Genomic DNA, 72,089 nt, shown 5'->3' with positions numbered 1-72,089 from the left:
ACGACTCTTGGATATGGAGATGGAAGACTGGTAAGTCCAATGCTTTCATCTGACCACCATAAAGTTTCAAGTGTTCTGAGAAGCTGGGACCCTAGACTCTAAACCTAAACTTATACCACATTCCAATTGAAATAGTTGGTGCCATGAAGACAGAGGGGCTACTTCTAACTTGATTATTTGAACTTTATAAACACCAGGTATAACTACTGTGATTTCCTCTTTCTCAAGAGATTCTCCAAGACTCCCTTGCATCATCAGTGAAACATAATGATGGAAGGATGTGGTTTTGAAGGTGTACTGAAGTCAGAACACACACACACCTAGATAGACGTTTACATTAGATATCCACTTGGACCCAAGTACAGTGAAGAAGGCTGATTTAGAAAATGAATTACTTTGTCCCATAGCTTTCCTTTATGCCTGTGAGAGAATTGATCACAGAATATGGTCAAGAACATAATCCTCTCACACATCTTAAGGAAAAGTACAAACATAGGGAATACATATGTATATATACATTGGTGCTTGTAACTAAATAAGAGAACATGCTTTACTGCACAAAGGTAAGAAAACCAACAAGTATAATATATTGATATTTCCAAAAATAAAAAATACCTTAAAAATGTATAAACTCAGGCCCTGACCAGTTATCTCAATGATAGGTAGAGCATTGGCCTAGTGTGTGTATGTCTAGGTTTGATTCCTGGCCAGGGCACACAGGAGAAGGGCCCATCTGCTTCTCCACCCTTCCCTCTCTCCTTCCTCTCTGTCTCTCTCTTCCCCTCCCGGAGCCAAGTCTCCATGGGAGCAAAGTTGACCCAGCGCTGAAGATGGCTCCATGGCCTCTGCCTCAGGCACTAGAATGGCTCCAGTTGCAATGGAGCAATCCCCCAGATAGACAAAGCATCGCCCCCTAATGAGCATGCCAGGTAGATCCAGGTCAGGCACATGCAGGAGTCTGTCTGTCTGCCTCCCTGCTTCTCACTTCAGAAAAATACCAAAAAATAAATAAATAAAAGTGTGAACTCAGAAAATTGAAAACAGTAACTGCAAAGTAAAAATGATGCATTTGATTGTTATATTCACAAGGAAGAAAAAAAGTATCTGCCAATAATTGGATAGAGGCTTCTTTCTCATGTCAAAGGAGCTCTCACATTGATTTGTGTTTACCAGAAGATTTTGCTACAAACACATTTGAAAAGAAAGTAAAGTACAAAATCAGCAGCCACTAAAGCTATTTATTTTTAACTCTTACTTTTATAAATTTTAATCACATAGAATATAAAACCAAAGATTTAAAAATACATTCATTCATCATTACTGAAAATGTGAAATATTTTTTAAGTGGGCAGTCTTAAAATTTAACTTTTTTACTTGTATTATATAAATTTATATAAAAAATAATTGGCATAAAACTACTACCATCTGCGGCTGCAGTGTAACCTAGGTCAGTTTATATTAAATCTTCAAATATCAATTTATAAATTTATAAATGAGGACACTAAGAATTTTATAATATCAATGTCAAATTATATGAGAACTTATGCTTTGAGGTCTTTGCATGCAAGTGCATACACTTAAGGTCTTACTGAAACTACTATAAAACAAATGCTTATAACATCTGTGCTATATTTTTTAACCAGTCTTTAATACAAACTAAAAGAACCTTGTCTTTAAAAAAACAAAACCTTAAAAATGACAAGACAATTTAAGACCATATTTTGACTGCAAATCTAGCAAAAGAGGCATAGTTGATGATGGCCTTGAAAAAGAAAATTGCTTCGAGTGCAGAGTTAACACTTGAATCATTATATATCAAGATTTAGTATTATGCTTCTCCAAAGACATAAAATAAGCAACCCTGTGATGTAACGCAAATAAATGTTTCTTTGCTTAAAATTAGAAAGGTATATGAAATTATATATTACATATAAAATTAGTTCTATAACAAAAATAGCCCCTAAAGTTGCCACAATACTGTCATGCTTAAAAATAAATGTAAATGAGGCTCAGTGCAAACAGTTTTCACATATGCATGCTCATCTATAAAGAAGTGTGAGGATGTTACCTTAAATTCATGATAAAAAATAAAATCCACAGCTTCCAGTTAGTAAGTTTCTAACTATGTTGGCTCCAGTAGTAGCAGATTTTATGTTCATTCAGTACTTCTCCATTAAAGAAATAAAGATTTGCACTAGAAATACTGAAAAAGAAACCCACAACAACTGTCGATTATTTGTCTGTCTTTCGTTATGTATTTGTCACTGAATCAAAAAAGCACTTTAAGTAGAAAAAACAATGATCACTTGCTATATAATTAAAATGAGTTATTCTAGAATAATACCTATAACATGATTTTTTATGGGTGGCTGTGTGAAATATATATATGTGTGTGTGTGTGTGTGTGTGTGTGTGTGTATAATATATATATATATATCTTCATGTATTTAATTCCTTAGACCTAGGGCACTGCATTTCAGAAATCTTTCTGTCTTAATTGTGTTAAAAAATCCTGTTTAGTTCTTTCAATTATGCCTCTGAAAAAGAAAAAAGAATGCATTATTTTACTGCTGTCAATATTTTATGTCCAAAAGATTTGGCCAAATAGAAAAAGTCATGGTTATAATCATATCTATGGGGGAAATAAAAAACCACACCGGAATTAGATTTTTGTTCATTAAATAAATAAATAAATAAAATCAAAGCAGAAAAATAGGTTGTGGCCAGATAGGTAGGTGCTTTGTTCATTGCGGAGCCCTCTCTGAAGGGACATTAAGTACAAAGGTCCAGCCACATATCTAGAGGAAGCAGCTGCAACAGTGATATAGGGCCTATTCTTATGAAGAAAGAGCACCACCAGCAAATCTGATGAATATTAGATTTGCTGAGTTCTGCTGACATCACCATGGGAGATAAACGTATTACGAAGACTGGAGCAGCCAGTCGTTAGAGAGGTTGCCAGATGAGATAAGTGAGCAAAAGCCACTGAACACGTGATGCACATCTTGACAACCTCATATATGACTAGACACTGCTACTTAGGGAAGTAGTATCTTAACCATCACTAGTCTAGAACAAGTGGATTAAATGAACTCTGAGCCTTTGTTGCCTTATGAGCAGAGGACTAACAGCTGCCTGCATCTAAAAACTCTGTAAAAGTTCTTTACAGCTGTGACATAATAAACAAACTAAATAATACTAATACTAATAATTCCATAGAATCCACTGTTCCATTTACATTCTTGCCCCTTCTCTGGCTTCATTAAGCTGCAATCCCACATCTAATTACATTTTATCAATTTATTATTTCTGCAACTTGAGGATTAAATTGAAAACATATTGAAACAAAAAATAAATCTCTAACAGTCATTCTTTTTTTCTTGTTCTGTATTAGCAAGTGTGTGATGACCAGGACCTGAGCTGTATGGGGCAGTCACTTGGATGCTGTGCTTTCGGCAGTAAATTGGGGGTGCGGGAGCAGCCAACACATTCAAGCTGTAGAATATGATTTACCAGCTCTGGAGCTACGGGTCTACATTTTCATAAATATAAGTGACGAATTATCAATAAATCACTCGTTGGTTCACCATAATGCATAATGTTTATTGAAACCCAGTTCCAATAAATATGACTTGCCCTTTTTAGCCAAAGCATAAGAAACAAAGATGACAAGAATTACAAACAGAAATGAAAAATGGGAAATAAGCCCCTGGCCAGTAGTGAAACTTTTCTCTTTTCAATCCAACCTTAGACCCACTGGATTCTGGAAGATACTTTCACATGCGTACACTTGTTTGAAAATACTGTTTAGTTTTCATTTTGACCTGAAGAATTTACAGAGTGAGGCAGTGTGGGTAATGCTTTACTACTGAAAAGTTCTAAGTTTTTTGTTCCGTATAAGTAAGATTCCATGAGGTCCCACTAAAATGACAATAACATGATTAAACTGCCACATGCTATAATGTCACCATTATTTTTCTAAGAAAATGACCTAGAGTAAAAGAAAAAAAAATCAACATGTACTAAATATATGCACAATTGTCTACTTTAAAAAAATTTAGAAGTATAAGATAAGATTAACATTGGAAGCAAGCATTAATTTGCCATTAAAGTTTAGACACGCATTTTAGCCTTTGTTCTACATATAGTTCTGCAAGGGGAGGGGAGATTATCTAATTATTATTAATTATTGTTATTCTTTATGTATCACTTATTGTTATTTTGATAAACTTGTATGCACTTTGTGATTTATCTTCTATGTTCTAAAAGTGAAATTAAGAAGTGTTGCTGACAATGTTGTTGTAATGCCCTATAACTTTACAAACTCATTCAGCAGCTGGAAGCAATTGACATAGGGTAGCATTTGACTTAGACAACACTTTAAAAAGTCAACTTGAATCTTAATTGAAATACCCTATATTTCACATTGGATATATGACCTAATTCTAGTCTTTTGTTTCCTTTTAGAAAGCAAGGGCAGTGAAATATTATGCTGTTTCTGAGACTGTTTATTATCAGCTTGTTTACTATGATCAAGCAGCAATATTTTCTCTAAGATTTTTTTTCAAAATTTGATGCTCTGAGACATAATTCTGTTCTATAAATACTGCTTTTTATGGAAAATTTACATAAAAATTTTAATGAGCAAAAATTATCCATAATCTGGACAACATGTAAAAATAATATTTTGTCTTGTGTGTGTTATTATTTTCAGCCATTTTCCTTTGTCTACTTATTTACATAACTGCTTCTAACTTTTTTTAGACTTATGTATTTGATATATTTGCTTAAATATTTGTGATGGTAATACAATTCTTATCTTAACTGCCTAAAATCTACTACATTAAGTTAACTTTAAATGTGATAGAAACAACAATGAATTAACAATTCACTTCAGGTGGGGCTAACATTCATTCATTCAGGGAGCTGGAGCACTATTCTAGCTGTTTCACCTTCTATACACGATAACTATATATGGCAGTTACTCTTATTATCTGCTTTTTATTATCAGATGAGGCAAATAGTCACAAAGAGGTTGTTAAGTAGCTTGCCCAAGACATCACTCCAGTAAGTAACAGAGTCAGTCTAAGAGAAAGAGCCCTACTGAATTTCTTCACTCTACGCCTTATGTGTGTTCCTGGAAGTATACATACCAATCAAATATTTGAAATTGAATTATACATTAAATGCAGTCAAGCCCAGTATTTAATCAAGTGAATCATTTTATGGCAATAATACCTTCAATTTATTCGTTTTTAAGTTTAAATTTCATTGTGTCATGTTATTCAATACTCTTTAGGTGTCTAGTGACAGAAACACAACTCTAACTCATTTAAGCAAAATACAGGGTATAACTGATGTCTGTGACTGCAAAGCCGCTTGAGGTGGGACCAGATCCAGAAGTTCCAACAAGGTCATGAGCCTGAAGCCCTTCATCTATCTCCCTCGCAGCTCTGCCTTCTTTGCTGATTTCATTCTCAAGCAAGCTTTGTGTCTACTGGCAAGTTTAGTTGTCCCTCCAGCTGGATACAAAACAAAAACAAACTTCTTTCTTAGTAGTTCAAGCAAAATCCTGAAGAGATCATCTTAATAGCCCAGTTGGGTCACACCCAATGCCTGTACCATTACTGTGGCTAGAAAAAGAACGTTCTTTGTCCATCAGGCCTGAGTGTAACATCAGCCTTCCCCAGAATGAGTGGAGAAGGGGTGATTCTCCAAGGAAAATCACGATGTTGCTACCTAAAGAAGGGGTTGGAAATCACTGTCCACAAAATAAATCCAGAAAACGCCCAGACACAAATACTCTAAAAATGATTTTTAGCTTCGTTAGAATAATCTCTTCGCTGTAAATATAGCAAGAGGCACCAAGTCAGCAGGGGCAGTTTCAGAGAATAAAATCAGCTCTAGCTGGTTTAAGCCAAAAGGGATTTATTATGGGGTTTAAGACACACATATTTCTCAAAGCAAACAAAGAGACAGAGTTTCTTTTAAGATTATAGAAAATATGCTAAGAGAAGGTTAATCTTTTTCGTGTAAAAGGGATGGGTTTTGTGTAAATATTCCTTGCTGAGTTTGGAACACTGCATTTCCTCTTTCTCCTTCTTAGGGTGACCAACTGGTCCCGGTGTGCCTGGGACTTTCCTGGTTTTAAAACGGAAAAATCTCATCAACACTGGGCAAACTGGGACAGTTGGTCACCTACTCCCCCCTCCCGTCTCTTCAGGCAGTGATACTGTAAACCAAGATTAATTTTAGACTGTAATAAAGAATAAAAAAACATTTAGTTGAGCAAAAGGGAGCTGCAGCCCAGGACACATAGATTCCAGCAACAACCTAAACTGTATCTTACTGAAACAATGGGAAGGCAGAGTTTTATAGTTTAAGTTCCTGCCCAGGTTTTCAATTAGGTCCACTTTATGTAAATGAGATATTCAAATTGCACAGTTCTGATTGGATAAGGCAGGTCTCAGCCCTGGTAGAAAAAAGACAGCAGCATTTCTCTGCAGTGGTTGATTAAGAAGCTGTAAATAACTGGGTATATAGTTCAGGGCCAATCAAGAATTCAGTCTGAGGCCCTGGCCAGTTGGCTCAGTGGTAGAGCATCGGCCTGGCATGCAGAAGTCCTGGGTTCGATTCCCGGCCAGGGCACACAGGAGAAGCACCCATCTGCTTCTCCACCCCTCCCCCTCTCCTTCCTCTCTGTCTCTCTCTTCCCCTCCCGCAGCTAAGGTTCATTGGAGCAAAGTTGGCCTGGGCGCTGAGGATGGCTCTGTGGCCTCTGCCTCAGGCAATAGAATGGCTCTGGTTGCAACAGAGCAACACCCCAGATGGACAGAGCATCCCCCCCTTGGTAGGCATGCCGGGTGGATCCCGGTCAGGCACATGCAGGAGTCTGTCTGACTGCCTCCCGTTTCCAACTTCAGAAAAATACAAAAAAAAAAAAAAAAAAAGAAGAAGAATTCAGTTTGGGGTTCTTCCTGGCATACAATGTATGTGTGAAGCCCCTGTCAGTAAATGGCTGCTAGACTTTTATTATTATAAAATCTGGGCCCTCCGTTGACCATGGGGAGTTTATCTCAGCAGATAAATTTCTTCCTGGGTTCACATCAACTGAATCTTTCTTCTCAGGGTTCATAATACCAAACAGTATTTACTGATGAAAAGCAAAGCTTGAAGCCAGCTGAGCAAATGCCATAAAGATTTTTAATGGAGAAAAGAATGAAGAGAGGAAGGATCCGAAGTGAACAGATTTCTCTGCAGAGCACATCAGAGATTACTATACAGGGTCTAGAGAGGCTCCAAGTCATTGAGGAATCAGAATCCAGTCAAAGAGAAACTGAACCCAAATGCCCATGACCCACTGGGTCTGTGTTGATTAGAAGGCTCAGCCAGAACCCAAAGGTTTGCTTTCTTTTAATTCTAGACTCCTGGTGTGTGCAAGCTGGCAAGAATATTGTCTGATTATTGGCTTAAATCCCCTTTCCTTTCCATTTTAAAGGGGGAAGAGGTAGAAATACAAATTGACCTTTGCACAATTGGACTCACTGTTTTTTAATATTGACTACCAAGCCCTCCCACCTTCAGGATATAATTAAAATTTTCATTAATCTCCTCCCTCTTCCACAGCCTATAATCCTGTCCTTTTGGGTATCCCATACAGCGGAACACCGACTCCTTCTTACCACCCCTGGAATTTGAGGGATTTACCTAAACTGCGAGATTATTGCCCAGGGATGGGGCCCGGAAGCGTGTGTCCTCCTTAACTCTTCCCTGCCTGCCTGTCTTCTTTCTGAACTGCTAAAATACCTCTTCCTTTGTGGAAGAGGCAGATTTACTTCATTAGAAAAATTCAGCAAGAGAAAACCAAGAATAGTTTGCATTCTATCTATTGGCAATATGAGCTAAATATTGATGCTTACATTCCCAAGAGCCCTACTCTGAGCCCTTCTCCTCCAATCTGCCACCTCCCAGGGTTCTCATGAACTGCCATGCTTTACTTCTATAACTTATACACTGGTGAGCCCCAAATCATCTCTCATTCACATGTTTCTGCTCTAGAGTTATCTTAAGCTCCCAGGTTGCCAACCCCTAGAGCCGTGATGGCGAACCTTTTTATAAAAACCGCCCACTTTTGCAGTGCTGGTCAACCTGATCCCTCCTGCCCACTAGTGGGCGTTCAAGCTTAAGGGCCAATGGCGGCACCGTTTGGTTGCTCCACTATAGCCCATCATGAAAGCTGGAACGCCCACTAGTGGGCTAGAGGGACCAGGTTGACCAGCACTGCAAAAGTGGGCGGTTTTTATAAAAAGGTTCGTCATCACAGCCCTAGAGCCTGTACGGTTTCTACCCCATGCTCATCAAAACTATATGTGGCCTCTTCTTGCTTCAAAAGGCCCGCTATTTAACCATGATGATGGAAAGAACTTATACTGTATTAGGCCCTTATTTTACCTAGAAGGAAACTAAAATCCAGTGCATTGAAAGGACTCATTCAAGGCCACATATCCAGGCATCAGAAGGCCAATCTAGAAACTAGGATCCTTACCTTCCACTTCCTGACTCCACAACTGAGTGGGGTCTGAACCATGCAACACCCAAGGGCACTTTTTAAAAGAAATTCAGTTTTGTTCCTTTCAGATAGACATGATGACATAAGTTATTTTCCTCAAGTATAAGTTTATAAAGAAGGATAATATTAACTGAAATAGAAGCAATCCAATTCCACAATATTTATATTCTCAAGTCCAGCCAATTTTTTCTTGCAGTATTGTTAACACTGTCAGTTTGCTGAGCATACATTGAAATTGAGTGAGCAGGGAGTAAAAGTTTCCTTTCTCGCTTTCCTTGTTTCCGCCCCCAAAGGCACATGGATCTGTGCAGGACATTGAAGAATGGCATTTGTTCCTCCCTTTGAATTGAGTTAGCAAACTAGTCTCTAGCTAACCATATATTTTAAGTCAGATCTTAGTTCAATTTATTCATATTCTATTACAAAAAGCTCATCATACTTCTTTCAGAAATGCACGCACAAAATTCTCAAGAATACCTCACCATATTCGTACAAAGTAATATGAGTTTTATATAATGAGTCAAATGAAAATTTTTAAATCTGAAGGAATATCTAAAACATTTTATGTTGTTTTTTAAGATTTTAATAAAATTATTTTCCCTTTAGGGATTTTCTAATGATTTGGTGAGATACTCCTTGAAAATATTTATTTATTATGATCTGTAATGATGGCAAAAGATGGGCCTGTGAAAGAATATTTCCATGTGTTTGCGAACATATTGTGAAGAAACCTTTTACACACAAGACAGCTGTAGGAATTAATTACTTGACAGGAACCACTCCAAACACAGAGGATACCCTGCCTGACATTCTTCACACCTGTTCTGTCTCCAGGTTTCTACTCTGTGGTCTCTCAGTGCGCTCCCTGTCCATGATGGTGAAAGCTACCGGTCCAAATTACCTTCCTGATATTTAGAACACATACTTTTGTACAGGAACCAGACTAAGGCAAAATTATGAATCGGGAAATTTTGTCTCTGGATCCCCCACCTCTCCTTTTCCTCCCTTTGAGAACCGTTTGCTTTTTTAAGTCAAAGCTAGCCCACATTTGTGTTTCATTTGGCCTGTATGGGATCTGTGAAAAAACAACAACAACAAAAACACCTGAATGTGTTACCAGCATTTCAGATTTCATATTAAAATCCAGGTTTCCAGCATCTCTTCATGTTGGGAAATGTAGGTTTGCATTTCCTCCTGACAATTGGCTGGAGATTGGTATCGATTTGTCTGCAGGGCATGAATTTACCCCAAAAGTAACCATATTTATTTCTCGGGTCCTTAGCCCTTTCGGTTTGCTACCCCATGGCTGATAGTTATCCAGGACACACCAGTATGATAAAATTTGTTGTTAAAAGTAACAGCCACCCTGGCCAGATAGCTCGGCTGGTTAGAGCATCATCCTGAGGCACAGAGGTTGCTGGTTCGATCCCTGGTCAGGGCACATGCAGGAATAGATCGATGTTCCTGTCTCTCTATATATATCTCTCCCCCTTCCTTTCTCTCTCTTGCTAAAATCAATAAATAAAAATTAAAAAAAGAAAAGTAACAGCCACTTGCCCAAGCCCTCAGAATGCCACCCTGATCATCTCCCCTCCCAGAACCCTCCAAAGCTTCCCCATCATCCGGGCAATTAAAGAGTAAATGCTTGTCAGAGCACGGGGCATCCAAGACCAGTGATGCCACACTTCTCTCCTGATGATGTGGCTCGTGTCACCACCTTTAATTCCACCCTAACAATCCTTGTACTGAAACATTTCTTTGTTTATTCTCAAAAAGCTCAATTCATCTTTTTTTCTTTTTTAAGTATCATTTAAAATAGGTACTTTTTAACCTGAGGCAATGCCTACTCAATCTGGAAGCTGTGGTCATGAAGCAGTACAATTATAAAAGAGAAAATGGAGTACACTCATCAAGTGACATCCAATAAGTGACAACCTGCCTCACTCACTGCTATTGCATTCATTTATATGCATTTAAACATAGCAAAATTTTTAATCAAGCATTCTTTTATAAATTAAAAGAAATTATCCATCTCAGATCAGATTGTAAATGGGATAAAACAGAATAATTCACTTGCATTCAGGGCTTTCTAATGTACAAAGTGCCTTTATATGTCTTCATTTACTCATTCATTCATTCATTCATTTCCCCAGCGTGTGCCAAAGTTTTCATTGATTCTCATAATTCAGGGTCTCAGACAGGGCACAAGTTACCATGCCTGCTTCACAGACAAGGAAACTAAGGCTCAGGAAGGTGAACTATTTATTCAGAGTCTCATAATCACTGGCAGAACTGGGACTTGAATCAAATTCTCCTGGCTCCCAGTTCCTGGAGTGCCTGAGGTTATTTAGCAATTATTTTAATACTTTCACTGCAAAAGGAAAAAAAATTATCCTGATTTGGTCAATGGCAAACCTCAAGCTGCTTTTTTTTTTCCTGGGCTATATACACAGTTAATTCAAACGATAAAAGATACAGGTGTAAGCTTTCTGCATCAGAGCCACTATACTTTTGCCTGTAAAGCTTTAGTTCCTATTATGGAAAAGATTATACTGAGCTACAGTTTTTTTCCTTTGAAAAAAGCAAAGTAAATTTTTTAAATGCCTGTAACACTCACCTTTAGCTCTATGCATTCTGTACATTTCATATGCTCATTTCAGAGTAGCTTATGTTAACCTCAAGGTTACATATTTTTTAAGTTACTTGTTATATTTTGTTTAACTTTGTTTCTAATTTTATCCTGAGTATACCACATTTAGATCAGAACATTTAACTGTTTATAATAATAGTAGGTCTTTATCTTGCTGACATTTCCCTCAAACGATCTTTGTTCTCATAAAAATTTTTTAGTTGTAATATAAATTCTCTCTCTTGCTCAAAGTATGCTTGAGCTTAAATTTTTTAGTTATGTTTGATACTAAGTCTTTTTTAAAGTAATCAAAACGGTACAAAATTTACCAAAGTCTTAAAATTACCATCACTAAATATTTCCCTAAATAATCTTAAAGACTTTTGACAAGACATTTGAAAAGTTTCCGACTTTAATACCTGAATGTTGATTTAGAATCCTTAAAAATACATGAAGTTATTTGGCCTGAAAAATAACCCTAAACAAAATCAAATCTAAATGGGTTTTTAAGTCCAGCTCTTAATATCCTTATTTGATCAAAGTACTAACATCATTCATTAAGTGTCAGTGGCAGTGACTTGATGCTACTTTATGTAACATTCTCGTGTTGAACATCACACTAAAACAATTCTTAAAATAATATACACTAATTCAATGCTGGACTTTTATATCTCATTTTAAGAGAATAACTACAAGAGAAAAAAATAAGGCAAGTAAAAATAGAAATACCTACTTACTAATTAGTCATACCACCAACTAATAATAAATCAAATTAATGATTTTATATCTACACCTTTACTCCTTTGGATAACAAAGCTGAAATTTTAATAATAGAAGGACATTAAAAACCTCCACTCTAAAAAACAAAAACAAAAAAAAACCCTCTACTTATTTTGGGGGCATTTGATAGGTCAGGGGTGAGGTATTCAGGGTGAAAACAGTGAATAGTATAGGCACGAGCCTATTGTCACACTTAGTCAAAACAAAAAATGAGTTCCCCAATTATAAAGAATGTTGTATTAGATACTTAACAGAAATTAAGATAGAAAGTCTATAATAATGCCTTAGAAGCTATGGGCAAGGGGCAAATCCACATACGGTCTAAGAGTCAGTTCTAGTGACAATAAAGCAGTGCCCCTTTCACAAAAGAAGCAGTCCAAAGTTATCAACTTCCCCACAGGTTGTATAATAAATAAGCAATAATCAGATCACACTTGATGAGACTAAGCCATGGTAATGAAATCACAGAACTTTCATTGCCGTCATTTTGTTCATGAACCCAACGACCCAGCTCTGGCATTGGTGAGGAAAAGCCGACTGATACTGAATTGTGCTGTTCATTGATCACTGAAATCCTCATCTGTAATAAAGAATGCTCACATTCTTCACTTCTAAGAAGCTTACCCAATCTTTTCTCAGATCTACACTTCATCAGTCCTCTGACATCCTTCTTGAACTTCTAGCCAACTCATTAATTCCTCTAGGTCCATAGCTCTGGCCCTTTTGCCTTTCAAGCAAAGTAAATAATCAAATGCAGTGCTTGTAATTTTTCCTACTGGAAAGCTTTTTCTTCCCCACCTTCTGGGACACCTCTGAGAGGTACTGTAATGCAGCAGTTCAATTCTAGCTACTGCCAGCATGTTGTACAAAACCACACATAAACCACACTTGGATTTTTGCCTTCTCAGTCAAATGATCAAAGGGAACTCCATATGAGACCATGTGTGGATTGTGGGTAAGAGACTAGAGCAGCAGAAGGAGATGCCAAAACAATCGGAGGCATAATATATTCATACCTACAGTAACTTTTTGAGTCCTATCTCTTGTGTACCACTGCCACTTGATGATGAAGTGCTTCTAAGCAAACCCAACTTTATGAAATTTGGGATCAAAAGGATAGTTCAGGTCAAATGTTTACTGGATGCATCTTAGCCAGATATTCAGTGTCTTCAAATGATAGTAGCAAGTTGAAGCAGGAGCTATTTCCCAAATGCAAAAAGAATGTGTTTCCAAAACCCTGGGAGTCTTTGCTGGGATTGACCAGGGACAACATACATCATCTCCACTTGCCACAAGAATTGAGGTGTCACTGGATCTTCCAGGTCATAAAGCCCAAGTAGTGGTGTGTCTGAACTTCAACTTAGACCAACTGCTGAGTCTTCTCTTGCTTGGGGCCCCACTCAAAACTGACAGCTTCATGGTAAATAGGTCAAGCCAGTATATTCAAATGTAATTTATGTTGCCACAAGAAGCCTTTATTTTTTTAGTGAAAAAAAAAATGGTACTTCAGACTTAAGAGTTAATAAACTTCATTGGTAAGTATATATACATATATACTTATGTATATACAAATGCTGTTTTCTAATTATATAAGTATAAAACAATATTTATATAATATTTAATAGTTCCTTCTGAGGCAACAAAATTTATTTTACACCAAATTATTTGCACCAAAAATAAAAACATTAATCTTGTATATTTGCATGGCACTTTATAATTCTTAACCATTTCACCTGCCTATTCTCATTAGAAATCAATTTTTGCCTGTTGTGTCATTAAAGGCAAGAATCCACCATATGCTAAGTTTTCTTAAATCTTACTGCATTAAGCAACATATTATTGAATACTTTGACCATTTTCAATTATTATTTCTCCTGCTTCTATCATTAGGCATTTCTTTTCTTAAGAATGCACCATTGCATGGAACTAGCAAATGATTAATAAGACTTCAATTTGGGGAACTTTAAGAAATAAGTCAACATGCAAACTATTGCTGCCTCATCTGGTCTCAATTGTGCATGCCTATGTTATGATTTATGCATCACTTTATCTGGATTTATACCCCTCATTACTGAAATAAAAAGGTGAAAAATATTAAAACTATTGAGATAGATTGTGTACATTAACAAATATTCCAAAGAAGAATTTTCTATTGATTATTGGGATCATGGGTGGGTGCATTTATCTTTTAGGATTGAAGTCATTTATCTTTTATTGGTGAAAAGGACATAAACACTGCGCTTCTACTCAAACCTGGAAAAGCTGACCATATACAAATTAAAGATGACTTTGAAAGAAGAAAAGACCACAGTCCTGTTACAGCTAATCATTTTTACATATTGATGTCTTGATCGCTGCCCATAAGCATACATATTTGCTACATTATTCATTAATTCATTCAACAAACATTTAGTGGGTTTCCCATATGCTGGCTTTGTTAAAAAGAAATCAATTTTATATTTATTTTTTAAACTGAATATAATAATATACATTTTTATCATATTCCTACCAGTCAATGTTAACTTTTCAAACATTGTATACTCTAATACAAATGTTATAGGCATGTAGGGTTTTTTCCGTTTTAACCTTCACAAACAGCTCTTCTTTACAAGGCAGTATAATGTAGTGATTAAGGGATAGGTTCTCGAGCTAGACAGATCTGTGTCTAAATTCTGGGTTCATCGCTTGCTATGAGACCTGGAGCAAATTAATATCTATCTGTAAGCATCATTTTCCTCATCTGTGGGATGGTGATAGTGAAAGTACTATTTCTATGGTTGTTTTTAGGTTAAATGATATATAGTAATGAATATAAAATGGTCAAGGCAATGTCTCGCACAAAATAAATATCGCTGTGTTGTTTTTATTTCTATTACCCAGCCTGTGAAAGTTCTTTCTGTTATTCATGGTTTATTTCATATATTCTCTTCTTTGTTAACTTTTCCTGATCTTTCCAACTGGATAGATCCTCCATCCATCTTCCAAAGCATTGTGTTTCTATTGTTCTTATAGCACTTGAAAATTCATGCTTTGCTTTCAAACTGTGTGCATATTTCTCTTATCCACATTGCCGTATTATACATGCCTTGGCATATCTTGCTTACCTTCACCTCTACTGTGGTGCCAAGTAGAGTCTTGCCCATTAAATAGATGCTCACTGAATATTTCCTAAGTTGGAAAAGTGTGGGTCGTGATTATGTTCTATAGGTGGAGAAACAATGATATAGACATATGATGTTTTCAATTAAAATTATTTCACCTTTCAATTAATTTTAGTTTTCAAGTTAAAATGATTCACTTTTTTGGCATACTACTCATACTCATATCTGAATTAGAGATTGCTTTCTATACCAAGCCCTACCAAATCCTTGATGATTTCACTACTTTTTTTTCTTAATTCCTTTGGCAATTTGCAACTTTTTATTGCAGATAAGTTTGTGTTTCTCTTGGAAACACAATGTGATCTAGCCCAGTTACAATAACAGGCAGTCCCCAGGTTACAAACAGGATAGATTCTGTAGGTTTGAAAAGTTAAAATATTTATATACACAGAAAGGTAAAAATAAGTACTATGTTAAAACAAATACCTAAGTTGCATTTAATAGGTAAATATACCTGTTTCAATTTATATACAAATTCAACTTAAGAACAAACCTACAGAACCTATCTCATTCATAACCCAGAGACAGCCTGTATTTTGTTTCCCCAAATAAATAAATGTTTTCATTTGTTTTGTTCTCCAAACAAATGAATGTTTCCAAGAATCTTTTTCTAATATTCTGGCTTACAGTTATCACATATTTCTTTGCTAAATTTAGTTATGCTGTTTTTTCCATAAAGCATGAGAATTATTTTCTTATTTCAGATTACTCCCCTCTGTTTACAAATATATACAATATCTATAATGGTATTAATTAAACTCACAAAATAGTTTTTATCTATTTTTCGTATTATATGAGAGATCTAAAATGAAAAATGGCATTGCTTTTTAAGCATGATTTCAATCCAAAAATCTTTGCTTCAAGTCAACATGTTCACTATAAATAACATCATCATAAAATAATTTAAGAGCATGAAGCAATCTGATTGGCCTCCAGCCATCAGTTTATAAACTTATCAACATAATTCAACTCTTATCTCTAAGTTGATGACCATAAATAATGAGTTTAAAATGAAATTACAATTGCATTAGTCATGGTTACCCTTGATTAATAAATAAATGCAAAAATTATTGTACTACAGAGATACACCTTAACATTATCAGGCATGTAATTATGTAGTACAGTAATTCAGTGCCTTTAAGTAGTCAATGTATAACATGCAAACATGTCACTACAGAAAATTTAATTTAGGTTTTTGTAAGGATCCACAAAGCTTTGTGTGAATTATTACAGAAGAGCTGATAAAACATATGCCCCTTGGAAAACTTGCAACTTACCTAACTTCCAAAGTAAAATAAAATTGGCTGATTTAGAAAGTAAAGTAATAACTAATGATTATTTTTCTAAATCATTATAATTATTATGTTTCTAAAAATGCAAAACATCTTTTTATAATTTATCTTATGATTACCATGTACTTCATTAACTTTGTTTTATCAAATGCCCCCATTATAGTTAAAAGTAAAACTATTGCACCAAAAATAAAAACATTAATCTTGTATATTTGCATGGCACTTTATAATTCTTAACCATTTCACCTGCCTATCCTCATTAGAAATCAATTTTTGCCTGTTGTATCAGCCCCTATTGGTATGTGACTAACTTCATACTGCGGTGTCATTTGGGTCCTAAAGACCCTCGTAAATTCTTCCAGTCACAAGTAAATTCTTGGTCTCATTTTTCCCAATTATATCAATTACTAAGGCATTGTCCTCACCACCTAAACCTATCTTCTGGTTTACAATGCTGGGGCTGAGGCCCTGTAAATTAAATTTCTACTTTGCCATAGACTTTCTTAAGGCTCTGCCAATAGAGAGGGAAAGAGAGAGGGAAAGGGAGTGGAGGGGAAAAGAGGGATAGGGAGGGGAGGGAGAGGAAAAGAGAAGGGAGAGAGAAAGCCAGACAGAGAAGAGACTTGTCCTTGCTTCCACGTCATCTCCCCTTTGTCTCCTCAGTAAGGGCCCTTCACGCTGGCACCTGACTCCAGCCTCAAGTGCTTTCCCAGCCCTCCCAGAACCAGCCTCTCTGTCCCCTCTGAGGTACAGCCCAGCCAGGCAGGGCCTGCTCCTCGGAGCAGTCTCCACTCCTTCAGCTCCCCTTTCCCAAGATTTCAATTGCTTTTTCCTTTATGACTTATTTTGATTTTTCAATTCTGTAAACCATTTGCCTAGCTCCAAAGTCACCTCCACCCTATCCTCTTTCCTTACTCTATAGATAATCACCTTCATTGGCTTTTGATTTATTTTTTATTACTTCTTTTGAAATATAAGAAAATGGTAGATAGTCTTATCATTCCTTCCCTCTTTCTTTTTTTCTTTTCTTCTTTTCCAAGTGAGAGGAGGGGAAATAGAGAGACAGACTCCCACATGAGCCCAGCCAAGATCCACCTGCCAACCCCCATCTGGGACCACTGCTCTGCTCCTCTGAGGCCATGTTCACAACTGAGCTGTTTTTAGTGCCTGATGCAGAGGCTCCAAGGAGCCATCCTCAGTGCCTGGAGCCATGCACTTGAACCAATCTAGCCCTTGCTGCAGAAGAGGAAGAGAGAGAGAGAGAGAGAGGAGGGGGAAAGGTGGATAAGCAGATGGTCACTTCTCCTAAGTGCTCTAATGAGAAATTGAACCCACAACTTCCACGTGCCGGACTGACACTGTACCACTGAGCCAACCAGCCAGCACCCTTCCTCTTTTATTTATTTATTTATTTTTTCTGAAGATGAAGTGGGGAGGTAGAGAGACAGATTCCTACATGCGCCCAAACAGGATCCATCTGGCATGCCTGCTAGGGGGTGACACTCTGCCCATCTGGGGCATTGCTCTGTTGCAACCAGAGCCATTCTAGTGCCTGAGGCAGAGGCCATGGAGCCATCCTCAGCGCCCGGGCCCACTTTGCTCCAATGGAGCCTCGGCTGCGGGAGGGGAAGAAAGAGAGAGAGAGAAAGGAGAGGGGAAGGGTGGAGAAACAGATGGGTGCTCTCCTGTGTGCCCTGGCTGGGAATTGAACCCAGGACTTCCACACGCCAGGCCAATGCTCTACCTCTAAACCAACTGGCCAAGGCCCTTTGCCCTTTTCTTAAACAAAGGATAGGTCACCCAACATGCTGTTCCACATCTATATTTTTAATTTAAAAAATTATGGGTCATAATGCAGTTCTATTTTCAGTTTTTTTTAGGAAACTCAGTACTGTTTTTTACAGTGATTACATCAGTCTGCATTCTCAACAAAAATGTACAAAGTGTAGCCATTTCTTCACATCCTCACCAACACTTGCTGTTTGTTAATTTATTGATGACAGCCATTCTGATAGGTGTGAGGTAACATCTCATTGTGGTTTTAATTTGCATTTGTTTGATGATTAGTGACACTGAACATCTTTTCATATGTCTATTGGTCATCCATCCGTATGTTCTCTTAGGAGAAGTGTCTCTTCAGGTCTTCTGCTTATTTTTGTTTGTTATTTTGGTGTTGAGTAGTATGAGTTCTTTATAAATTTTGGATATTAACCCTTTACCAGATGTATCATTGGCCACTGACAAGTATGTTCTCCCATTCAGTGGGAGAACAGCATGGATGGACCAAGAGGGTATTATGCTCAGTGAAATAAGTCAGTCAGAGAAAGACAAATACCATTCGATTTCACTTTTTTGTGGAATCTAATGTACAAAATAAATAAACAAAATTGAAACAGACTCATAGACACAGGGAGCAGAATGATGGCACCAAAGGAGAGGGGATTTAGGGGCCTGGGTGAGAAAGGTGAAGGGATTGAGAAGTACAGATTGGTAGATACAAAATATTCATGGGATAGGAAGTACAGCAAGGTTATATATATAGTCAATAATATTACAATAACTGTGCATGATGTCAGGTGGTAATGGAAATATCGGGGGGGGGGACGACACTTTGTGAGTATGTGATTATCTAACATTATGCTGTACACCTGAAGCCAATTCAAAATAATATTGAAAGTAAACTATAATTAAAAAATAAGGCCCTGGCCGGTTGGCTCAGCGGTAGAGGGTCGGCCTGGTGTGCGGGGGGACCCGGGTTCGATTCCCAGCCAGGGCACATAGGAGAAGCGCCCATTTGCTTCTCCACCCACCCCCTCCTTCCTCTCTGTCTCTCTCTTCCCCTTCCACAGCCAAGGTTCCATTGGAGCAAAGATGGCCCGGGCGCTGGGGATGGCTCCTTGGCCTCTGCCCCAGGCGTTAGAGTGGCTCTGGTCGCAGCAGAGCAACGCCCCGGAGGGGCAGAGCATCGCCCCCTGGTGGGCAGAGCATGGCCCCTGGTGGGCGTGCCGGGTGGATCCCGGTCGCACGCATGCGGGAGTCTGTCTGACTGTCTCTCCCCGTTTCCAGCTTCAGAAAAATACAAAAATAAAAAATAAATAAAAAGAAAAAGAAAAAGAAAATAAAATCTATCATTTCAAATCAGTAGTAGAGATTGGCAATAGCAGTACTTTAACCTCTTCATTTCCAGTTCTTATGCCTCTAATTTCTCTTATCTGACAACATTGGCAGATACTTCCAGTTTAAAGTGAAATAGTGGTAAAGAATACTCAGTGTCTTTTCTTGGTCTTGAGTTTAGTAAAAGTGCCTCTAATATTATTCTTCATTAGTTAAGATGGTCACTTTGTTCTGAGGATTATACATATTATCATGTTAGAATATCTGTCAGTTTCTAATTTATTACTTTTTAGCATGAATGGGTCTTGAACTTTCAAAGATTATTTAAGCATTTATGTAGGTGATTATATAATTTTGATCTTTAGTTCTAATAATATATATACTAACTTCTATTCATGGATTTTCAAATAGGGAGCCACCATTAGGGCTGGCTTATTTTTAGTACTAAACATCACATGTTGTAGAAACATCTGACCAGGTAGTGGTAGAATAAAAATCTTGGAAACTTTGTCATGGACATTTTTTAAATGGCATTATATTATTCATGTAGAGAATTTGGACTTCATTCTAAAAGTAGTGAGAAACCATTCATGAATCTTTTTATTAGCAGTACTGAATTTTAGAATGATCTCTGTAGTAACAAAGAAAATTATATTACAAACAGTAGTTATTGCAACAAGCCAAGTGAGAAATAGTGTCTCAACTAAATAAAGTGGAATTCAAAAACATTGAGGAAATGTAATTGTCATGATTGAGTGGAGATGATGAACAAAGTAAAAGAGTCTAGGATAACATCTAGGTTTTTGACTTGGACAACTAAATAGAAGGTAAGACAACTATGATAAGAAATACAGGAAGGTGAATAGCTTTGGTAAAATAAAATAAAATAAAAAGATGTTTGTGTTGAGTTTTAGATACTTATGGAACTTTTGAATATATCTATTTTTTCTAGATGGTAGGAGAGGTATAAGGGACCTAAGAAGTACATACACATTTTGAAATGATCAGTATAGAAATGAACTCTACAGGAATGGATGAAACCTCAAAAAGAGTGGGAATAGAAGAGGGCCAGTGGATCAAAGCCACCTTACTTCCCCCAGACTGTTGTAGGGAAGATTAAAGGGTATGATATGGATGAAAATATTCCATACGCTGCTTATTATTTTCCTCTTCAAATCCCTTTACATGGTTTATATGGTTTAAATAAACATGGATCACAAAAACATAGTTTATTTATATATGTATGCAATGTAAATATAAAATAAAGACCGTGTAATTTTTCCAATTCTACCTTTGTCTCTTGCGAATGATGCTGAAATATTCCACAGTGCCCTCCCCTTCACAAGTTCTGAGTTTCAGTTTCTACTTATCAATGCAAATAATATTTGTTTTTTACAAGTGCTTCCCTGTTTAAAAAAAAATACCACTCATATTTGATAAATAATAAAGGACAGGAGTAACTTTTAAAACATACCCCTATAACGTGGATCTTATCTACCAAACATTATTTTAATGTCTAGAAATGTTTTCAGAAGCATGTGGTCTCTCCATTAAGTTCCTTTTCATCAATTAAAATTAAAGTCTGAGAAACTATGAAAATGCTTTTATTTACAGAACTGATTTATAACTTTAGAAACATCATCACAGTCTTAATGCTTAGCCCTTTTAAGCTGCAAAGTGTGGAGTATATTGGGTACCTCACAGAGATACCCAAAGAAATAAACAGATTAGATCCTTGTGTAGTTTAGTTCAAGAGCTACCAGACAACAATAGGTGGTGCTGCTGGGATGGAATACTGAATATGTACATGTGATTCAACATATGGCATAGAAATTTTTCCTGAACGCAATCACTATGCTTACTAAATGAAAGATTGACTTGAGACCAGAATTAAAATCTGATCAGGATGAGCATTTGAGAAAGAGAAAAACTTCAGACAACTTCTCGTTCTGAAAAGGAAGATAATTCCACCAGTAGGGACTAATTTTTGTAAGCAGATTTTAATTGAGAATGGCCAAAAGCTGTGTTAACTTCTTAAGGCCCCAGGCAGCTTGAATCTTCTATGCTTATATCTGTCAAACAACACAAAATTATAACTGCCAGGTTTAATCTTTAGATAGGTGCAAAAGATGCTGGAAAATGCTCTTTAACATAACTATATGTTATGATTTCTCTTTTTCTCATACTAAAATTCAAGAGAAGGAGATAAAAATCTGGATTTCTTCCTTGCCTGAGCAGATTTGATAGCTCCAGAGTCTTAACCTTGAGTAGTATCATTAGATAAGATACAGGCCTTTGGAGATGGAGAGGTTCTGCACATGGGCTCTTTGCTATAGCTAAATGATTGGAAGTGTCACAGTAGATTGGCGTTGGAGGAAGGAGATTTTTAAAGGAAGAGATTAGACTTGCACTTCCAACTCTCCTAAGCCATTTCTAACCTTCCAATCAAAATTATATGTTTTCTGTCTTCTATGTCTTTGAAAATATGTGAGAGCTGGGGTGGAAATATAATATCCATGCCTGTCTTTGTGGCAGAGTACCAGCTGTGGGTTAGGGTCCCTCAGCACACTGTACTTCCTTAGCTTGGCACTCCCTTTCCAGGGTCACAGATATAAACCATTATATAATTCTCTGGCTTCCCTTGAAAGTCTGGTTTGCCTAATATCCCCAGTCCGCAGCACAGTGTCTACCACATAGCAGGTACTCAATAAATATTTGTTAACTTAATGTGTGAACTCTCAGTACTGATGCATGGGTCTCGTGGTACATTTTCCAAAGAACTTACTCCATAACGTGACTTCCGCTAGGACTGTTTCTCTGCGAGCCAGTTGTTAAAATGAGATAGCAAGTTTGTATTCTCTAAATTATTCAAAGTTGAGTCAAATATTCTCCCAGTGGATGATGAAAGATAACGAACTCTGAATCAATCACTTGGCTTTTATTCCCTTCGTGGAAAAAGAAGCCGAAAGGAAGAACTCCAAGACCTGCTAGCTCCCGGAGCTGCAGGCATAACGGGAAGGATCTGCCTAGTCCGCTGTGGCAGTGGACCATCTTCACTGTAGTACAGAGATACTTACTCCCTCTCAGATGGACAATTTTGAAACAGTAAGTAATTAACCAATAGATTCTCTTCTATGCTGTGAAAGCTTATGCCACGTATAGCATCTTGTATACGCAATAAGGTTACAGTACATCTGGTTTTCTCTACTCGCCCAAAAGTATAATGCTTGGACACTTTTCTCTGTGAGTATTATGAAAACGGCAGATGTGGCATAGATATATTTTATGGCTGTGAGATAAGTTAATAAATCTCTTATAAAGGCAACCTCTCTCTTACTCTCTGTGCCTCTTTTTTTTTTTTTTAAGCAAATCCGTTTATGTGAAATAATTGGGACAGATTAGTCAAAAATGCTTTCATCTTTATTTCTTGCCTACATTACATTTTAAAATAATTAAAACTCCAGATTGTTTCTGTTTTTCACCTAGGTTTACTGGCACCCAGCAAAGAAGCCTACACTTTGATTTTAATCATGGCCAGACAATATAAGGCCCCTGTCTCAGAGGCCACAAGAGCAGCAAGTGGAAACCCTGCTGGGTAATTTCAAAGCAATGTTCTTCCTGCTGCTAGCCCTACAGTATGATTTCTGTTCTGCCAAGGGCACCAATAGAAGGCAACTGCCAATTTGCACCTCACACATAAATTCACATTATGCCCATAGGTTTCGAAGGAAACCAAAGCTACCCAGCTCAGCCGTCAGAGGTCTGTTAACAGACCTTTAACTATGATCTATTGTGCAGCAGGCCCTGAAAGACGCACGCGGAGCCCCACTTTATAGAGACTGCACTGGCCTGACACCGTTTTTCTTGAGATAATTATAAGTGTTTATTTTGGCTTTTAACAACTTTAATCACATTATTTAGCATGTTGCTGTTTTGTCATCAAGTTAAATGAATACAGAGTTCTCTCAGGAATGTCCCAGCAACCACACATCGGTGGTTTCATCCAGGACAGAACCCAGTATGTGAGGTGGAGGTGGTTAATTACATCCAAGCTTCGGGGAGGCAAAATGTTTCCCTCCACAAATAAATAAGCAAACAAATTACACCAAGCAACACAGAATCTCTAAATGAATAAGGTGTGGTCTTTCTAATTAAAGTAGCCTGGTTTCCCTTTGCTCTGAGGTTGTTTTCAGTGGTTTCATAGTAACGGGGTTTTACAATGAATCCCACGTGATGGCATGAAATGTCTTACATGTCAAAGGTTGCTGCTGCAAATACCACGTGGAATACAAAGCAGCACTTCTCCAAGTTATCTAGAATTAGGTTTAAAAATAACCTTGGCTGACCACCAAGGGTTCTATGGTCACTGTTAACTTGGAGCAACTGTTGAAATATCAGGTTGTGCCAAATTGCATTTGATGGCTCAATAATAACAGAATTGTAATACACTAAAATGAATTCTAAAAATATCTTCCTCCAGTGAAAACTGGTTTTACAAAACCAAAAATGATGGTTTGCCTTACTCTAAATCATCCCATTTAGTATGAATGTGGGTCATCTGGAGCATAGGTCTAGATTATTCAATGAATATATTTAATACATAATAAAAAGTTATATGCCCTTTTTATGTTTTTAATATTTGTATTTGATGCTATATATTCTAATAGTGATTACATTAAAGTTTCAAAGTAATATTGTTCCTCTATAATTATGTATTTCTATAATTTAAAGCTATCACTTTAACTTTCTTAAAAATTACTGATGAACACTTTCTATTTTACTTGAAATTATTTTTTTTTGTGCAAGACTCTCAAGTAAACATGCAAGATTTTTTAACATGATAACACTGAAATAAATTGACTGTTAAGAGGTACGGTTTTGGCCCTGGGCAGTTGGCTGAGCAGTAGAGTGTCAGCCCAGGGTGTGGAAGTTCTGGGTTCGATTCCCGACCAGAGCACACAAGAGAAGCACCCATCGGCTTCTCTACCCTTCCCCTCTCCTTTCTCTCTACCTCTCTTTTACCCTCCTGCAGCCAAGGCTCCATTAGAGCAAAGTTGGCCCAGGCACCTAAGATGGGTCCATGGCCTCCGCCTCAGGCACTAGAATGGCTCTGATTGCAGCAGAGCGATGCCCCAGATGGGCTGAGCACCACCCCCTGGAGGGCATGCTGGGTGGATCCCGGTGGGGTGCATACGGAAGTCTGTCTGCCTCCCCCCCTGCTTCTCACTTTGGAAAAATAAAAATAAAAAATAAAATAAAAAATAAAGAAAGAGGTACAGGTTTGAAAATAACCAATTTGCCCCTGGTCAGTTAGCTCAGTCAGTTAAGAGTGTCATCTCAAAACAACAAGGTTGCAGGGTTGATCTCTGGTCAGGACACACACAGAAAGCAACTAATGAATGCATAATTAAGTGGAACAACAAATGAATGCTTCCCTTCTCCTTGCCCTCTCTCTCCCTTCCTCTGTCCGCTTTTAAAATTAATTAATTAATTAATTAATTAATTAAGCCCTCGCCAGATAGTTCAGTTGGTTGGATGGAGTGTAGTCCAGGAGTGTGGAGGTTGCCAGTTTGATTCCCAGTCCAGGCACATACAGGAACAGCTCATGTTCCTGTCTCTCTCCCCCTACCTCTCTCAAAAACAAACAAACAAATAAATAAACAACAATTTAATCAAATAAGCATTATTTCTTTAAGTCATCACATTTTTTTTTCATGAGACCCACAGGGCTACATGTAATATGACCATCAGATTCATGCTTTATTGGACAAATCAAAGATCCAGTTAATTCATAAATAAAAGTTGTCTTTAGGCATAATCTCAATCTCTAATTTGGTAAATTCATATCTGACATATAACTCCCAGGATAATAAAATAAATACAGAAAAATTGAGCTTCTAGAGTAAATCAATACTTTAAATATCCTTAGAAACTAAGAAAGGTTCCAAAGTACTATATACACAAACGCTGTTTAAACATATGTAGGTAATTATGAAAAAGGGGTTTAATGTTTTTAATAGTTGGAAGTTCCAAGTCGCACAGAGAATAGTCAAGAACAAGCCAACATTAAAGTGCCTATATGTTTCAGGTTGGCTTTGCCCCTAGAGATTCCTTCCTCCAGCAAACTTTTTCTTAACAGGACTGTCCTGAATCTCATAAGTAAGAGACTGAATTCTGCTCTCACTTCTGAAGTGACACTGTGTAATAATCTTGAATCTACTTCCTAGTCAATAGTAAGCTCTTATTATTCGCACCTTGTTTCTGAGTTTAGTGATTTTTCATTACTTATTCTGATGAAATGAAAAGATAAAACATGTTAATTTTCTAACTTCATCATTCCTAGCAGGGATGTAGTAGTGAAATATATAGAGTATAAAGACATAAAGATAAGGCACAACAAAATAGAATCTAAAAGCTTTCACTGTGATCCTTTTTTGCTGTGATTCACATCAAATTACCAGTTTTTTATTAGTGTTTCTGACTTGAGATCAGACTGATCTGTAATTTTTTATCTATAGTGCCTGATATCAGAATATAACGGACCAATGTCTTCAAAGTTATTCTGAATGTAGAATCTATATCAAAAGTTATTGTTCAAATCTATAGGTAAAATTAATTTTTAGTTATACAGTGACTTGGAAAGTTTACCCCCCCACACACTTTCTAAAAACTTCATGAATAAAATATTAGTACTGTAATTCAAACCCAGCAGTGAATTATAAGAAGAATGCACAATAAAACAAAAGGCTGATTCTTAGACTCTAAAGATGGTTTAAATTTAGAAATCTATCCATGCAATTTACTACATTAACATATGAAAAAGAGAAAACCCATGGGATTATTTGGAAAGCTTCTAGTAAAGCAGTTTCTGTTAATCCCTTTTGTTGATAAAAAGAGAGAATAAAGATTCTTAGAAAATTTGTAGTAACTTGAAAAGTTAAACCAAAACCTATTATAAATTACCTATTAGTAAATATTATAATTAAGAATTGTCACATAATATCAAGAGCTAAGCAAAGATACTCATTATCAACACTACTATTCAAGTTTATTCTGAAACATTCCAGCCAATGCAATAAATCAAGAAAAGTGAAAGGAATATAAAGAAAATAAAGAAACCAAATGGCCCTAATTTAAATGTCATGTGTTTGCTTGCCTAAAAACTCCAAGACAACTGAAAAATTATTAAAAGTAATAAGAAGGTAGAGTAAGGTAGCCAGATGAAAATATATAAAATTCAGTAACACTGGGGAACAAATTTTTTTTAATTTTCTGTTGCATGAGGTTTTAGAACTGTTTCTATATATTTCTGCATCACTGATTCCAAATCTGAAATCCATTTTTTGGTGTATGCTCTAGTTTTTATGCAATTTTAATTTCTTTTTGTTACAGTTAATGGCATGCATTGGTTTTTAAATTGGAGTTAAAGGGCAATGACTCTTGGATTGAACATAACCACAAGGCAATTAATGTTTTACAAACATCACTTTTACATAATTGTAGTTGTTTTTAAATGTAAAAAATTATTATCTGATAAAAACACCCTCTTATTTTGTTTTAAGATTGAATCATGACTTCTTCCAGTAGGCGTAAATGTAAAAATAGTCCTGACACCTTCTGTTATATATGTGGCTGTTACACACTTCAATGTCAAAGGTGCAATATTTCACCATTTGTGACAAGTGCATATATTGCCTATTTTCAAGTTCCCCTTGGGGATCAAGACAAGAATTGAACTCCTCATATTGTGTGTCATAATTGTGAGGAAATGCTTCATGACTGGACAAAAGCAAAATGCAAAGGAATGCCTTTTGGTATTCGCATGGTTTGGCGTGAACCTATGGACCACAGCAGTGACTGTTATTTCTGTCTGATCCATACAAAGGGCATCAGCAAGAAAAAAATGGCATATGATTGCATATCCTAATATTCCTTCAGCAATACAACCTATTCCACACTCTGAGACACTCCCAGTTCCAGTTTTCAATGGTTTTATTTCTTCTAAGGACAAAGAAAGTGAACATGGTGATCAAGTGTATTTTGATAAGATGCATGAGGAAATGGTTGTAAAATCTTAAGGGTCTTCTTCTGATGCCAACCAGTCATTAACCCCTCAGCAGTTTAGCCAATCTGAATTGAATGACTTAGTAAGAGATTTGGGCCTATCAAAGAAAGCAGCTGAGTTATTAGCCTCCAGGCTTCAAGAAAATAATATACTTCACTGGTCAGCTAAAGTATTCCATTTCAGGAAGTGTGAACAAATTTTTGTGGACTTTTTTTCTGAAGACAAACACTTTGTTTACTGTCATGATATCAGTAGTCTTCTCAGCCAGCTAGGTGTTATCACTTACAATCCAACAGAATGGTGGCTATTTCTTGACAGCTCTAAACGGAGTCTGAAATGTGAAATGTGTTCTCCTACACAACAGTAATGTTTATGCAGTGGTTCCAATTGGTTATTCAACTCATCTGTGAGAAGATTATAATGACATAAAAATTGTCCTCGACTTTCTGAAGTATGAGGAGCATAACTGGATCATTTGTGTAGATCTTAAAATGGTAAATTTCCTGCTAGGACAACAGAGAGGTTTCACAAAGTATCCTTGCTTTCTGTGTTTGTGGGACAGCCGAGCTTGGGAGAAACACTGGACACAGAAGGAGTGGCCGAAACGTGAAGCTTTGGAAGTAGGGATGCAAGATATTGTGAATGAACCTGTAGTTAATCAAAACAGGATCATTTTCCCCCCACTTTACATCAAACTTGACTAATGCAGTTTGTTCAGGCTTTAAATAGAGAAAGTGAATGCTTTCAACATATTATTTCTGCTTTTCCTGCCCTGTCTTTTGAGAAGATAAAAGCAGGTGTATTCGATGAACCTCAAATTTGAACCCTCATACGTGACAAAGAATTTGCCAGGAAGATGAATAAGGAGGAGAAAGCAGCATGGCAGTCTTTCATGGCAGTTACAAAGAACTTCCTTGGCAACAAAAAAGCAGAAAACTATGAACTTCTGGTTCAAAGAATGCTGTTGGTTTTCCGTGACATTGAATTCAACATGAGCATTAAGATTCACTTCCTGAACAGTCACCTTGATAAGTTTCCTGAAAATCTTGGAGCTGTTAGTGATGAGCAGACTACTGCTGGAGCATCAAACAAGATTGTCCTCAACAAGTACACAAAAGCAAGAGCTATAAATGCAAAATTTTGCCTGAATAGAATTTAAATAAGTTTTGTATAAATTTTATGATTAAAATAAGTGTTTTAATATTTTCTATTTCAAAATTGTAGACAAATTCTGATGCAATCATATCTTTTAGTGTATTTGTGTATTTACTGCATTATATAAATTATATTTTCATAAAAATGATGCCCAAGAAGACATTCTACTTCATTATGTTAAACTAAATGTTGAAAATTTTACAATAAGATGAAAACCTAAAATCTTGAATTGCAAAAAAAACTGTAGCTTACAGAGAAAAACCAATGTCAGATTTGAGATCAGCACACTTGAATTAGGTAAGAACAAGTGCTTTTGTAGATACAACAAAAATTTTGTTCCCCAGTGTAACCAATTACAAATATAATGTAAAAATATCTAATTCACTGGAGTAACAGAAAGCAATAAAATAAATAAGAACAAGAAATATTAATGGATACTTGATTAACACACTTACACCTAACTGAAGAACCTAGAAAAGGATTAAATGAACTTTTCAGAGCTCGGGTCTTGAGATGTAAATGGTGATGATAATGTTGATTACTGCATAGCATAGTTGTAAAGATTAATAGAATGATGCCAACCATGTATTCAAGGTTTAATAAATATTAAATATTATTTTTATTAAAGACTGCTGTGATAGAATCAAAACAGCATGAAGAATAGATAAATAGATAATAATACAGAATATAAACTCCCAAAATAGAGTGAGGCTTATATGGAAATTTAGGTTATGAAATGTTGGTATTAAAATATGTAAGTAAAAGGTTAACTATTAAACAAATTGAAAAGTCAGCCACTTCTATAAGAAAATATCATATTTGCAACATATTCAGCAGATATAGAAATAAAATCCATTATATATGAAAAAGTTAAACTACCAAAAATAATGGGCATAAGAAGAACTACCAAAGACCAGTAAACATGCAAAATTATTTCAACATCACAAGTAATAAGTGATAAAAGAAATGGAGTTAAAACAATAAGATACATTTCACCCACTCAATTGGTAAAAACTTCAAAATTTTATAATATCCAGGGTACATAAGGTTTAGGAAATAGAAGCAATACATTAATTCAGTATTTTAAAGCAAAATGTGGAAATATCTATCAAAATTATAATCTATGTTACTTGATTCAACAGTTTTACTTATAAGAATTTCTCTTATGGAAATAGTAATTCTTATTACTAATACAATGTATAGAATTTTTATTCTTTTATAATACTAAAAAACTGGAAGCAACCTAAATATCTAGCAATATGAGAATGGTAAAAGAAATTATGAAATATTCATTCTATGGAATGTTAAAAAGAATTGGGTAAACAAATAAAATATAACATGACAACATGTCTATCAGTTATTAAATATATATGGGTTTTTTTAATCCTCATATCTAAACATGTGTAAACCATTAGAAAAATGTTTGGAGATACCTACATGAACAATAATTATCTCCAGGAAGAAAAAGAGTCTGGAAGACTAGTACCCTTTTAGAGAGCCTTATTTTTATACATCTGAATGATTTATAATTTTCAAAGTAGTCAGGTATCACTTTTATATTTAAAAACTAAAAGATAACAATACTAACAATTACTTAAAGAACTGACAAAAGGCTAGAAGATCCTTGCCAATTATTCTTTGGGAAAGAGTAGAATAGTAAGTATTAAAATAGAACTAGAATAGTGTCTCTCTAAGTTTATGTGGAGTGCTCAGGAAAGATTAATGCCACTGACAGAGGAAGGACATTTGGAAAGATAACTGTTAGTAGTGCTAGAAGAAGGTGAATAAGAAGAGCTTATTTTTCCCTGATTTTCATGTTCCCATGTAGAAAGACATCCATTCAAGTAACACTTCGGCATCTCTGTCCTTACATTAATTCTTTTCCAAAAGAGGGGGCGACTTAAGTTATTTGTAGGTCTAGATTCGAGAACAAAGTATTCAGGCTTGGATCAGCTCTGCCCCCTCTTTCTCTTTGAGATTTGACCATATGCGTGTGGTCTACTCTTGGCCATATCATAAACTTGGTCATCAAGACACTATACTTAAACAGGAAGGTGGCCTGTGGTGATCCAGTAATGCCTTAACTGAGAAAATATTGTGTTTAATTCTTTGATTCTATTAGGAAACCCACTATTGCCACATACCTAAGCCATGTTCTCCAACCCAGGCTTTGCCAGTAACAAATCTTTTGTTTTGATCTTCAAGTGCCTGATTCTTGGCTCCATCGCTCAATTGATTCCAAATCTTAGAAGGGTGGAGTGGTTTAATTTATTATTAGTTTCTAAATCCAGATGCTTCCACAGAGTCACTGCATAATTCATACCAGAGTTCCATCCATTTATAATATTTATTTGTTCAATCAGCAACATTGAGCTAGGCTCGAGAGATACAAAGGTATACAGAATAGGGAACCTAAACACAGCATTCTTTCAGGCAATTGGAAGGCCAGAAATAAGTAAACAGAAGAGGACCTATAAGCTGAGTTTTGAAGACTGAAAAAGAGTTCACTAGGTTGATGATGGAAGATGGTGAGGATATGGCACATGAGGCAGAAAGAACAACATTTGTATAGGCAGAAAAGCTTGGGAGAGCTTGGTGCATTCCAAGAACTCTATGAAGTTTGACATAATAAAGTACAGGGTTATATTGGGATGATGGCAGCTGAAGCTGAAAAAAATGGATAATCAAACCTGCATCGTGCCATACTGTGTACACTATGACTTGCATATGATGGCGAAATCATTGAAGAATTCTTAACACTAAAGTAAAATGACAATTTTGCTTTCTAGACAGATCATGCTGATGGCATGTGAAGGGTATTGTTTCTCCATTTTTTTAAGTTTAGACTTTTAATCTGTTTTGATATAAATTCCTACTATGATGTGGGCAAGGCCAGAAGAGTCACTGAAAATTGGCTGCTGCCTTCTGAAGAATTTGGGCTGCAATTAGTTACAACGTTTGTATCACACTTTGTTCTGTCAGCCTCTCAAAAAAAATACTAACCAGGATTGATTTTTCTACTTTTCATTTTATTAATTTTCACAAGAGTCCCAAAAGACAGGTGGTAATGATTACTTTTTTCCATTTTCTACATGAAGAAAAATGGTTGTAAAAGAATTAATGAGATTAAACCAAATACAAGTCAAGAACAGAGAGATTGAATTTGGGTAACTAAATTTACCGTTAAGCCTAAATTCACATTCAGAGTTGGATGAAATAACTAGTGTTAACCAAGTTCTTGCAAAGAAACTAAACTAATGAAACAGGTTTTTTGCAAAGAAATCAAACTAATATTCACTGCATATTTTAATCCTTTTCTCAAACTTTCCTAAAGCTTCTCTCCTTTCCTGTACATAGTTCATTTTTGGCATTCTCAAAGGAATTCGCACTGTTTTGTAAATGCCCTGGGATACTGGATACCAGGCTAAATAAAACAGTACAAATGTTTTGGTAAACTTCCTGGATCATGTCATGACTTCTACACATTGAAAGAGTCACAGGATGCCAAACTGTTTGAAAGTCAGGAGATTCATGGACAGCAGCTTTGGAGGAACGGTAGTCTCATTGCTTAACCCCTTCCCCGCACTTGTATCCCTGCGCGTTACCACTGTGTATACAAAAGCTCTCTCTCGAAGGAAACAACACAGACACGGTTCAGTTTTTTACTCTGACCTCGCGGTTGTACCACCCCTGCTTGCAGTTGGCTGCCCTGCTTCACATCTGGCCATACGTAGTGGCATATATTTTAGTGATTTTTTTAAAAATCTTGTTTTCTAATTCTATTTGCATTGAATAAAGGGGAGGATGGGGACTCCCTTTTCTCTCTGTTTATATAATATTTTCAAGGAGTGTTTATATCCCTATCCAGAAATTAGACCTGTTTGGATATTATGGATAGTTCTGCAATTGTCATCATGTCTGCAATACCCTGTTAATTGGAATTGTATTATAATTTCAGTACCTGACCACAAGTTTCAGTTCAAATAGTCAACTCATATATTTATGGTATATGCAATAAATATCTAAATGTTTAATTGGTAGAATAATAAAAATAGCTGATTAAACAACACAAAAAAGAAACTGTTCTATATTTCTTCAGAGGAAATATTTGTCACAGGGTACATGTAACTATAAATGTTGCACTTCTCATGCCTGTGAATGGCTGTGGAGTATTTAATTTCTCCAGACAGAGGTTAAACAGTTACCTTTCAGTGAAATGTAAATGAAATTCACAAAATACCCTGATCCTTTTGCTCTCCCTTTTATCTCTTTCTGATGCCAAGGAATTATGAAGGGACAGAAGGCTAACCACACAACATGTGTGCTCCCTGCATGTGAAGAGTGATGATGAGATGACTCAAGCTTTGATTCTACAAATGTCAGAGCAGAAGGAACCATCCAGGGAGGTGACAATCTGTGAGATGAAACAAAGTCTATGATCTGTTTCTCCCAAATTCCTAATAACCCTTTATGAGACTCTAATATGTTTAGTTAACGTGCGTTTGTTTTGTTTTGTTTTTTCCACCTTTGAACCACTCCCCACATATTAGTTTTGGCTGGAAGTGCTGGTTCTGAAATGCAGCCATAAAGCCAGTTCTGGAAGCCATGCCAACTTAGAAGTTACAGATAAAGGTAATACAAGCACTCATTCAAAAGTTTACTAGATTGTAAGCTGCTTGAAAATTAACACCATATTATTGCTGTAAAATTATACATAAAAAGTGTTAAGTACCTCCTACAAGTGCCACAGACTTCAGTTCAAATAGATGGTAACTAATAATTTGACTATCATTAAATGACTCAAGGGAACATACCTTTTTATAGATGTTACTATCATTTTCTTGGCAATCATCTCCTCATTTATCATCAAAGTCCTACCTGGGATGGCATATTCAAAACTTGTTACAAGCAGTTTTCTCTGCTAAATTAATTGTTGGGTTTGTATGTGACCATATGGCTGCCAGCCATGTTCTATTGAAGTGGTTTGCCTGTAAAATGGAAAAAAAATATTTCTATTCCTAGGAGGAAAGAGGGGCAAAAATCTTTAAGTCACAAAACAAAACAAAATTTTCAAAGCCCAGAGAAATCTATCCTGTTGGCATGTGGGTTGTACTATCTTGAGGCAGTGCTCCAACACAGGCCCATATTAGCTGGAAGAGAGGTTCTGAAGCTTCAGCCCCGTTGTCTGCTTCTTCTTCATTTATTGCAGATGGAAGCAATCATAATGATAATATTCCTTGACATTGCATAGCAACAAATGTAATGCTTCAGTGAAGCTTCTTTCTAAATTAAGTGAAAGATCAATAGAAACCTAAATGTAATTAGAGTATTTATTTAAGGAAAAATGATAACCCAGAGCCAGACATGGAATCCTTGGAATATTTTTAAGGGAAAATAACCAAATCAGAGCAGTCAGAGTTGCCTTGGGCATTCATTCCCCTAGCTTGCCTACAGGGCATCAGAGAGAGATACCAAAACAGAAGTTCTCCTCAAATAGGGGCCAAGTAGCATGACCTAAGATTCCTCGGAGACAAGGAAGTGCCATAGATAAACATAGACGCAGAAAGGACCCACAGCTTCTACCTCCTTGACATCATAGATTGTGCATTACTCATTTCTAGGGCCTCAACAGCACAGTCCTTGACATAGACTAGATAAATAAAAGTTCGATGAATGAACAAATGAGTGAATAACATCAATAAATTGATCATTGACTAAAATGAGTGAAAAACAACAAAAACCAACATCAGATTAAAATATTCAGATCTATTACAAATTTTGCTTTAATCTGTTGGTTGTCATCTCTTATTAGAATAATATGTTTATGGGAAATTAAATACTTGTAAAACATTAACATGCTTGGATCCAATTCCTTTTTCCATTCTTTTGGTACTATTTTCCCTCCTTATAGCTCCAGCATTATGAAATAGCAGAACACTTCTAGATGTGTTATATTTGTGGTGAGGGATGACATAATAATATAGCTTGACTATACTTTCCATATCCACTTTACTGTGGATTGCCTTCCTACTATATTATAAAGAAAACTAAAATTATGAACACGTGACTATAGGTTATTTTTAAAACACCCCAAAATTTTTTGGTACTTTTATTAGCATAACTTGACAAACAAATACACCCAACTCCAGATGTAGTTAAATGAACCAAATGTTTATAACATGGTTTAATGACTATTCGTGCATCACAGTATTTTAATGATTTTGTTTTTCCACCAAAGTAGAGTACAGTGTAGGAGAACCAAGCCAAAAGGGCATACTGACCCCTTTTAATCATTAACGGATCTGTTATTAGCCTAATAAGGATCTCCTGCTGGATATTTGGTGATGGCATGGTGTAATTTTAGTACCGACCATTTCAATGTTCATAGGAAAGGGTCAGGAGAGAACGGGCAATTACAACTTAATAATACAAAACTGAAAGGCAGGCAAAATGACTCAGCACAGTCAAAAGCCCATCAATTTTGCATTGATGCTGAGGTCTTTTGTTTTTAATTTATTGTGTTTACAAATATTCAAGTGTCCCACCAAATATATCCCCCAACCCCCGTGTTCCCCTCAACATCCCCCTTGCCTCCCTCCCCCAACGCCCTCCCCCCTTCCCTCCAGGATTTGCTTTCCTGCTCTCTATAACGCTGTGTTATGTATATGTAATTTCACCAATGTCTTTCCCTTCTCTGTTCCCATCCTCTCATCCCCTTTCCCTCTGTCTGCTTTCCCTCTGGTCCCTTTGATCCTGCCTCTGCCTCTATTCTCCTCAGTTCACATTGTTCATTAGATTCCTCAAATGAGTGAGGTCATACAATATTTTTCTTTCTCCGCCTGGCTTATTTCACTTAGCATGATAGTTTCCAGGTCCATCCATGTTGTCACAAAAGGTAAGATTTCCTTCTTTTTCATGGCCATGTAGTATTCCATTGTGTATATGAACACAGCTTTTTAATCCACTTGTCCACTGACAGACACTTGGGCTGTTTCCAGATCTTGGCTATTGTAAACAATGCTGCAATAAACATGGGATGCATTTCTTCTTTTGTATCAGTGATTTGGTATTCTTAGGATATATTTCTAAAAGTGGGATGGCTGGGTCAAAAGGCAGTTCCATATTTAATTTTTTGAGGAATCTCCATACTGTTTTCCACAGTGGCCACACCAGTCTGTGAGGCTGAGGTCTTTACATCAGAGATTCTCAAGCAAATATCTATAATTCAGTGTTCATAATTCCTTTCAATGAAAGGAAAATATGATATGCAAAAAATTGAGAGAAAACTGCAGCATTTAATTTTTCTTCATAATCTATCCAACACAGCACCAACATATTCACAAAACAGTTATTTTTTTTTCTTGTCAGTGGAATGGAGGAAAATATTTATAAGAGTGTAGGTTATGAGAGTGAGGTATAATAATATGTACTCATAGTATATTAAGTACACAAGTATTTATTAAATATCTACCAGGTCTTACTTTGCATCTTATATTACATGATTTTTGTCACTTATTTTCTGAGGTAATTAAAACTTCTGTAATCCTTATTATAATATTATAGGCTATTGTTAGGCCAGTGGCCACTGCTGTCATGGCCATTCACATGCAGATTCTGATTGAATTTGGACTGATGGTTTTAAAGAAATAGTGGAGCCAGAAAATGGTGGGCCATTCCTTTGTTAAAGTCTCATACTGGCCAATGAGCAAACAGCCAGGGAAATACTCTTTCCTCTCATTCAGAGCTCACAAAGCCCTGACACACTCTCCGGTTCCACAACCAGGAGAATCTTCTCCAGTTCCTCTTAAAATCGAAGGCCCCCACAAGCCTCAGTAGGGCTTCCAAAGCTCCTCAGCTCTAGTTCCACATCTGCACACCTTCTTCTCTCTCTACCAAAACTGGCTTCTTCTTCAACACTCTGTGTTCCTTCTGCTCTCCTTGCAAAAACTGGCTGGGTCCTCAAAGACCCCACCTCTAGCAAACATTAGCAAAACAATGGCCTTTCTCAAGCAGGAAGGTAATTTGCAGTTTCACAGACCACATATACCTGGCACTGCCCAGTGCCATTTTGTAACAATAAAAGTGAGCAAACTTAAAAAATACAAATTTGACACACTCATTTGCCCAACAGCTATAAATAAAAAAGCACTACAATTTTACTCACAAGGGTAAACATTGTATTATGGTCTAGTAGGAGAAAACCACAGTAAGAAATTATAATACACAATGGTAAATGGATTGACACTTTGCAGGAACACTGATCCTGGTGGTGAAGACAGACAGGCAGCAGAAGGAATACAGTGGTCCCTCGTCTGTCATGGGGGTTGGTTCCAGAACCCCACCCTCCCACCCACACCCATGATAGGCAAAAATCTGCAAAGTAGCAACCTTATATTTATTTTATTATTTATATATATTTGAAGGCTTTATAAACACTGTCCACACTCTTATAAACCTTTTCCACACTGTTACGAACCTTTCCAACACTCTTTTTATATTGTTTTCAATTTTTTAGGCTAGAAAATGCTTATTTTACAGCAAAAATAATTAAAATAATAAATATATAAAAATATCTATATACCGCAAAATCCCACAATATAGCAAAAAATCTGCGCTACAAAATTAGATATATACAATTTAAAAATCCACGCTACACAGAGACCACAAAAAATGAACCGTGACATGGTGAGGGACGACTGTATCTGGAAATTTTTGACAGAGATAAAATAATGCTAAAGTAGGTCTACAAGATGAAGAGAAATGATTCCATAGAATATGGAGGTTGAGGGGCATAAGGGTGCACAAGAAAAGGGCTAAGAAAATATTCCAGACAAAAGGAATGGCATCTGTGAAAACCTAGAAGAAAGAGAAAGCATGAAACTGAGGGGAACAAGAAATTCACTATTGGCTGACTAGTAGAACATAAGCAGAGAGAAAGGTCTGTGAGATAAACAGGGTCTCAATTATAAAGGGTCTTATAAAACATGTTTAAGGCACTGGAATTAAAGTAAAAAAACACAACAAAGCTAGAAAAAGGTTGTAAACAGGTGTGACAAGATGACATTAGCCATTTGGAACTATCACCCTAACTGCCTAGTGAAAGTGGGTACATTGGACAGACTGATGGGGAGGGGCAGAAAGGTAGAGATAAGTTACAAAGCTATTGTATAATCTTTTGGGGAAATGTTGGTGACCTACTCCAGGACAGTGGCAATAAGAATGGATAAAAATGGGTGAATTTAAGAGAGTTTTAAGTGGTGAAATAAGCAGGATTTAGGGATTGAGTAGATGTGTAAGAGGGAAGAGGCCTAGGATTTTGATATCTGGGTATCTGAGTGGATGGTAGCACCTATTATCAGTTTGGGTATAAAAAAGGAAAAAAAGAAGAGATGGGACAGAAAAAAATGAGGGAGATAGGAAGAAAGGAAGTGAAAAGATGAGTTAATTTACTACCTTTGAGAAGCTCTGATATATATATATATATATATATATATATATATATATATATATATATATATATATATTATATGCGGCTTAAGTGTCTGTTTGTCGCTGATAGCTTATTGGTTGCTTGCATAACTGTACTAGCCAATGGGGTGAAGTTGCCACAGCATTCAAATTGTCCCACCTTCTGGCATGCCACCTCACAAATTGAGGTTAAAGATTGGAGCAATTATTATGCTGTTAAGAAATCTTAACACCAGAAGGGGTCTTTGCAATGGTACAAGACTAGAGGTCTCCAGTTGAAAAATAATGTCATAATAGCTAAGTCTTTGACTGGCTCCTCTAAAGGTGAAATACATGTCATTCCAAGAATTGATTTGGCTCCATCTCAAACAGGGTTGCCGTTTCAATTGAGACGTAGACAATTTCCTGTAAAACTTGCTTTTGCTATGACCATCAATAAGTCTCAGGGCCAAACGCTTAAGCGTGTTGGCATTTTTTTACCTGAGCCTGCATTTGGACATGGTCAACTTTATGTTGCCTGTTCAAGAGTTCTTGAAAGAACGGACGTAAAATTAAAAATAATTGATGGTCCTCTGCAAGGCGAGCTTAAAAATGATGGAAAGATCTACACAAGAAATGTTGTGTACAAAGAGGTCTTTGACATGTGAATTAACATTTTATTATTTAAATCACCTTTATTTATTGAGCTAGCGGTGGCTCTTAAGAAATATACCGCCAGTGGTTTCCTTCATTGCACTCTACTTTAAGCAATTAAGCAAGTAGAAGGGGGAAATCCCGTGGGGCAATAAGCAAAGGGGCGTCCTCGCCGCCTGCCCTGGGTAATTCAGTTTGAATTAGCAAACACCTTTGCACAAATCATTTTAATTACAATTTATAATATCTAGAACAGCGGTCATTTCGTATAACCACCGGGCTTTCTAGTATACACACACACACACACACACACACACATATATATCATATATATATATGATATATATTTGGTGCCTATAAAATTCTTAACTGTAAATGCCCTGAAAATATTTAAACATGAAAACCCAGGGGCTCAAAAACAAGGTCTTGGATGGAAATACAAATTTTAGATTAATAATTAAGGATCAAGGGTGCTTACCCTGCAGTTCACAATATGTTTCAGAGGGTTCCAAGATCACCTGAAGTTGTATGGATTTACTTGCTTTACACGGCCATGTGTTGCTGTGGCTTAGTCTGGTTAAATGGAAAAGAAAGAAAAGAGAAAGCACATATTTCTAATATGTTTAATTTCACAATGCTTGTGGGTATACAATATTTTTTGTTGTTCCATTGTCTGTGCAGATATAGAGACTGTCTGGTTTGCCGAGTCTAGAACATGCAACATATAATTGTCCATGTGAGAAGAAATTTGTGTCTAGATCTAAACTGCACAATTCTAAAGATTGGCCCTGAGCTTTGTTGATGGTGATTGCAAATGCCAATCGAATTGGGAATTGCAATCTCTTAAATTGAAATGACATGTCCATTGGAATCATAGGAATGCAAGGAATGAGGACATCTTCACCTTTGAAAGGTCCTGTCAAGATTGTTGCTTCTACGACGTTGCTCATTAACTTTTTTACTGCAAGCCGCGTGCCATTTCAAAGCTTTGGCTGGTTGATATTTCGCAACATGATCATTGGCACGCTGATTTTCAATTGCAGTATGTGCAGTGGCATCCCTGGCAGATCGAGTGAATTCAAAAATTCTGTTGGATAATTAACCGCTTCATCTGCTTCCACAAAGTGTCAACAGACTTGTATGTGACTGCCTTGCTTTGACTTTTAGACTGAATAATATTGTTAAGTTCACAGACGTTTTTGTTCTCGGCCACAAGAATAGCTTGTTCACTCAGCCAATCGTGATTCTTATAATTGGTTTCAATATTGGGAAATACTTTTTCAACCAATTCTTCTTTTGACGTCACTAAATTGCAGAACTTATAAGGCAATGAAATTCATCCTGAGGTCAGATCAACTGGCACCTTTCCATTCCCAATTTCCAGCAATTGATGTGAGAATATCTCAGCTGATTGATAGTTTTGCAGCTGGACACACATATTTGTAGTTAATTTTAACGTCTTTACATGTTCCACAAAGTAAAGTATTTCAGGAAAGCATTTATTTCATCCACTGGTGTCAATCGAGGAATTACAGGTACTGTTTGCCTGAAATCTCCTGCAAGCAGTATTAATGCATTCCCAAATGGTCTGATGTTTCCATGCAAATCTTGCAATGATCGATCAAGAGCCTCGAGCAATTTTTTGTGCACCATTGTACATTCATCCCAAACAATAAGTTTGCATTTCTGCAATACTTTTCCCATGCCGGATGCTTTGGAAATGTTGCATGTGGGAGTTTCAATGAATTGCATGATCAATGGCAATTTCAAAGCGGAATGAGAAGTTCTTCCACCTGGTAGCAATGTTGCAGCTATTCCAGATGACACAAGAGCTAAGGCTATGCCGTTTGGGATCGAATTGCTGCCAGAATCAATCTAATTAGGAATGTTTTACCAGTTCCTCCTGGAGCATCTAAGAAGAAGATTTCTCCAACCCCATTATTGACAGTTTGCATTATTTGATCATAAATGCCTTTTTGCTCAAGTGTTAGGAATATTTGATTGCACATATGACAAAAGATCACTCATGTTGTAATTTTGTTCACGATGCAATTCTACATCAAATGAAGCAGCAGCAGATCAATTTGGTGATGGCATTCCCAATTGATTAAGAACTTTGTTTGTGATTTCCAAGCACAAATCTTCTATCATTATCAATGCTTTGTTGTAGATTTCTGCTGTGAAATCCATGTTCATATTTGAATTTTCCTTGTGTATTCGATGGAAAATATCTTCATCCATGTGTGATTTATATTTCTCCCATAATATTGAAATGAAATCATAAAATATTTAATATAGTGTGTGTTGCTTTTACGTCCAACAGATGACACTATTTTTCAAAAAAGTATGTTTTTACCTGTCACAGGTGTGACATCTATATAATAGTAGGTATAAAAAAACATAAAAACATATGTATTTGAATGCAATGTTGTGTCAAAATTTCAAAGCAATTGGTGAAGAACTTTCAGAGATTTAAGATTTTGAACAAACAAACATTTACATTTTTATTTATATAGGTGGGCAAAATGGTGTGGGTTTAAAATTTGCTTTTTCTAGTTTCTTTTTTTTTTAGGTTTTATTTATTCATTTTAGAGAGAGGAGAGTAAGAGAGAGAAGGGGAAAGGAGCAGAAAGCATCAACTCCCATATGTGCCCTGACCAGGCAAGTCCAGGGTTTCAAACCTGTGGCCTCAGCATTACTCAGGTTGGCACTTTATCCATTGTGCTAGCAGGTCAGCCCTTTTTCTAGTTTTTTAAGGTGAAACTTAGATTATTGATTTAAAGCTTTATTCTTTTCTAATACTAGGATTGTAATACTACAATTTCCCTCTAAGCACTGTTTTAGCTGCTTCCCACAAATCTTAATAATGTTTTCATTGTTGTTTAATTTAAATTTTTTTCTGATTTTCTTCAAGATTTCCTTCTTAACCAATGGATTATTTCAAGTCTGTTGTTTAATTGCCATATATATTCCAGATATCTTTCTATAATTGATTTCTAATTGAGTCTGTTATGATCATATATTTTGTATGATTTCAGTCTTTTAAAGTTTATTGAGACTTGCTTTATGATTCAGAATGCCTAAGTTCCTATTATCCTATGTGCATTTAAAAGGACTGTGTATTCTGTCATTTTTGGGTGTGGTCTTCTATAAATGTGAAGTAGGTCATGTAGGTTGATGGTAATGTTCAAGTCTACTATGTCTTTGTTTATTTCCTCTCTATTTGTTTTATCAATTACTGAAAAATATAGAACTCTCCAACTACAAGTGTTAAATTTGTCCATTTCTGTTTTGAATTCTGCCAGTTTTTTATTACAATACTTTAAAGCTCTATTATTTGGAACATAAGTGTTAGGTTTGTTTTGCCTTCTAAATGAATTGACTCTTTTATGGTTATGAAATGTTCATTTTAATCTCTGGTTATATTTCTTGTCCAGTGGGCCATTTTGTATAATCCAGCTCTTTTTTAATAAGTATTTACAAGTTACATCTTTTACTTCCAAATTATTTACCTAGATATTTACTCTGTTTTTCTTCTAGATAACATAAATTTATGTCTTGATTTTTTTAATGCATTTTGATAATCTCTGCCTTTAAATAAAATGTTTAAACAATTTACATTTAATTTTATTATTGATATGGCTGGGTTTGAGTCTATCTTCTTGTTATTTGTTTCCCATTTTTCCTATCTGTTCTTTGTTATTTTTTCCCCTCTTTTCCTTTTGGTTGAATATTTTCTAGTGTTCCATATTATCTCCCCTTTTAAATGACTGCTGTAGGGTTTACAATATTGCATCGTAACTAATCACAGTCTATCTTCAAATAATATTCTACCATTTCAAGTTTAGATTCAGATATGTACAACCTTTCTTGGGTCTCAAGTGAATGACTTGGGTATTTAACAAGGCCTGTCAATTCTAGGCTAAAAGTCAGGTTTATCCTAGCTGTCTGTAAACTCTAAAGAATTGTTTCACTTAAATTTCTCAGCATTTATTCTTTGCCTGGCCTCCTGGATTTTCACACTATGAAAGCATAGATTAGTATTTAGCCCAAAACTCAAGTCCTAAGAAGATTTCTGTAAGGTTCTTTTTTTTTTCTGTCTGCATAGCTCCCTCATCTCTGCCCCACAAATTTCAGGTACATCAGTCTCTACAACTATTGGCATCTCTCTCTTCATCTCAGCAAAATTTCTGTGGTCTGTCTCAATCTCCCCTCCTCCCACTGAGGTCTAAAAAATACCTCCACATACATAACCAGGCCAATAACATGACTCCCCATACTTGCTCCTTTCAGAAATCAGCCCTGTGTGCCCTGTTGCCCAACATCTAAAACAGTTCTTCCATATATTTTGTGCAGTTTTCTCATTATTTATAGAGAAGAGCAAATCTGGCTCCAACTATTCTATTGGCTAGACTAGCAGATTTAGGGCATTTGTTTGCATAATCACTGTTGGTGTTTTAGAGGGCATCTTCCCAAGTGCTTAACCAACTGAGAAATAAGAACATGACATTGTCTTATAACTGCCAGAATATTACCTTTATTCCTTATAAAACTGTTATTAGAGAAAGTGGAGAAATAAACTTATAGTACTGAATCCCAGAATTAGACAAACTTCTCCATTCCAGACACATGCATTGCCTGGGGACTTACCCCTATGAGATTTATGCAAAGGAGAAAGCTCTCTATGGGAGGCTCACTTCCAAGAGAAAGGGAGAAGGGAAAAGCACTTGGCTTCTCCTTCTCACCTCACTAAGGAGTGGTCACTCCAATTCCCCCTAAGGCAGAGTGAGCAAAGGAGGGCAGAGCGAAGTCAGGAGAGTTACACTACCACTACTTTCAGAATAAAAATTAACACATATCCCCTGCTGGCAGTTTATTTCCTTTATAAATTTTATCTAATTGTCAGCCTTATTGCCACATCCATTTTTCTTACGTATTCCCCTTATATAAGCAGGCATTTCTCTATTGATTTTTGTAGCTTTTCACCCTCAAAAAGTATTCCGAATACATCAAATAAAGTATTTTTTAAGTTGGGGGGAAAGAAAAAGAAGATAATCAGTATGCTAGCTGTCTGTTTTGTATTATAGTCTTCACTTAATACAGCAGCCAGTTATTATCCTCCCACTTGTCTCTTCAAGGGACAACCATCTTTGGTCCCATACATAAGCCAGCATGCTGAGAATAAACACATCAACAGAATCACTGTTGTGCCAATCATAGCTAAAACTAAGCCAGAATTATTGTTATTGCAATTATGCCTTTGAAGAAAAGGGTGCTACTGATTCTCAAGAAATAACGACTAATGAAGGATGAAGACAAGAGAGAGAAAGTTTTTTGACATGAACGTGCAGCTGTTTTTCAACCATGCCCCCTAGTCCAACATACTAATCCATAGAAAAGGTGACATTTGCGTCAACTGTGAGAAAAGATCTTTCAATGAAGCATTAGCTTCATTTCAAATATCTATTATATGTTGTGACATTTAATCCAAATATCAAAAGTAGTATTTTGATCATGGTAGGCAGATATGTACTTCCCCCAGATTATTATAATAGAGAGATAAACTCAGTGAGCTGGCAGGGTTGACCAAGAAAATAAGCTTCCAAGAAAAACAAAGCTTGTGATGGTTATAAAGCAGCAAAAACAGAAAACCCTGACTACAGAGCCATTTTCTGGAGAAGACAGAAACCAACCGCTGTGGCCAGGGAAATAAAGGCACTCGGGGAGCAGCCAAAGCAGCCTTCATTAAGCACTAGAATAGTTCCTGCCAAACAAAAGATATATAGGACTCAGCTCAGTTTGACTTATTGCAGAATTATAATTTGCGATAAAAAAAGAAAATTGCCCAATGTGCTGTTCAGGGATATAAATAATACGTTGGGGAAAGAAAGAGACCATGAATGAATCCTTGAAACTGTTGCAATTAAAGCATTTAAAGGATGAATCAAGGTAGGTAATCTTTCATTAATCTCACAAGTTCTGCTTTTCTCTAAATTGGAGCCATCTAAGAAATTCCAATCTCTTAGCCAGTGTGATTAAGGTAACATGTCCATCTGTGGTTTGGTTTGTCCATTGGTTTGTGGGCGCTGGGGTGAAAGTGCCATTCACTGCCCCACCCCATGGTAGCTTCAAATAAAAAGAGTCTTCCGTGATTACAAAAGTGTCCATTTTCAGCAGCGCCTGTACTTTTGCCTTAAGCTAAGTTATCCAGAGATTTTATTCTTTAGTGTACATTGTACTGTAATTTAAACAAACTGAAACGCCTACATTTAAGTGGACTCAGTAGGCCTCGCTTATCCTTTCCATTTAAAATTTCCTAACCACACTTCAGACTCCCAAGCCACCTTTGAAGGGAGATTTATGTGTTTCAAGTACCATTCAAGCATACTGCAACCTCAAGAAGAGATTGTAAACAAGCAGAGACCAGAGAGGGGTAATTCAAGTGTTTTACTGTGACAACAGCCAAAAAGTACCCACATGTGTTCTCAAAGACTGGAAATTAGTAATCAACTTATTTAGGTCCATGCCACCAAGCCCACCTCAAAGGGCTCAGGCCACCAATGTGCCTGCCCTGTTTAAGGAGTTTATAATTCTTCCTTAGCTTCAGTCTCTAAAACATTTTGAAGTCATACAATGGTGTGGTTCAAATTCTTTTTTTACATTTAAGTAAATTCTGAAATATCAAGCTGATCTGGCAACGCAACTACTAAAATTAGATGGGTGTTAAAACTAATTTATACTCTTGGAAAGATACTTTGCTTTTTGTTTAATTAAAAATAATGCTTTCATCAGACTACTTTCACCAAAATTGGTAGGAATAGTTTGGCACTAAATAGAAAGAAAATAAAACCTGCCTTTAGTATATTTAGAGTCCTCTTCCAGGGGCCTTCTGACAGAAGTTAAAATCTTTGGATTATGCTATGACTTAGCATAAGGGTTAGTCTCTTTTCAGTTTCATTGGAAAATTCCATAAAGAAAGAAGCTTTTGCTTTTTTCCCCCTTATGTTCTATGTAGGAAACACAATGTAAATATCAGGTCTCCATAGCCCAAATGAAATGAAGCATTATGGCAATTGTCTGTGTCATTCAGGGGAAAGCATCGGGTTAGAGGGGATTTGGGGGATGGTGTTTTCTTTCTATTTGAATTATGTATGTATAGGCTTGCCTCAGTTACTGACCTCTTTGGCATATTATTTTCTTCTGTACAGTTATTCTAAGGCCAGAATCCTATCTTGAAACACATACTTAGGCCCTGGCTTGTTGGCTCAGTGGTAGAGCGTTGGTCTGGCATGTGAATGTCCTAGGTTTGATTCCAGTTAGGGCACACAGGAGAAGTGCCCATCTGCTTCTCCATCTTTCCCCCTCTCCTTTCTCTCTATCTCTCTTCCCCTCCCATAGCCAAGGCTCCATTGGAGCAAAGTTGGCTTGGGCGCTGAGGATGGCTGCCTCAGGTGCTAGAATGGCTCCAGTTGCAATGGAGCAATGCCCCCGATGGGCAGAGTATCACCCCCTAGAGGTCTTGCTGGATGGATCCTGGTTGGGCACACACAGGAATCTGTCTCTCTGCCTCCTCACTTCTCACTTCAGAAAAATACAAAATAAAATAAAATAAAAAGAAATACATACTTAATGTTCTTTTAAATACATGCCACTTATAAACTTATAAAAAAAATCTTAGCCAGTTAAATACTTTAAACCAGGGGTCTCAAACTCGCAGCCCACGGGCCACATGCGGCCCGCCCACCAATTTTGTGCGGCCCGCAGACTGGCCCGCAGACTAATCCACGAAGTTTGATTAGTCTGCAGGCTGCACAAAATTGGTGAGCGGGCCGTGAGTTTGAGACCCCTGCTTTAAACAAACACAGATACATATATTTGCCATAGAAGTTTGAGGTTTCCTGTATAGATTGTCACTCTCATCATTATCCATAATGAATTTTACAGTATTTTTTCCATTACTTTCTCAAATTGTTTCTAGTCATTAATTATCAGAAAGAACTTTCACTCTATCTAAATTCCTAGGTAGGAATTGGGGCTCTCTCTACTATAACAATTTTGAGAATTAAATTTTTTTTCCTGTTTTTGGGGGGTTGTTTTTTGTTGTTGTTGTTGTTGTTTTTAGTGAGAGCAAGATGGACAGGCAGACAGACAGACAGGAAGGGAGAGAGATGAGAAGCATCAACTCATAGTTGTGGCACCTTCGTTGCTCATTGATTGCTTCTCATACATGCCTGAGCAAGATGCTCCAACTGAACCAGTGACCCCTTGCTCAAGCCAACGACCTTAGGCTCAAGCCAGTGACAATGGGGTTATGTCTATGACCCAACACTCAAGTCAGTGACCCTGCACTCAAGCTGGTGAGCCTGCCCTCAAACAGGGACTTCTTGGTTTCAAACTTGGGTCCTCAGTGTCCCAGGCTGACACTCTACTGCACCACTGCCTGATCAGGTGAAAGTGGAAATTTCTGGCCTAAGAAATCTTTTGACATAATAATGTTCTGTCAGATTAGAACTCTTATAACAAAAAGAATAATTAATTGATTCAACATATCTACTTGGTCCTTAACTGTTTTGCATTTATAGGATACCAAAATTTCAGAATTTTCTAATTCATCTCCACTAAAACTACTGTATTTCTATATTTTGCTCTCTTCTTATGGTTGCAATATAATATAGTATATATAATGATAGATAGCTGTCATTAAGGAGTAGACAGGACCACTGTCACAATACTAAATTGAAAGAAGAAAAGAGAACCCTTTTTATATGACAATAGATCCTTTCACTTATAAAAGTTATTTAGTTCTAAACCATGAATGTCCAAAAGTCATTAGGAAAACAAATTTTATAATAATGTGGTATTATAGAGAAAACAAAAGTGTCCAAGAATGTTATTACCCTCCTATATATTCATATATTTTAAAGTTATAGATGTAAGAGTAATATACATGAATACTGCTGAAATTTTAGAAAATGTAAAAGGTATTTGGAGAATTTGAAAATCACTTTTATTTTACCACTCTGAGATAATCATTGCTTCTTTCAGCTTTTTTTTCTATGTCTATATGTATGTGTATATGGAGATATATATAATATGTAATAATTAATGTGCACATAATATATAATATGCACATATGACATAATATCTAATAATTACATGATTAATATATATGTGCACATATACATTTATTATATATTATATATACATTATTTATATATACCATAATTATGATCAAAATGTTTGCAATATTCTATAACCTTTTTTTTTTCTTTTTTCTTTTTTATTAAGTGAGAGGCAGGAGGCAGGGAGGCTGAGAAAGACTCCTTCATGCACTTCAACCGTGATCTACCCAGCAAGTCCCCTACAGAGTGATGCTCTGCCGGTCTGAATCCGCTGCTTTGTTGCTCGGCAACCAAGCTATTTCAGTGCCTGAGGTAAGGCCATGGGAGCCATCCTCAGTGCCTGGGGTCAAATTGCTCAAACCATTCAAGCCACAGGTGTGGGAGAGGAGAAAAGAGAAAGAAGGGGGAGGGGGAGGGGTGGAGAAGTAGATGGTCTCTTCTCTTGTATGCCCTGACCAAGAACCAGACTTGGGACTTTCACATGCCAGGCCGATGCTATACTGCTAAGCCAACCAGCCAGGGCCTTCTATAACCTTTTTTCATAGTGTACAATGAACATAAGATAATCACATCATATAAATAGTACATTGTGATTTATTAATCAATCCCTTCACTGTATACTTAAGCTGTTTCAAATTTTTTGCCTTTACAAATATTATTGCAATAAAAATATTTTAAGTTAAATTCCTAGAGGCAAAATTCTCTTGAAAAGAATATTACTATTTTAAGTCTTTTGATAGATTGCAAAATTTCAGCCTAAAACAGTTGTTCTAATTTATATTCCCACCAATATGTTTGGGAGTACATAAATACTCATCTTTTTAAATCATTTTTATTCCAAAATATTGAAATTGGGTTTTTTTTATTTTAATTGATGTTGACTCGATTACTCCTGAAGTTCAGCATGTATTTCTAATGCACTTTCCTTATGACTTGTCTGTATGTATCTTTTGTGATGTTTCCACACAGGCAAATGATTCTTTCTTAAGTAAATTGCTTTTAATGTTTACTAAAAATGGGACCACAACACAATTCAAGAGATCTTAATTCATCTGTTTAAAGAGGAATATAGTGGATCGCAGCTTTATTACTTGTATTTATACCTTAACCTTGGAATATTCACATAGTGCATTTAGTAATCATCAAGCTGGTTATCCTGATGATGATGTGCAACTCTGTAGACTACTGCTGCATTTTTTCTAATGCTGAGACAGCTCTATGTCATGTTATGCTCGGTCAGTGAACCACCTGTATTTTTTTTTAATGAGGTTATTATTTGATTGATATATTTGAAAAGCAATCTCTGTAAATGACTTCTGAGATTTTGAATACACTATAGTGAATTTAATCCTCACTATTAAATCCAGCTATTGTCTCTGGATTACATAGACATACTACCTAAAAATAAAGGAACATGTAACAGGCCATTCACCTGCGTCTCCTCTCCACACATTAATCTCTACCTCTAATTGCTGGTGCTCCATAGGACTGTCACCGATTTTCCTGTTTTCTTTCTGCACTCAGTCTGCACAAATCATCTACTCTCTGTGGCTTTAAGTATGACCTATACACTAATGATTCCCTGATTTTTATCCCCAGCTGCAATCTTTCTTCTAAATACCAGACGCAGATACCCAACTACCTACTCAACATCTTCACTTGGAGGTCTAATAAGCATCTCACACTTAAAATGTACAACACAGAACTCTTGATTCCTCGATCTTGTCCCAACCTGCTCCTCTTCCAGTCTCTCCAGTAAGTGGTTTCATTAGCTCAGTTGTCCAAGCCAAAGACTAAGAGGTCATCTTGATATATTTCTTTCCCTCACATCATTCTCCATTCATCAGCAAGGCCCTTTGGCTTTGACTTCAAAACATGCCACAGATCTGACCCTTCTTACCATTTCTATAGCTGTCCTAGTCAAAGCCATCATTATCTGTTGCCTAGTAGATCCTAACTGCCTCCCTTGTTTCTAATATTACCCCCTTAATATTGTACTCTTCACACAGATACAGAGTGACCTCTTTTGACATAAACTAAATCATATCACTGCCCTTTACTCAACCTTCCAAGGGTTTCCCAACACACTCAGAATGAAATGCAGATGGTCTATACTACAAGGCCCCAAATAATTTTATTCCTCCCTTGCTCACTCCAGTTACACAGTTCTTTTTTTTTTTTTTTTTTTTTTTGTATTTTTCTGAAGCTGGAAACGGGGAGAGACAGTCAGACAGACTCCCGCATGCGCCCGACCGGGATCCACCCGGCACGCCCACCAAGGGCGACGCTCTGCCCACCAGGGGGTGATGCTCTGCCCCTCTGGGGCGTCGCTCTGCCGCGACCAGAGCCACTCTAGCGCCTAGGGCAGAAGCCAAGGAGCCATCCCCAGCGCCCGGGCCATCTTTGCTCCAATGGAGCCCTGGCTGCGGGAGGGGAAGAGAGAGACAGAGAGGAAGGAGGTGGGGATGGAGAAGCAAATGGGCGCTTCTCCTATTTGCCCCGGCCGGGAATCGAACCCGGGTCCCCCGCACTCCAGGCCGATGCTCTACCGCTGAGCCAACTGGCCAGGGCCTACATAGTTCTTTTTGACTACTTGAAATTATCCAGTTCATTCTCTTTCTCAGGGTTTTAGTACATTTCTGTTCTCTGACCTGGAACTCCTTCCCCAAGAACTTGGTTGGTGTGGTTTACTCCTTCACTTCATTTAACTCTCTACTCCAACGCTGCCTCCTGAGAGAGACCTCTCCTGATAGCCATATGTGAAATATCATTCCTGCTATCATTTTTATTCTTTTATTCTAATTTGTTTACCTTTGAAGCATTGTGTGTGTGTGTATAATGTATACTCCATAAAGTTGAGATTTTTTTATTTTGCTCATCTGTATTTTCATCTCTTAAAACAAAAGACACACTCAATTAAAATTTGCACCCCCTCCACTCCCATTGATTCTGTAACCTATTAGAATCATACTAATCTCTATTAAGAGGGTTATATTATTTTATATTACCTTCCATGTTTTGCTTAAGTTTCTTCCAAAAGATTTAACCATAGCATTTGACAAAATAAGTGCTGACCATTAGTAGAAGAGGGGTCATAGGTGATCATGTAGTTCAGTCCCCTAGTTTGATTGAGTTGGGTAATATGTTATAAAACTCAATTTACAGAGTAATCACTGGAATCCCAAAAGCTTGTGACCAACTGAATTTGATCTCATAGGTTACAATTATTCGATGATACAGAGAAGATTTAGGAAAACCTATTTGTTGTTTTTCAAATATTGTGTCACGCTATTTCATACCATTTCACTCTAAGACAATGATATGATATTGAAAATATATAGATTATTTCAAGTTATAGAGGAAAAACACACATATTTGTTAGCTATAGTTAACTTCAGAAAGATAATATATAAAGTTACTTAGAGTTTTCTTTTACTCTTTTCTTAAGTTTTTCCCATTCAGGACTAATATCTATCTAGAATTCTTATTGAAGACCTGAATTCAAAGCGTTCTTTAAAAAAGACACAGTTTTGAGCCCTGGCCAGTTGGCTCAGCAGTAGAGCGTTGGCTCAGCATGTGGAAGTCCCAGGCAGGGCATGCAGGAGAAGCACCCATCTGCTTCTCCACCCTTCCCCCTTTCCTTTTTCTCTATCTTTCTCTTCCCCTCCTGCAGCCAAAGCTCCTTTGGAGCAAAAGTTGGCCCAGGCTCTGAGGGTGGCTCCATGGCCTCCACCTCAGGTGCTAGAATGGCTCTGGTTGCAACAGAGCAATGCCCTTGATGGGCAGAGCATCACCCCCTAGTGGGCATGCCAGGTGGATCCCAGTTAGGTGCATTCAGGGTCTGTCTGTCTACCTCCCCGCTTCTCACTTAGGAAAAATACAAAAAAGAAAAAAAAAAGAGACACAATTTTGTTTATACAAGATTTGACTGGTAAGGGCAACACGCCATCTTTAAAATTCTATAGAAGAATCTACTAACTCTATAACAGGAAAGAGTCAGAACTGACCTGTGCTGGCACAATGGATAGACCATCAACCTGGGATGCTGAGGTCCCAGGTTCAACACCTCAAGGTCACTGGTTTGAACACAGGCTCACCAGCTTGAACTCAGGGTCGCCAACTTCAGTGCTGGGTCGTCACCTTGAATGTTGGATTATTGACATGAGTCCATGGTTGCTGACTTAAGCCCAAAGGTCACTGGTTTGAAGTCTAAGGTCACTGGCTTGAGCAATGGGTCACTGGCTCCTCTGGAGTCCCCTGGTTAAGGCACATATGAGAAGCAATCAAGGAACAACTAAGGAGCCTCAACTATGACTTGATATTTCTTATCTCTTTCCCATTCTTTCTGTCTGTCTCTTTCTCTCTCTCTCTCTCTCTCTCTCTCTTGCTAAAAAGAAAGAGAGAGAGAGAATCAGAAACAGAGTTTTTATTCTCTGACAGAGACATAAACATAAGTCCATTCAATAATGGTAAAAACAAACAAACAAACAAAAACACCAAGTGCCAGTATCACTGGAGCTGGTTCTTAACTGAAATATAGTTCTTGCAACCATAAAGAGAATTTAGTTCTGCTATGACATGAATGTCTGTCTCAGCACAGAAAAGAAAATGTTACCCTTTGAAGAATCAACATTTGATTTTGAAACATAGAGGCTCAACTCTATACTTTGGTTCTTTAATATTCATATGCTTCATAGGAATGTGGATGAGAAGGTTTTGTCCCATAGAATGCTCAATGAACCAGTATAGATCTTCATCCATCATTATCTTTCTATGCTTGACTGGCTCTCATCATAGCCCTCCAGGGATGACAGACCTCCACTTTCTCTCTGTAACCACTCAATCTAGGAAAACATTTTCCTCTTCTATTTTAGCTCTATATCTTATAAATTGTACTTGGTTTGTCTTTTCAGAAAGCCATCTACTTGCCAGAGAGATAAGACACTCAAGTGATCATTCTTACTGGGTAGTTCTAAGCTTTCTGAAGGCAGTGGGTCTTTTTTTTTTTTGTATTTTTCTGAAGCTGGAAACTGGGAGGCAGTCAGACAGACTCCCGCATGCGCCTGACCGGGATCCACCCGGCACGCCCACCAGGGGGCGATGCTCTGCCCATCTGGGGCAACGCTCTGCTGCAACCAGAGCCACCCTAGCACCTGAGGCAGAGGCTACGGAGCCATCCCCAGCACCCAGGCCATCTTTGCTCCAATGGAGCCTCGGCTGTGGGAGGAGAAGAGAGAGACAGAGAGGAAGGAGAGGAAGGAGAGGAAGGGGAGGAAGGGGAGGAAGGGGAGGAAGGAGAGGGGGAGGGGTGGAGAGGCAGATGTGCGCCTCTCCTGTGTGCCCTGGCCGGGAATCGACCCGGGACTCCTGCACGCCAGGCTGACACTCTACCACTGAGCCAACTGGCCAGGGCTGAAGGCAGTGGGTCTTATTTGTTCTCTGTGCATCTTTGAAAACAGGAGCTTTCCCCCAGGCTCACTAATCCATTAATAACTGCTATCTGGTTTCTACTTTTTATGTAAACCTCACTTTCTTAGGTTTACATATCTGCCCACAAGTCTAAGAAGCCATAGAACTTTCTCATTGTTTTAAACAAACTCTCTAGAATTTAAACGCTTCAATTAAGGTTGGTGGTAAGTCTGATTACCCTTTGTTAGAAAATAACCTAAAACATAATGGCAATCAAGTCAGAATAAGTGCCTAATTATTGTTAGAGTTTCCCATTCTTTTCATTTATATTTCCCTTTCACTGTGATTTGTAAGAGCAACAAAATATTAGTATTGGGGTTTTCTGAATTCAGAAATAGTTTTTATTTATTTATTTATTTATTTATTTATTTTTAGAGAGGAGAGAGAAAGGGAGAGAGAGAGACAGAGAGGGAGAGAGAGAGGAGAGAGAGACAGAGAGAGAAGATGGGGAGGAGCTGGAAGCATCAACTCCCATATGTGCCTTGACCAGGCAAGCCCAGGGTTTTGAACCGGCGACCTCAGCATTTCCAGGTCAACGCTTTATCCACTGTGCCACCACAGGTCAGGCAGTTTTAATTTTTCATTATTATATAATTTTAATTCTATACTAAAATTCAGAAGAAGGTGTGATTTTCTTCTAATGGCTTTTATATATTATTGCAATAGTAAATTAAGTAATTTGAATCATAATAGCCGAGTCACTGACAGCTTGCAGCAAAGATGCTTTATGAAAAGAGAAATAAAAGGTTGCAATAAAAACATAACTCTTTTAATCTTTGGAAGCTAACAGTGAGGTTGGTTTTGAGGTCAATTTCAAAATTAGTCTCATTGTTTAGCGATTCCATTCCTTACAAAAATTATCTTTCTTTCGTTTTTTTGGCATTTTGTTTCACCTCTTCTTTCCTAGCACTACTCCTACATGTAACCTGGACTGGACTGAAATTTTCTCAGGATACTCCAACTTCTCTGTCAGAGACATACTAGGACACAAGGTACCTTAAGGGCACGTGACATGATGACTAGGAATATGTAAGGCAACACAAAGCATCTTTCTAGATACATCAATTTTACTTGAAGGTTGGAGAAATATGTAATTTTTAATTTAAAGTATCTTGAAACATTTTTTATATTGGGACAGAATAGATTTTTTTTTTTATAAATAGAGTGCAGAATTTATTGGATTATTTAAGATAAAACACAGGTCCCCAAGAACATCACAATTTTTGCAAACTATTTTACTCAAAGCGTACAGTCCAATGAATTCTTTCCCTGGGCCAATCTCTCTTTTTCACCAGCTCCACACACACCATCTCCATCCTTCACTCAAGCATCCAGGACATTCTGAGCTCATCCCCAGAGGCGTGAGACGTCACGAGGCTGAAAGCAGAAACAGAGGCATCCTCATGGCTTTGGTCTATAAAAGTCAAAGTCTTGGCAGAACGAAAAGACCTTTGGGTACAGAAAAATATTTGGAGAGAGTTTTCATGGTAGAAATTTCAGTTTAAAGGAGTAGTTCTCCTGAAAACATGAAAAAAAATTTTTTTTAACTTTTGCCTCAGGGAAGAACTTCTGAGAAAGAGCAGAGGAGATGGAGACGGGAGAGAGAGGGGCCATGTGAAAGGGTCATGTGGGTGGGAACTGGAATTGCCTCTGCAACAACCTGAAGCCTGTGAACTTGTGCCAGGAACTAGAGGCTCCCCCCATCCAGTCCCACCCTTACCCCTGGCCAGGCTTCAGCACTAAGTAAACTTCCAGAACTCCAAAACAACCATGGACAGGGAGGAATTCTATGTTAGGATTAATTGTTCCTCATACTGGTAGAAGGGGGAGCTAGCAACAGAAATGTACTTGCATTATAGGAAAACAAGTTATATTCTTTACTTATCTGGGTGTATAGATAACAATACCAATATGTTCACTAACTGAATTATAAAAATATACCTTAATGCATCAACCAGTATGTTCCTATTATGTGCTTAGGACCATGTGGTTTATAGCTGGGGTTAATTAAGTGATCAAAATTCCTGCTCTCAAGGAACTAAGTGTATTTAAGACAGTAGGTATATTTACTAAAAATTTAAAAATAAATAGGGATTGGCTGGTCAACAAAGGGGAGGAGAGGGTTCCTGGAGGGAATGTGACATAAAAACAGAGCAAGGAAAACTAAAAAGATTATCAAGAATTGTCATTTTCAAACTATTCACAGCATTAACGCTTACACAGATGAAGGCTATCCACTCCCTCCCCAGCTCCTCGGGGGCACCTGGGTAGAAAGGCTGGTGCTCCCCAGAGCACAGTAAGGAAAGTCATTGATTTTGTCCATCCTATTCCTTTTCTGAGTGAAGAAACTAAGGTCCTGAGATGCAAAGTGATTTATCAAGGACATCACTGGCTCCTCCATACACTGATCCTTTGCTGAGCTTTCACTGATATGCAGTGTTTATTCTGTTACTGCTATTAAAAAAAAAATTGGAACTTACCCCTCTCAAGGCAAAACCCCAAAAATCCTGGGTGTTTTGGAAAGAGAAGAAACGCAAATCCTAGTCGTCCTCAGCTACTTAAATGAAAGCAGGGTTGGCAGGAAAATGCATACGTGAAAAATGCCAAAACCCTAACTGCAAATTAAGGCTTAGATTCCAAGAGCCTCTCAACCTGACTCTTAACAGAATTGCTAGTAAAACCACATCCTCGCGTTCCATCTGCCAGGCCCGCTAGGGCAGTGGGACGAGCAATAAAACAGCCAAAGGGTATGCGAGGGAAAGGAGAAGGACCGTGAAGACCCAGCAGCCTGGTTCTAGGTAATTGGGAGTCAGCCATAAACACTTCAGCTGTCCTACAGCAACTTTGGCCCTCGGGTAGAAATATTTTAATGGCAAATTGTTTCACTTTAGGAAAATTATATCTGCTTTCAACAACTGGAAGTTTGTTTCCCAAAATGATTTTCAGGCTAGTCAAAGAATGTGAATCGTGATAAGGCCCAGCACAGAGAATACAATCTGTTTGGCATGGGACTATGTACTCGTGGCACACAGTCCAGGCTCTTTAAAGTTTGTTTTAGTTATTCTGTGCAGAACCTCCTCTTCCATCTCCTGCCTTCAGAGAGAAAGGCTGTAGAACACTTCTTTCTTTTTTCTTTTTTAGTTTTCTTCATTAAAATGAAACTGCTGTTAAAGGGCAGTCATGTATTTAAAGTAAACAAAACTCATAAAAATTGAACAGTGAGCACTTGACATTGAAAAAAGTCATGTTTCTGAAGTTTTTACTCAGTCTCAAATTGGGGTATTATTTGATGGTAAACATAAATTTAGAATCGGCTTGCAAATGTTTGGGGCCTTCAAAGAACTGGCATTAAATGGGGTGGTGGGGGGCTTTACCAGGCAGTGGCACAGTGGATAGAGCATCAACCTGGGATGCTGAGGACCCAGTTTTGAAACCCCAAGGTTGCTGGCTTGAGTACAGGGTCACCAGCTTGAACATGGGACCATAGACATGACCCCATGGTCGCTGGCTTGAGCACAAAGGTTGCTGGCTTGAGCAAAGGGTCACTGGCTCAGCTGGAGCCCCTCCCCCCCAGTTAAGGTACATATGAGAAGCAATCAATGAACAACTAAAGTGCCGCAGCAACAAGTTGATGCTTCTTATCACTCTCCCTTCCTGTATGTCTGTTCTTGTCTCTCTAAAAAAAAGGGGGGGATTTCATGTAAAAATATGGATTTCTGGGATCTCTTGAAAATTTGGAGACATGGCAAGGCAGCCCTATCTAGCTTTGGAAAATGAGTTCTGGAATCTCCTGTTCTTGGATGGACACAGCCCACCAGTTCTCCACATTCTCCACCCAGCTCTCACCACTCCTTCACAGTTGTTTGCCTGAACCAGCTGAGCATTTGAGTTTGTAGCCCCAGAATGATAATATATAATTAATTCACTTAAAATGCACAAGTCATGAGAAACAAAACAAGATGGTTTAAGTTGTTGACCCTGGCCCTTGGGATGATTCACTGACCAGCTGCAGACTGCCAGCTCATATACATGCAGTGGCTATATAACATGAAGTTTAATTTTGTGTTTCTACAAAATGAAATAAGATTTTATTTGAGTTGTTCTCATATTTTCAAAACTATACATATTACATGCAAGAATCTTTTGTATACTATAAAAATTCTTCTGGACAGAGGGATACACATTTTAAAAGACTGATTTTAGAAATTTATGTGGAAAATTCCATTGAATCCTATTAGGAACCCCACATTCTACAGCCGTAGTTCTTAAAGTATGGTTCCCTGCCAGCAGTATCAACATCACCTGGACACTTCTTAGAAATGAAAATTCTTGAACCACACCTCAGACCTACTGAATTAGAATCTGGTTTCAGCCTGGCCAGGCGGTGGCACAGTGGATAGAGCGTCGGACTGGGATGCCGAGGACCCAGGTTCGAGATCCTGAGGTCACCAGCTTGAGTGCGGGTTCATCTGGTTTGAGCAAAACCTCACCAGCTTGGACCCAAGGTCGCTGGCTCGAGCAAGGGGTTACTCAGTCTGCTGAAGGCCCATGGTCAAGGCACATATGAGAAAGCAATCAATGAACTACTAAAGGTGTCAAAATGAAAAACTGATGATTGATGCTTCTCATCTCTCTCCATTCCTGTCTGTCTGTCCCTGTCGTCTATCCCTCTCTCTGACTCTCTGTCTTTGTAAAAAAAAAAAAAAAAAAAAAAAAGAATCTGGTTTCAGCAAAGCTTCCAGGTGCTTCTGATGCACACCAACCAGTGGAAGGCCCTGGTCCAGAGCTTTCCTACTAGTGCCCTGGATGGAGATACTGATCTCCTCAGTGCTCAGGGGGCAGAACAGCCTGGAGAGTTCAAAGCCCCCAGCCACAGTCTCCAGTACATGCATCATCCAAGATTGGGGCCTATGTGTTTCCAACTTGTCACTAGAGGCAGCAAACAGGATGAGCATTATCTAGACTAGAGCAGTGGTAGTCAACCTGGTCCCTACCACACCCTAGTGGGCATTCCAACTTTCATGGTGGGCAGTAGTGGAGCAACCAAAGTATAAATAAAAAGATAGATTTAACTATAGTAAGTTGTTTTATAAAGATTTATTCTGCCAAATTTAGTGAAAATTCAACATAAAGTACTTGGCAAGTAATTATTATTATATGCTTTAACTTGCTGTAACTCTGCTTTATAAATTTTATAAAGTAAAGTTACATACCTACTTTATAAATCACCATTACTGTGGAACCAGTGGGTGGTTAGAAAATTTTCCTACTAATAACAGAGATACAAAAGTGGGCGGTAGGTATAAAAAGGTTGACTACCCCTGATCTAGAGTGTCCTCTCCCTCCTCAGTACATTAAACTTGGCCAAAAAGGTATTCTACTACCTGCACAGCTCACTGTCAGCAGCCATTTGAACAAGAGCCGTGGAGCTGCCAAACAAGTTCATATGCCTGCCATGTGTCCACGCAGAAAGGCACAGTGCACAGGGCTCAGAGCCAGTCAAGAGTCCAGGACAAGAGAGGTCAAGCAAGGATGGAAGGGCAGGGGCTCCCAGCAGGCTCAACAACAGGTGGCAGTCCTGATCCTGAGTCTTCACATATGTTGAACTCCTTTGTTTCTTGTTCGCTGATAGTCCATTTAGTGTTGTTTAAGCTGGCTGCATGATGTGACCCAACAATGCAGACATTCCCAAAGAGAGAGCATCATTAGTTGGCAATAAATATTCCATTGGGTTTGGAATCCTTGTATGTTAGCCTAAGAAATTTTCAATGAAAGAAAAAAAATTCATTAGATACTTTAAAATATAATTTCAACTCATAAAATTTTGATCGGCTGATAAGTCATTTCAAAAACTATTTTAAATCACACAGCAAACCTCTTTACAGAGCATGGGGATCCAAATGGCATAAAGGTGGACTGTTGTGGATGTCACAGTGTACCACCCAGATCACCCCTGTATTAGCCATCAATGCTGTAGCAAATGCTGAAAACTTATAGAATTAAAACAGCATAAATCTGTTTTCTTACAGTTCTCATGACCAGAGTCCAAATTAGTTTCACTGGGCTAAAATCATGGCATCAGCAAGGCTGCGTTCTTTCTGAAAGTTCTAGGGACAAATCTGTGTCTTTGCTTTAACCACCTCTAGAGGCCACCTGCATCTCTTGGCTTTTGCATTCCTCCCTCCTTTCTAGAAGCCACATCACTCCAACCTCTGCTTCTATCGTCACATCTCTTCTGATTCCACCTCTCCACCTCCTTCTTTCACTTACAAAGATCTCACCTCCAAGGCCTCTTCCCCTCCTCCCAATCAAGAACAAGACAACCCAGGAATGATGGAAGGAGGAGAGCTTTGCTAAAAACATATTTTCTCACAGTTCTGGAGGCTGGAAGACAAGCTCAAGGTGTTGGCAGGGCTGGTTCTCTCTGTAGCCTCTCTCTTTCACCTACGGAGACTATAAGACTATGTCCTCTCATCGTCTTTCTTTTTGTGTGTGTCTGTGTCATAATCTAGTTTCACAAGGACCACTCATATTGGATTAAGGGCCACCCACGTGACTTAATTTTACCTTAATTACCTTGTTGAAAGCTCTGTTTCCAAATACAGTCACATTACAAGGTACTGAGACTAGGGGTTACAACATATGAATTTTGAAGGGGGACATAATTTAACATCCACAACAGAGGGAACAGTTCTTGTGCTTTGTTCTTAAGGGAAAAAATCCTGGAAAGTCCTCCAGAGAAGTTTTAGGGGTATTCAAAACTAGAAGAGGCTGCAGTTCTGCTTCCCACTGCAGAGCCAATGACTCAGTGGTGTTTCTGGGTAGTTGAAGACACAGACCGCCTCCAAGAATCTCCTGATAGAAAATCAGTGTCATGGGCAAGACTCAAGAGTAGCAGACAATGCACCACTCTTGATAGGTCACGCATACAAAAATGGAAGGCTGATGGATCAGAGCAGATTGATATTGGACACATGTGTGGATGTCTAGGTCGAGAATCAGATGACTCTCTCACTCGCCCTGAATGCCTTAGCATTTGTTAAACTCTGTGGAATTTTGACAGTCTTGGGAAAGAAGCATGTGTGAAGGTATGGTTCCCAATTGACTGGTATCAAGTTCTTAGCATCCTGGTGCAAACGGATCTTTGCATAAATTAACTTGTGTTATGAATAAAAAGGAAGTTAAATTATTTGCACTCCTTGTGGTTTGAGATTCATGTATGCTACACATGTGTCTTAGTTTGGGCTCCCACAGAGGCAGAACCTGAGAAAAGGATTTGGAGACAAATTCTTCCTCCAGAAGAAATGTATCTCCGCTGACACCATCATATTCCTTTCTGACTACTGACTTCCAGAACTGTGAGATAGTAGATTGGTAAAATACAAAAAAAAGACAAGAATTATTTTAAATTAAGTTTATCATCAATTAGAAATATTTAAAAATTTAAGTAGTCATCTATCTATAAGTCTTGATGAAAATTTTCATGTAAACATTTAATCATTAAATCTGATAAATGAAAGTTTCTCATTAAAATTTTTTTTAATTTAAATTATAGTTGACATTCAATATTATATTAGTTTCAGGTTTACAGCATAGTGATTAGACATTTAGATAACTTACGAAGTGATCGCCCTGATAAATCTGGTACCCTCTGACACCATACATAGTTATTACAATAGTATTGACTATGTTCCCTCTGCTGCACTTTCCATCCCTGTGATTATTTTCTAACTGCCAATTTGTACTTCTTAATCCCTCCACCTTTTTTATCCAGCCTCCAATCTCCTTTCTTACTAAAATTTTTTGAAAATATTTCAATTCTTTGTATTTTATTTTCTCTATTATAATTATGCAAAGAAAATGAAATGCATTTTTCACCAAGATCCATAATAGACATGCCCAAATTTCATGCAGCATACCCCAAAATGCTATGCAAATATTGTTTTGTGACATTTTATGCTATGACATGAAATTAACACATTATTTGTCATTTCAAGTCAAATCTAAAGTAAATCAATTAACTCTAGGCATACAAGGCTGATAGGCAAGGTTCTGGCAGGGACCAATGTTCCAAATATAGTGGCATCCCTTTAGTCCTTAATCTGTGCTCCATAAACTGTGAGAATTGATGAAATTTCCATAAAGCAAAACAGTGTCTGTGAAACTGTTTCATCTACTCTCAGGTCATTTGGAAAAGTATACAGAAAACACCTTGCCCCACACAGTGGTCTTTAACACTTTGGCATTGGGGAGAACTGAAAACCAGAATAAGGATATGGACTCAGCATGCAGAAAACTGCACTTCTGCACTGTAATGAAATTACAGCCCAAGGGATTCATCCACTTCCCAGACGTTCCACACTCCATCCATATAACCACACTGTTTCCTGACACATGAACAGAGATGTTAATATGCCAAACTTTGGTCTCCTCCACACAGTGTTTCTGAACAAACTGCAATGATTATATCTCACTCATCATAGCTTAGAAGACCTTTTACACACATCAGTCTCTTTCAACTCTTACAACAACCTTAAGAGATGTACAGAAGGTATCATAGCCTACATTCTTCACAGAAGAGGAAACTCAAGGCCAATTATTATTCTGATTTCTCACTATCTCTCATAAAATCCAAAAGGACAATCCAAAACACAGACCTTTTTTGCAGTATCCACAAATATTCTGAGCCTTATATTTTTACTGTACATTATTTTTAATAAGGTCATGTTTCCTTGATAAATTATTTTATTTGCACATCTTAAGCAAGTATTCTAGAATATAAGCTCCTGATATGTTAGGTGTGGTTTGTTTATGCTCAATCTAAGCTGTAGAATCCTAATTGTAATTTTTTTCTTAATTGTAACTTGACAATCAGAGTAATAGATACAGCAAGAGAAAAAGATAAATTCAGTGATCCATTGAATATTATTGAAAATGCAACATTACTCTCAGACATCAACAGCTTCCACTATGGGTATACAATCACAACAACAACCCCATCTAACTACATGTTTTATTGTCTCAAAGACATAATTTATTATATGATGCTATACTGTCCTCTCTGTGGTGATCACATAGTTCTATTCAAAAAAAGAATTAAGTAAGCTTTCTTTTCACCATTCTGTGAGACACAGAATAGTTTCAGAAAAATATGAAAATATTATATATTCTAGTAATGATTAACAATGTTTTTAAATAATTAGCTTTTCTTGCTATAGCCAACCAACATTCTAAAATCATGTGCATTTAATGCAGTAAAATTCACATACATTACTGATCACAATTTTATGAGAATGTGTCCTCAAGCTGCCACACATAAACTCAAGGACTTCAAGAAACAACTTTTCACTGACACCTTCTCAGGGAAACAAACCCTTTTTCATATTTCTCTTCCCTTTTCTGTTCCCTTTAACCTTCCATATTCCGGAAACATTTTCAAGACAGTAACGTGTTTTTGCCATCCTTTCAGAGGATTTAAATTTCTCCTTCAAAAGCAACATTTATATTTTAAGAATGAGTCCTGTAAACTAATAACTCTTCAACCTTCAACAAAATGAGTATTTACTACCAGAGTTTCAGGCACTGTCAGGAAATAGTAAAGATTGTTGGAGGCAAGAGGACCCTCATCTCAGACCATGAACATGACTCCTAGTGACACAGTCAACCAGAGGTCCAAAACTGCGTGGAATACATTTTGAAACCTACCCAACACAAATTACATGATAAAGGAAAAGTTTCCTTTAAAATATAAAATTCTTAACTTCATGTCATCAACGTATTCCCCATGGCCAGATTCGATTGTCTAATCAAAATGTGATCTTCAGTTGTTTCTCTTAGCCTCATCTGTTTAGGCAGCCATATGGAAGATGCTCTGGCCAATGTGACTTCTTGGGTGCTTAAGTGTTCAAATCCCAGCTCTGCTGTGTGTTTGCTCTGGGAGTTTGGACAAGTTTTTAGCATCTTGGTGCTTCAGTCTCCAAATCTGTGATATGGTGATAATAATACTACCTACCTCCAATATGTGGATTAATTGAGTTAATGCTTGTTTATGCTCTGCGTGGGGAAGCCCTCAGTGGATGCTATCTGTGTGTGTTGTCATCAGTCGCCTGGAAAATCTGCTGCTGCTGTTCTGCCAACAGAACTTCCTGGCAAGCTCCCTGAGAAAGGCCTGAGGTCCCTTGATGGGTGAGGTCACAGTGGTCTCTCCTCGGGGGGACTCAGTCCACAGCAAGAAGACCTTGACAGCTTTTTCTGCCACCAGCTCCAATACCATGCCCTAATGACACTCCCTCTGTGGACACCACTAGCACTGCTGTTGTGTCTGCCACCTCTTGGCTCTCTCTCGGTTTCAATGATCTCTCTCCTGTCCTGCTCTTAAAAGAAAGGGAAGCTCTCCAAATGTCATGTTCACTTAAAAGGGTCTGCATTCAATGCCTGAACGTGAAGGCCCAGCCTCACGGGACAGCCCCAATGAAGGCATTGTAGCCTCGTGGGATCTTCTGAGGCCATGTACTTGAGCAGCATTGCCGCTTGCCTTCTTCTCTGTCTGGTTTCATTCCTCTCTCCCCACGGGTGTTGCTCTTTAATAACTATTCTGCACACTTCTCTCTGTTTTAGTCAGCTTCCCTCTAATCGAATCTCCAAGTTGCAGATTATCATATCACAGATAACAGATCTATTTTGAGGCCTTTAATTTAAGGAGACATGGAAGCTATAAAATTTCCTGTTCTTCCATCACACTGCTAGTTTCCTCTTTTATCCCGTCTCTTTAAGATCTGATTGATATAGAACAGTGTATTCGGTTAAGATGTACAACGTAATGATTTGCTATATGTCTACAACAATAAGTTTAGTCCACATACATCACCTCACAGAGTTACACTTCTTTTTTTACTTGTGATGACAACTTTTAAGATATATTATTTTAGCAAGTTTTAAATATACAATATGGTATTCTTATTTACTATTCTGCACGTTATATCCCAAGTCCTTATTTTTTTTATTGATTGACTGAATGATTTTAGAGAGGAAGGACGAGAGAAAGAGAGAGAGAGAGAGAGAGAGAGAGAGAGAGAGAGAGAGAAACATCGATCTGTTTCTATATGTGCCCTGTCCGGCGATAGATAGAACAGGCAGCCTCTTCATATCAGAACAATGGTCCAACCAGCCAAGCCATCCAGCCAGGGGCCCCAAGACTAACCTATCTTTTAGTTGAAAGTTTGTATCTTTTGACCACCTTCACTCATCCCCTAACCCCCACCTCTGCCAGCCATCGACCTGCTTTCTGTCTGCCGGCTGTCCTCCCAAAAGTCAGGGAAGAAGTCCCTCAGTCATAAAAGGGGGTCTGGGCACATCCCAGTGTTCACTGCAGAGCTGCCCATGCATGGAAAGGAGCAAATTCTAGAAGTATATTTTAAAAAGCTCTGAATGTTGTCACCTATGGGAAGACAGACTGGGAACACTTAGCAGAGGAATGCAGGTTTTGTTTTTTGCTTACAGTTTTCTGTACTGTTTAAACTTAAATAATTATGTGCTTTTATCATTGTTAATCTTTTTATTGAGGTATAATTGAAATATCCTATTAGTTTCAGGTGTACAACACCATAATTCAATGTGTGTACATGTTGCAAAATGATCACAATAAATCTAGTTAACATCTGTCACCATGCACAGTTACAAAAATAATTTTGTATATGTGTGATAAGCACCTTTAATTTTTTTTTTAGGTCAACAGGGGTCATCTGGCCAGTTGGATTATAGGTCATTTTTGAAAAAATAAATACACTGAAAAAAGTAATAATTATAAGAAATGAGGAAAATAAAACCTGCATGCAGGACACACACCTGGATTCTGCTATCTGTCACTGCTTCCCAGTGGGGAGCCAGGGGAGCCCAGGACATCCCTGCTTCTCACAAAATAACACAGCAATAAAGGGTAAGTGACCTCTGCATAAAGTTTCACTGTATGTACTATCTACTTAACATCTGTTACTAGAAATCAAAGCCCTATGGTGATGTAGGAAAATGTTTTCATCATCTAATGGAATCACTTGCTGGCTGAAGAAGAATGGGTTTTGATAAATCATACCATACCAATACAAATCAGTTATTGTGTTTTTAAATAGAGGCCTTGCCTATAGAGTGCAATACAGAAATATGACCTATCGTGAAAGTTCCTCTCCAGAATGGACGGAGTCACTTTAATTTACAAACAAAATTTTCTCATGATCAACTCACTCCCAAGCATCCCCTTAGTGGCAGGGAACAGCCTATGTGACATGTTTCCCTGGGGGGAAGAAAATGGAAGATTGTAATTGAAGCTTTATCAGAGCAGAATTACACACTCGTGGACCGCCACCCGGGAATGTAAACTTTCTCCTGCTCCTTCTTATTAATAGTATTAAAATGCAAACTGTGGGGCTTTATTAAAAAGTTATATATTGACTGAATCTGTGAAGAGCTATGAAATGCTAACCAGAAGGACAACCCAAAATAAATTTAACAACAAGCACAGATCTACAAGGAAAGTACTTTGGTAATGTTTTCCAGGGCACTTACACTTTCTGAACATTACATACAGGAAAATATTACATGGAAGAAACGTCACTTTATGAGCCTTTCGATGAGGCCTTTTCTGTTTTAATGAATGTCGTATATAAGGAAATGTTCAATATAACACAGCTTCACTGAACTGTATTGTTGGAATAAAACACAGTTACATTAGATTTTCAGCTTTAATCTTGTGAGAAATATATTTCTAAATATCTCTGGCAAGACGTTCAAGGTCGGCTTCCTTGCCAAGGTGCATTTTCACTCCTAAAGTCCAGCCAAGCTTGCATTTGTGGTATTCTTCAGGTTAATTAAAGGCAAACAAATTGACAAAAACATCAAATAAGCAGTAAGAACATTTCCATTCAATTATGCTTAAGCACTGAAAAACAGGGTGCGCATGAATTTGCTCAGTTTTAAATCACCCTCAACATTTAAACACCACCTGGATGGGTTCAAGCAGTAATGTGAGGCTGAGAAAAATATGAATTAATGAAGAACACATTTTGGTGATAGGCCTATAAATAAATCGTTTCTATGCACGTAGTTGGCACCTGCAGGTTGAATAATGCTAATGTAAGCAGACACAGATTTCTAAAGTCTTTTTATGTAAAATGTGGTTAGGTCCTGCTTTCTTTGCTATGCTAATGAATGCCAGGGAGAATGTAAGCTGTATTTTAACTTTTTGTTTACATCACAAGACACATGCTGAGAAAGTGCCCATGAAATACCACTTACCACTTGTACTTAAAGAAAGGTCCAAGCTCACAGAATTTAATCACGTTTTTAGAAAGTGATTTGGTTTCTCACCTTTATAATAATAGTCCTTTGTTCTTTTTAACAATTTAGGCATATAAGATATGTCATAACTGCTTAAATACAGTAGCACAGCCTTCATTACAAAAAAATAATAATAACAATAATTAAATTTGATAGGTCTGCATTGTGACAGACTGTGAAAACATTTATCCTCCCGAGAAGTATGTAAAAAATATCTAAAAGCTACTTTCTTTGGATTTTTAAAACCAAGATATCTTTTTTTCCATCAAGAAAGCAGAAGGCATCAAATTGGAAGAAAATGCTGAGCAGTTAGCTTGTGGAGTAATATCCGCACTCCCAAGGAGCAGCGACTCAAGACCTATTTGAAATGTAGAGATTGTAGAGAGAAGGCTAAGCGAGAGGCACCAGCCCGTCCCGTCACTTTGTTGTCAACATGCTTTCAAGTTTCATCTCATCCAATGTTCCTCATAAAGACTCAGGAAAAAGATGAGGCCCCGTCTCTGAGAGCTGAGAGGACACATGGAAGCCCGCACACCACACATCTGAAAATGTAAGTTTTACAAGCTAACATGCTGCTGAATAAAACATTTCATATGTTCTACTCCCCTACTTTAACCCATATACATTCCAAACAACATAATTGAAAATACCTGTAAAATCATGGTTTGTATATGACTGAAAGGTGGCAAAATACCCAAGAAAACTGAATCGAACTTTTATTGTGCGTATCTGAGAATTTTGATGATGAGCCAACAATGTTCGAGTAACTAGTTGTAATAGTTACTGTAAATAACGTTTACAGAAATAATATAATTCATTTTTAATTATCTATTTATCTTATAACTTTCTGCAAATTTACTAATTATTTGTTATAACCAAGGTTTTCACATAATTGGGTTCTCTTGACAGCCAAACTGGATATGATTTCTCCTTGTAATTCTTAAACAGTTTTTCATTCATTGATTTGGAGAAGTTTTGTTCTGCTGAGGTAGCAGCAACTGGAATTGTCAATAAAAATTGTAGAATGATACTTAGATCCGGAAATGAATGTGAAATTAATAGTTGAAATCATGTTCAACTATTACAATGGGGATGCTGATAATAAATTATCACAAAACATTACAAAATAGTTTAATTACAAGATGTAAATTTCTATCACTTTTATCAAATTTTCAAAGTATCTTAAGGCAGTATCTAGAGGCACACAGTACCTTTTCCTCTCTAAAATTGTTAAAGCTGAGATTTTATAAAAAGAACTGAAAATAGCAGTGTGTTGCTCAATTTGTTCCAATCTTTCTTCACTTGAGATCATAACTTGTTTGCTAGTGGCCAGAAAATATTCTTTATAGAAATTAATCTTGGAAATATTTGTACATGAATTATTTTCTCCATAGTAAGGAAACATCTTTATTTCTTGTAATTTTCTTCTATTTTAATAAAATGTTACATTTGTTACATATTTAACATGTAGTTATTTGCAATTTAGAAAAAGTTTTTTCCAAAACCTTTTTTTGTTTCTTAATCTTTTTAAAAATAAACTTTACGAGCACATTTCTTTTTTGTGTTGCTGCTGTCCATTATCTTTTAGTAACATTATTAATGGCAAGCAATATTGATAGTACACAAAAATTTTGACTTTTTCCTTTAAAACTAGATTTTTATTTGAGGAGCTTCTCAATTTTTTTCCCTTTTTGTTGAATTTATTGGAGTGACAATGGTTAAGAAAATTTTGCAAATTTCAGGTGCACAATTCTACAACATATTATGTGTATACTATACTATACTATACTATGTTCACAATCCCATCAACTTAACTTTTGAAATCCACTTAAACTGAATTATATTTCTTTTTTATGTTTTTTCTTCTTCTACTTGCTTACCCAATAAATTAATCATCTAATTTGAATTCCTCATCCAAGAGGTTTTATTTCTTACTTTTTAAATTCATCTTAACTGTTTAACCATTCTATCAACAAATATAGGAATCATTTCTACTAAATCTAAAATATTTTTATTATTTGTATAGATATTAAGAAGAGGTTGGTAAAAGGCTACAAACTTTTGGCTATAAGCTGAATAAGGTAAAAAATGTGATATATAATGATTATAGTTGATAACACTAAAGCGTATACCCATATTTGCTAAAAGTAGAATTTAAATGTTCTCACAAAAAAAATATTACATATGTATACATATGTGAGGTGATGGGTTTATTAAACTAGACGGGAGAAATCTTTATACATTGTATATTTATATCAAATCACCACAATATACATTTTAAATATCCTGTAATTTTGTCAGTTATACCTCAGTAAAGCTGAAATATTAGTGCTGCCATAAGCATCATTGTGCTTTGTGAAATTAGTATTTCTCATTATTCACTTCAGAACATTATAACAATGTTTGGCATTCTGTTCTATATTTGTTGAAAATATCAGTTTTTGTCACATATTTATGTAGTCTTTTTTGCCCTAATATTTGCTAATTTTATGTGCATGTGACATTTCATGTTCTTTAGTCAAGAATGTGTTCCCAATCACAAATATCTTCATTGGCCAAACCAATTATGAACACTGGTTAAAAAATATATAACAGTAGTAACAAGACATTTTATCCTTGAACTTGAACATTTTTTGTTCAAAATTTAAAGATTCGGGTTTTAAATAAAATATATGAAACACAGAGAATTTTTAAGGCAATGAAACTACTCTGTATGAAACGATCGTGATGGATAAGTGTCATAATACATGTGTTTAAGTCCATAAAATGTACAACACGAAGAGTGAACCTTAATTTTGGTCTTCCGGCAATAATGATGTGTGAATGCACGTTCATCAATTGTAACAAATGTCCTAGTCTGGTGGGGTTGTTGCTAATGAGGGAGGTTATAGATGTGAGGGGACAAGAGGTATATGGGAAATCTCTGTACTTTACCTTCAGTTTTGCTGTGAACTTACAGCTGCTCTAAAAAAAAAAAAAAACTCTATAGAAAAAAAGAAAGCATAAATTTTCTGCCATGTTTATTCAATGGAAAACTGTAATCATTGATTTGAATCAGATTGTGCTTTGCTAGAAACATTTTCATTCTCATTGGGATATGACAGCCATTTTCCAGAATCATAATCCAATAAACAGAGTAAAGTTCCAGAGATTTTGACTTTCTCATCCAATTTGCAGATTTTATAAATGTAGTTTTATAACAAACACACCAGAATGAGATTTGCTGTCTCTGAATTATAAATTTGATATAAAAAGCTTTCTTGATCATTTATATTGTTTTGATCAGAAGTGATGTATTTGTTTAAGGAGAATTTGACAATGCAAAAGTTTTATCTGACCAGTCTCAGACCATGGATTTGATGAGGATAATTTCCTTGCTCATTTTCATTAAATCTTCTTTAAATAAAGAATTTATAATGTCCTAATTGCAGATGTTATGTGGGCCATGCTATACCAAAGTGTGCTCACTTTCTTAGCTTCTTTTTATTTAAATTTGAAGCACTAATTTGAACATTTTTTTACTTCTTATTGTTTATTTTAAATTCTACTTTTGTACTTTATCATTTTATCATAATTCAATTTGTACACATTCACAAGAATCTAAAACAGGAGTCAGTAAACTTTATCTGTGAAGGGCTAAATAATAATTATTTCTGGCTTTGCAGGTCATACAGTTTCTGTACAATTACAGTTTCGATGTAGTGACATGAAAATAACCATAGACACTGCGTACACAATGGGCATGGAGTATACCAATAAAACATTATGTAAAAATAAATGACAGATCATATTGGACCCACAGTTCATAGTTTGCTGAACCCTGATTTAAAGGATTAAAAAAAAATTGTCGTCCAAAATTAAAATAATTCCAAATATAAATAATGTAAAACTAATTTTTGCATTTCTTATTTTTCTTCTAAAATGGTCACAATAATATGTTAAAATTAAAAGGAAAACTAGTTATAAACAATTCAGAATTGAAATCAAGATACAAATAAAACTAAAATTTTAATTTAATTTATAAAAAGGTAATAGCATTATATTAAATATTTTTATAAAAATGGAACCACTCATACTCAAAATGTTCAATGTCCACCTACCTGCCTACATAAAAAATCAATGTCATGAGAAAAAGAAATACTGGCCAATCTCACTTAAATGTGGAATTTTTAAAAAGTCAAACTCTTCAATATAGAGAGTAGCATGAGGGTTTCAGGGGCTGAGAGGTGGGGAGAATGAGCAGATGCTGGTCAAAGGTATAAACTTCCAGCTATAAAATGAATACTGAAGATCTAAGGTACAGCATGGTGACTGTAGTTAATAATACTGAATTATATAGTTGTAATTTAAGAAAGTAAATCTTAAGCATTCTCATAAATAAATAAGTAAATACATGCATACATAAAGTAACTACATGAGATAGTGGCTGTGTTAATTAGCTTGCTTATGCTAATCACTTTATTATATATATATATATCAAATATACATATATCAAATAATCACATTATACACTAAATATATGTTTGTCAATTATATCTTAATAAAATTGCAAAAAATACTTAATGTCATGCTTTACATTCATCTAGATATATATTTATACATTAGATATTTAAAGTACGTGAATTAACATTGCAAAATAATATTCAGACTTCATATACAATTGTTGCATATACATCTTTAATGTATCACTACCTATATATCCAGGAATTAGAACATAAGTGTATTTGTGTGCTTAGGCTGCCAAAACAAGAACACAGGCTGGGTGGCGTAAATAGAAACTTATTTCCCATAGTTCTGGAGGCTCAAAGTTCCAGATCAAGGCCTGGTAGGGTTTGATTTCTGGTGACAACTCTCTCTGGGCTGCAGACATTCCAAAGAGTAACAAGATTAACATTTGTACATAGCAATAAATGACCTTCTGTGCAGTATGTAGGATACAGATATAAATGCCCCCCATAGCTTCATTTTAGTTAAGTATGCACAGACTTTCATTTTCATATACTTGCTCACTCTACCAGTAGGTGCTTAGTTAGGAGTTGGAGAAATTCAGCTGAAGATGAAGTCAAAAGAGGGAAAGAATATTTGATAAAGACAATGTAACAGCTCACAGAAGCTAAGGACAAAAAATAATTGGGAAAAGTACTCAAATCTTGAAGTGCTTGTTCTCTCCTCTGTTACTCTATTTTCCTCTCCATGCTCCTACTTTATTTCTCTTTTTCTCTCTGCACATTGGCCTCTGTCTCTCTGGGAAATATAGCAGACTGAAACCCTAAACTTTATGTATCACACTACAGAAATATAGA

This window comes from Saccopteryx leptura, chromosome 1 (genome assembly GCF_036850995.1).
Source record: "Saccopteryx leptura isolate mSacLep1 chromosome 1, mSacLep1_pri_phased_curated, whole genome shotgun sequence".
NCBI lineage: Eukaryota > Metazoa > Chordata > Mammalia > Chiroptera > Emballonuridae > Saccopteryx > Saccopteryx leptura.
Note: the sequence above shows the minus strand (reverse complement) of the source record.